General features: G+C 33.8%; 3 protein-coding genes across 3 annotated transcripts in view; 2 read left to right on the top strand and 1 right to left on the bottom strand.

The window, feature by feature from the left end:
- Positions 1-6,913, top strand: part of LOC145245807 (uncharacterized) — a 14,349-nt gene extending 7,436 nt beyond the window's left edge. The window contains exons 2-3 of the mRNA XM_080107452.1: positions 748-1,123; positions 6,559-6,913. Coding sequence (XP_079963578.1) covers positions 748-1,123; positions 6,559-6,866 — 684 coding nt within the window. The 3' untranslated portion in view covers positions 6,867-6,913. The remainder of the gene's footprint in view (positions 1-747; positions 1,124-6,558) is intronic.
- Positions 6,914-12,237: 5,324 nt separating this feature from the next.
- LOC145245805 (methyltransferase-like protein 25B) lies at positions 12,238-55,460 on the bottom strand. Its single transcript, XM_080107450.1, has 11 exons — positions 55,306-55,460; positions 49,500-49,684; positions 46,914-46,979; positions 45,205-45,426; positions 33,847-33,952; positions 28,299-28,553; positions 27,787-27,919; positions 22,421-22,512; positions 19,130-19,237; positions 18,184-18,269; positions 12,238-14,348 (listed from the first exon to the last, which is right to left on the bottom strand). Exons 2-11 carry the CDS (start codon positions 49,662-49,664, stop codon positions 14,196-14,198), a joined length of 1,386 nt encoding a protein of 461 aa, XP_079963576.1. The 5' UTR covers positions 49,665-49,684; positions 55,306-55,460; the 3' UTR covers positions 12,238-14,195.
- Positions 55,461-55,468: 8 nt separating this feature from the next.
- Positions 55,469-70,292, top strand: LOC145245806 (exosome complex component RRP40-like). Its single transcript, XM_080107451.1, has 4 exons — positions 55,469-55,737; positions 62,463-62,612; positions 67,174-67,325; positions 69,977-70,292. Exons 1-4 carry the CDS (start codon positions 55,501-55,503, stop codon positions 70,236-70,238), a joined length of 801 nt encoding a protein of 266 aa, XP_079963577.1. The 5' UTR covers positions 55,469-55,500; the 3' UTR covers positions 70,239-70,292.
- The last annotated feature ends 1,797 nt before the right edge of the window (positions 70,293-72,089 follow it).

The following is a 72,089-nucleotide window of genomic DNA, read 5'->3' as shown; positions in this document are numbered from 1 at the left end:
CTGCTTTGAACAGTTGTCCCCAAATTAATATGCATAATAATATTGGAGTTTATACCCCAAAGCGCCCAAGATTTACTTTAAAGGATCACAAACGTAACTTGGAGAATAACTCAACAATTAGATTAATCTCTCTTTGTATCTCAGACGTAGGAATAATTAGTAAAAAGATTTTGGATAGAATATTGCAAAATTTAGATTCAAAGTAACACATAATCCATAGTCTTAATCTGATGAGGGTCATAGTTGGTTTTAATACATTACATCTGATGAGGGTCATAGTTGGTTTAATACATTACATCTGATGAGGGTCATAGTTGGTTTAATACATTACATCTGATGAGGGTCATAGTTGGTTTTAATACATTACCCAATTGCAAGAATAGCAAATTTATAATGCTCAACATTGATGAATATTACACATCGATTTCCCTAAAATTGTTGGATATGACACAAGAACCAGTGAAAGCATTGTTTCTAGTCATTTAGCACTTCTCTTTGCCACTAGACAGTTTATCGTGTGTCAAGAAGTGCTAGACGACTGGAAACAATGTCCAGATAAGCGGTGAGCACCTACAGCATCTGGAATTTCCAAATGGTCACCCATTATAGTACTGATCAGGCACAACATTGCTTAACTTTGGTGATCTTACAACGTGATGATGCCATATACGATTTAAATGTGATTTAAGTTAATATGTGTGTGTTCATTCTTATGCTTCAATTAATTTTTACTCTTTTTTCCAATAGCAACTGTGGGAAGTGAACAAGGGCAAATGTGGGGTTTGTGGTGATCCCTGGGATGAAGCCCGACCAAATGAAGCTGGTGGCAAGTATGCTAAGGGCATCATCACGGCCCACTACCACACAGGTCAAGTGATTGATATCAACGTCCGGCTGACTGCCAACCACTGGGGTTGGTTTGAGTTCCGTCTCTGCCCAAATAATGACGTAACCAAACCGGCCACACATGAATGCTTGAACAAACACCTGCTTCAGTTGGCCGACGGTAGTGGAACACGTTTCCACCTAAAATCACAGCGACTAGGAGACTTCTCACTCAAGCTGAAACTTCCTGAAGGATTGACCTGTTCCCAGTGTGTATTGCAATGGAAGTACCGAGGAGGTATGGCCAAATTTTTCCTTTTCTTTTTTCCATAAAATTATGATTGTTTTGAGGTTAACGATGAGAATCATGTGTTTTATATTGGTACTCTACGCCAGTAACTAGAGATTATGTAAACTAGTATGAATTTGGGGAGAGTTATATTAAGTACACGTCAGAACAATCTTGTGGTAAATGGGAATAGATTCAGTGCACCTAGCATGAGTGAGGTGACAGGGGTCAAGAATTAGCTCCCTAGACAAAACACATAAGAAGCAGGTGTTGAATTATTAGATTATAATACATGGGCTTTTACGGTAATCATTTCACTACCACTCCAAAAAATTAACTGAATATTTAAAAATTCAAGAAGAATTGGAATCACTAATTGAATCAGAATAAAAAATTTAGAACATCAGCGGTAATTGTATCAGAATCGGGAAAAATATTGGGATTGTCACATCACTAAGATTTATATTAACCGTATTAGTATGTAAATGTAAATGGTCAAAGTAGATTCGATAGGAGTTGAGTCAATCACATAGTTTGTATCTGTATCCATAAAGTCAATCTCACACGTTCACAAAAGTATTAAAATATCATTTTATTTGATGAGAGAAGTTGTTATTTACACTGTTCACATGTTTCGGCTGTTTTCCTCATCTTGGTTCTTTTGACCATTGTATTCTCCGGCCTTCTTTGAGTGCCTTTTCTAGAATGGATTATTATAATCTTATTTTCCATTTTTCTTAAACTTTTTCTTCTAGGGGGTGAGACATCCAACCAGATGTCTGACATTTACCCCTATTTTAGTGAGTCCAACCAAGAGATCTTTTCAGGATTCTAGCCGTCCCTTTCAGTGCAATCGTTTGTATTTCACTTGCACTTGGTTCACCGGGTATGCTTGCTATGTACTTTTTAAAGTTCTTTTTCATAAGTCCAGTTGCTCCTATGATGACTGGTATAATTGAAATGTCTTTTAATTTCCAATTTCGTTTCATATCATACATAAGTCCTTGATACTTTGTTATCTTTTCCCTCTCAGCTCTGTTAAGCCCTGTATCATTGGGTACACTGACCTCTATTATGGTCGCTTTTTTGTTTGCTCTGTCCCAAATCACTATATCTGGTTTAACAGCTGCGTTTTCAAGATATGTACCAGTGTTTGCAACGTCATGTGTTTTATATTTTGATACCCTATGTCAGTAAATAGAGATTAGTCAATTGAAATGAATGGCTCTCGTCTTCAGGAGGCCTCAAGTTTTGACAAGCTTCTGGGCTTGACCATTACTCCTGATCTTAAATGGAACACGTACATCAAATCTGTTGCCAAGGCCGCTGGAAAAATGGACCTTTCTATCGATCCGGTAAATATCTCACTGCTGATGCTATTCTCTATCTATATAAGAGCCAGGTACATCCAAGGATGGAATACTGTTGCCACATCTGGGCAGGAGTTGCTAGAAAGGACTTGTCCTGCCTTGAAAGAGCTCAAAATAGACTTCATAGCCTCGTAGGAGATGTCCTTTTCTCCTCCTTGCAACCTCTATCTCACAGAAGAGATGTTGCGAGTTTGTCTCTGATGTATCGTTATTTTCATGGAAAGTGTTCGACTGAGCTTCAATCTATGGTCCCCCCTCGCCAAACTTTCACAATAAACACTCGTCTAGCTGTAAACACTATCAAGAATTCCCCCCACTCTTTATCTGTGCCTAAACCTAATCGTAGATTCCATGAACAAAGCTTCTTTCTAAGAACTGCACGCCTGTGGAATTGTCTTCCGTTTTCCTGCTTTCCGGCTGACTACAATATGGTTGTGTTCAAGTCTAAAGTAAATAAGTTCTTGATGAGCCGTTCCATATAAGTTATCAAATTTACCAAATTTTCATTACTAATGATTACTATATTGTCCAATTTCTACTGTACACTCTTTAACCCTTATCCTTGAGTGGCTTCTGGGCCTTGATAATGTGGTGAAGCCTATGTAAAAAAAAAAAAAAAAAAGAAAAAAAAAGGTAAACTAGTATGAATTTTGGGAGGGTTATATTAAGTACAATGTCAAGACAGCCTGGCGGCAAATGGGAATAGACCCAGCGCACCTTCAAGGGTCAGCTTCCTAGACAAAACACGCTAGAAGAGGTGTCAATCGTATTACATAAGAACATCACTTGTTCAGGATGGAGAGAGTTTCGAGACAGTCTGAGGTGAGGAAGCAACCTAACCAAAGATGCTGAAAATGTAGAAGAGAATATTTTCTCAAGATTGTTTGTTCGATGACCATTTTTAAGACTAAGAAAATTAAATAAGAAGGAATTCATTTTAACATATCTTTTAGAAGGCATTTTTTTCTTTACATAGGAGACACCACTTATCAAGGCCAAGAGGATACTTGAGGATAAGGGTTAAAGAATGTACAGTAGTAAATGGGACAATATCATAGTAATCGTTAGTAGTGGAAATTTGGTAAATTGGATTACTTAAGGGGATAGCTCATCAAGAACTTGTTTATGTTGGACTTGAAGACAACAGTATTGTAGTCAGCTGGGAACCAGGGAAACGGAAGAGAGTTCTAAACACGTTCCATTCTAAGAAAGAAGCTTTGTTCATGGAATCTATGTTTAGGTTTAGGCACAGATAAAGAGTGTGGGAAATTATTAATTTTAGCCTTTCTTTTAGAAGGAATTAATTTTAGCCTATCTTTTAGAAGGAATTAATTTTAGCCTATCTTTTAGAAGGAATTAATTTTAGCCTATCTTTTAGAAGGAATTAATTTTAGCCTATCTCCTAGAAGGAATTAATTTTAGCCTATCTCCTAGAAGGAATTAATTTTAGCCTATCTCCTAGAAGGAATTAATTTTAGCCTATCTTTTAGAATGAATTAATTTTAGCCTATCTTTTAGAAGGAATTAATTTTAGCCTATCTTGAAAATATTCAGTAGTAGAGAATCCGTATGATGTTCTTCAACAGTGATATTTTCTAAAGTCCGGAAGATTACGCTTGGAGCATGGTATGAAAGTTAAAGTTGTTTTCTTCCTGATACAAACGTTGTTTGAATTTTAAAATAAAATATGTATGATATACGTTTATAAGCCAAATTACAGCACAACATTTTGTAAACTAAACATATAATCTGAGTTTTGTAATGGGCAGAAATCTTCCTCTTAAAAGTATTAAAATACTACAATTTCTTATGATATTGAAAATGTATAATTATTACTATTGAAAACATATTAAAATATAAAAATATTCTCTTTCAAGAGTTTCTGGAATGTTCTAAGTTGTGATGTTTTATGTGGAGCATTTCTAAAACTTTCCATTCACCAAAAATATAAAAACAAAAAAAAAAACATTGATAGTGTCAACTCTTTAGTTAGTCAGTTTGCATGGTTATGTCGGTCCAGGTTGTCAGATACTTACTAGATTAACTCCAACCAATATTTCTTGGGATCCAAATCCAATCGAAAGGAATCTTATAGAGAGAATCATTTACAAGCAACCTCGAAGAAAAACAGGACATTTGGTTATTATAAAGATTTTTTTTACCTTCTCTCTCACCAAAGAAATATTGTTATTCATTTTCAATAACTTGGTTTTTCTTCTAAACGTAAACTAGATTGATTAATAACTTAATAATAAAATTAATAACTTGCTTATCTCTCTTAGACTATTTATAAATATATATATTATATACAATAAATACTTTCTTTTATTTTTCTTTTGAATTTTAGTCTTTTTTTAATATATGTTGCATTTTTAATAGTCCAAGACATAACCATATATAAATGTATATCATATGTATTTCATTTTAAAATTCAAACAACACTTGTATGATGGAACACAAAATTAACTAAGATAAATTGTCACTAACATGATGATGATGAATACACAGCATTAAAGGAATGCTGCACGTTATTCTGGTGTCACCCCAGCCTTCCCCGTGTGCTGCTGAGGCAATTATGTTTAAATAAATATACCGTCTCTCTGGTTGTTTATTGTCTTGATTTCTTTGAACATTTAAATAAACTTATCTGAATTTATTAAATTCATTTACCTCCCATTTAATCTACTATAGCTCTAAAAGACTAACCCCCCTCCCCATTGAGCTGATATTATATTCTGAATGTGAAATTCATATACTTTACCCTTCTATATATTTACTTAACCTTTGAATTCAGACCATCATTTATGTGTGTGTGTGTGTGTGTGTGTGTGTGTGTGTGTGTGTGTTTGTGCGTTTTGGTAAAATAGGTTTTTCCAATTGTATATCACTCTTTGTGTATGCCAATCCTTTTTAGTTGTGTGCAAGCGACTCTATAAGTCACTCCGTCGGTCTGTCAGTCAGTCTGTCCGTAACACTTTTGTGCTTGGCCTTTTTGGTTAAGATCAAAGGTCTGTTGTTAATAAATGCTGTTTTTAGCTTTTTAAGCTTTTCTTGGCCTTTTGGCCAAGATCACAGTGTAGTATCTTATCTTACTACATGTTGTACTTATTGTAATATAAAGTGGGGAATCACTTTTCTGTATTAATTTAATGTAAAATGATTACCCACTTTACAACCAGTCAGTCTCAAAGCCATTCAAGTCATTCTCCAGATCATTCAAGTTGTTTTTGAAGGATTCCAGTTATTTTTTAAGCATTCAAGTCATTCTTAAGGTCATTCAATTCATCCTTAAGTTCATTAAAGTCATTTACTTTTTATTTATTTAAGTCATTTCAGCCCATTTTTCGGTCATTTTAGTTTATCTTTAAGAATTTCATGTCAATCCTAGATTCACGCATTCATTCATTATATGAGAGCATGCGACTAATGGCTATTGGCCTTGTTTAATAACCTTAACCCTAACCACCTTGTTGTTTAGAAGCTCAATGTATGTTAAATATAAAAACAGAGCATATATATAAAAGAATAACAGTATAATTAATTTAACAAATGAAGGCTCGTTTGAAATGTAATGACCTGAATTGTGTAGTGGGCTATGTGACATTTGCCCTTGAGCTCGCACATTAAAGGGATCATCCATCATCCAGAGCTATTTTTGGCACTTTATTACAGCCATAAAATGTTTCAATCATGGTCATTTTTATTTTCCTAGTTTTGCATATGAATTACAAAATATCTGATATTTCCCCAAAACCTCTGGCCTTGATGGAGGGGAGACTAAAAATTGCTGCTATGATTTCAAATGATCGGAAATAACAGCAAGGGGAGACTTGATTCCAAATATTTCTCATAAGTTATATCTTTCTTCTTTGGTTTTCATACATAAAGTAAATTTCACAATGTATAAGGATAATTTGATCATGGAGATATTCATAATCATACTTTATTTCCAAAAGAGGGGAGATATAATATATGAGAAATATTTGGAATCAAGTCTCCACTTGCTGTTTATATATATATATATATATATATATGATAGTTGGAATTCAATTATCATGCTTTCTCATTTTTCAGCAAATAATTGGAACTTTGGATCAGATGGAAAAGGATGCTTGGGTTGTGGGCAACAAGAGCATTTCTACAGCTGTGCTGATGTGGCTATCCTAAAGAAAGGTGAATCAATCCCGACCTCGCAACCACGGATACATGTGACTAAAAAGCTTGTCTCCAAGCCAAACCTGCATCCAACGAAAGGGTCACCAGTAAACAATGGTCCATGTCACGCCATCGGGAACTGGAAGGGAATCCCAACAATGGACAGCTGGTGTAACCAAAACTGTGCCCTTGGAAATTGTCCAGCAAACACATGCAAATGCAAATGAGAAATCAATTTTTTTTTTGCTTTTATTATAAATAGAATTTAAATGAATTATTTGTTTGGTTTCTTTCTTTCATGTCTTATCAGCTTTGTAGGGTATTATTTTTTTCAGAATTTTTGTTAGTTGTTTGGTTGTTTTTGTTTTACGGCATATCAACCCTTTTCAGGTTATTTAATGCCAAATCAAAAAATTTTTTAATAGAATATATTTATTGTTTTCAAGTCGGTTTTTATTTAACCCATAGTTAGGACCCTAACAGGTATTACCACTCCGGGTCAGAGTGAACCTGAGAGCAATGGCAATTAAAGGGTGGCTCCACACTCCCCAAAGCCTGCAAGCTGGGACCTCACTACTGGATATAGTTTAAGGTCATATCCAGGACCCAGAATTTTTGTATTACTTGGTTTATTGAGACAATTCTTCTCATCGTAGGTGTTATAACACAAGGGTTCGACCATATGCCATTTGAATATTAGTACTCTATGAAAATCATACAGATATTTTATTAGTGATACCATCTGTATGTACGGCTCGGAAACTATTGAGTGATGTGTTAATGACATTTTGATCTATTCAGTCGGATAAGGACCTTCCCTTCATGGATTTAAATTGATCTCTACATACCTCCTATATTTAGTAGGTCTGACCTTGATTAAAAATTCATATTTTCATCATAAATTTTTATGGTATTCCAAAGAAACACTAGAGATTGGCACACGCATATTAAAAATGAAGATAAAACGAATATTCAACTAATGAGTACCTTTTCTAGAACTAGAGTGAAGCCATCAGCGCCACCCTTGACAAATTTAACACTGTTATGGTTTTCTATTCATTTTCATGTCTTATTCTGGCTGTGTCATAGTCTTTTACACTGGCGATTGCTGAGGGCATGAGTATTGGTTTACAAGTATAAAAAATAAACAACACAAAAAAGAAAACACAACTCTAGTTAATCAATTAAACTACAACATTAAAAATTAGTAACAAAATACAGAATATGGCATTAAAATTTATTAACAAAATACAGTACAATATATAATACACATGTATATAATCAAATATAATACACATGTATATAATCAAATATAATACACATGTATATAATCAAATATAATGCACATGTATATAATATTATATAATACCCATGTATATAATCAAATATAATACACATGTATATAATCAAATATAATGCACATGTATATAATCAAATATAATACACATGTATATAATCAAATATAATACACATGTATATAATCAAATATAATGCACATGTATATAATCAAATATAATACACATGTATATAATCAAATATAATACACCTGTATATAATCAAATATAATACACATGTATATAATCAAATATAATACACATGTATATAATCAAATATAATGCACATGTATATAATCAAATATAATACACATGTATATAATCAAATATAATACACATGTATATAATCAAATATAATGCACATGTATATAATCAAATATAATACACATGTATATAATTAAATATAATACACATGTATATAATCAAATATAATGCACATGTATATAATCAAATATAATGCACATGTATATAATCAAATATAATGCACATGTATATAATCAAATATAAAACACATGTATATAATCAAATATAATACACATGTATATAATCAAATATAATGCACATGTATATAATCAAATACACATGTATATAATCAAATATAATGCACATGTATATAATCAAATATAATGCACATGTATATAATCAAATATAATACACATGTATATAATCAAATATAATACACATGTATATAATCAAATATAATACACATGTATATAATCAAATATAATACACATGTATATAATCAAATATAATACACATGTATATAATCAAATATAATACACATGTATATAATCAAATATAATACACATGTATATAATCAAATATAATACACATGTATATAATCAAATATAATACACATGTATATAATCAAATATAATACACATGTATATAATCAAATATAATACACATGTATATAATCAAATAACATTATAAATAACACTGTAAGGCGGGGCAAATACCATAACCAGGAGCCGGAAAAACATTGTATTCCACATTGAAAAAAACGTATCCTAGGGCAACCATATCTGAGGTTCTACTGTAGTTGTGCTAAAGTGTGATAAAGGACTCCAAACATTGTCTGTGGAGGCATTTTTGTCCGTCGGTTGATCATACTAATTTTTGTATGTGACTATGGTGCAGATTCAATGTACTAGGGTGTGAGGTATGGATTTTATGCAGCTTTGGAGGTGACGGCTTTTAAAGTGTAGATATTTTTGGGTGTCTGTAGATTTGCAGTTGATGTCTAATAATGTTATTGTTTTTACTTTTTATTAGCATGTCTAGGAAGACTAATTCTGTGGAGCTCTGTTCTAGGGTGAATTTAATTTTGGGGAGTAGGTTTTGAAGTATGGTGTGTAAGCTCTTGATGCCCCCCCCCCTCCATATATGTTTCTGCAGGATGAAGCAGTCATCGGGGTATCTTTTCCAGGATTTTATAAATCGTTTTTTAGTGTTTAGTGTCTGTTCTATCTTTTCATATAGTATCTTCTAGGTAGGCGAGTGTAAGGGTGTAGCTAGTATTTGAATGTAGTTGTCATTGTCGAACTCGAATGAATTATTATTTAGAATTATGTCTATTCTATGCTTTCGATGATGAATTGTTTTGTGAATCTTGAATGTAGTATTTGTGTGTGTTTGTTGATCCAGTATGATATTGCTTCTTTTCCTAAGTCATGGGGTATGTTACTATATAAAATGCTAACATCAAATGTAACTAGTAGTGTCTCGTTTATTTTTACTGTATGTGGTAAGGTATTTGGGGAAGTAAATGTTGTCGCTTATGTAGCTCTTGATTTGATCGGTGAAGAGTTGTAATAGGATGTCTATTAAGTTACTAAGTCTGTTGGACAGGCTGGTCCTCCGCAATGCGTCTAAATGTAAGGTCACTAGGGTGTGAGACACTAACATATTCTGAGTTTTGTGTATCGATGGCAGGTTTTATTTTGTTGGTTTTGTGTATTTTGCGCAGTCCGTAGAAGTTGTTTGCCTTTGTAATGAAATTTGTGAGGAAGTCTTTTTCTTTTTTTTTTAAATATTTTGTTGTGCGTAGTACAAAGTCTTGTGATTCGTGAAATGGTGATGTCTATGTTGGTACTAATAGGTTTGTAGTAGTGTTTGTCATCTAGTAATTGTTTATTCTATAGTAATTCTATCATTTTTGTTTTATGGTAAGTTTTTCCATGATTACTATGGCACTGCCTTTGTCTACTTCTTTTATAATTATGTTGTTATTATTATGGATGTTATAAAGTGCTTGGTCTTGCCTTATGTGCTAGGTTTTGTCTTTTTTCTGAAGGTTGAAGTTCCAGAGATTTTCAAATAAGGTGTTTGGTTCTTTTGTGTTGTTATGTTTGTTAGAGAAATATGTTGATTTGTTTTTTACTGATTTGTCTCCTTTCTATTAGTCTGAATTTCCGTTCAAATTCTTTAAGTCCTTTTTTAGTTCCGCTATATTACTTTTGGGAGTCAGACAGAATTTGAGGCCTAGCTTTAGTATTTCTGTTTCGCTTTTTGATAAGGTGTATGTGGATAATTTGATGATTTTGGGTTTGATTTTTTCTAATCTGGAATTATTGTTCCATGAGGGATTTCTAAAAATGGTGGGATTGTTGGTTTCCTTGTTTTGGGAGGTTGTGTGTTTTAGTGGATGTGATATCTCTTTGTAAAGTCAGTGTTGTGTGCATTATTGTAAGGGTTGAGTGTAATATGTTTGAATGGGTTATTGTATGTTGTTTGTTTTGGATAGTTGTGTTCTGGTTGAAATTGATGCTGTTATGGAGGATATTTGTATTGTTGCATAGGATTGTGTGGATGGGGTTTGTTGTAGGGTAGTTTTGTTTGCTGGGATTGGTGATGTCTGGAATACTTAAACTGTGTCTGTTGGTGAAAGAGGTATCTTGGGGGTCTGCTTCTTTGTGTGATATATGAGGAGTTGAGTGTTGTCAAGCATTGTTTTGAATTATGTGATGTCTGTGGTAGTTGTTTTGTATTGTGAGGGTATTTTGATAAGGGCCGTTTAGTAAAGGTATTTTTTGGTGGTTTGTTTGGGCAATGTAGTGTGTGTAAGGATGGATTTTTATTATGTTTGCTGGTGTGAATGGTGGTAGTTTGGTTTGTATTGTTGTATGCAATTCTATATAAGGTTTTTTTGTGGAGATGTATTGTATGATATGTTATTTGGTGTGTTGCGTTTGCTTGGAGCTTGGATTCTTGTGTAATTTGGAGGTGTGATTAGTATGGATTTTGATTGGCTTTGTTGTTGGGAATTTATGTATGATGTAAGTATATTGTAGTTGCTTCTTTGTGTGTAGTTAAATCTGTTGTGTGGGTGTGTTTGTATATGGTGTGTGTGTTTCGGTTCTTACCTTTGTTATGTGATCTCTGTGTTTATAGATATCGTGTATGAGTTTTCTGCTTTTTCTTGTTGTTGTTGTTGCTTGTTAGCTTCTTTCTTTGTCCGGTAGGTTTTTTAGCCAGGTTATTTTCCATTCAATGATTTTCCTGGATTTCTCCTCCTCCTCTTTGCATTCAGATTCCCAGAGTTCCAAGAGGGATTGATGGGTTTCCTGAGGGTAAAGTTCCTTGATGTTGTTTAACATTTTGTTGTTTAATTTTCGGTGCTCTTTTCTGTGAAGCATACTTTTTGTCCTCCTGTATGTCAATCTCGGCCTGAAGTTTTGAAATGTTTAAGGCTTTTTTTAGTTTCTTTTGTTCCTCCATATCTTGTGGCATAATTTTTTCCTGGAATTTATTTGGAATGAATTGGTTCTCCATCATTAGAAATGTCCTGTATGTTGCTACGGTGTCGCTGCATTTAACTGCATGGTAAAAGGACATTTTTCTTTGTTTGAGGGGGACTTTCCGGGTTTGGAAATTTTGTTCCTTTGTTTTTAATAATTCATACTGGATATATTTTAATAATTCATACTGGATATATAGTCTTCTGAAGTATTCCAGGTATTTTTGTTGTGTTTTGAGTTATTCAATGATTTCTTCAATTTGAATTTCTTTCTTATCCTGTTGGTTGGATATGAGGTGGATTATTCTGTCCATTTTTTTCACTAAGTTGTTGTAATCTGTCTTCGAGATGTTTGTGTTCCTTGAAAGAGAGTTGTCTGTGAATCCAGTGGGTCCTCCAGAGATTTTTTCCTTGTTGGTGGCATTCTGTCGTTGTAGTTATTTATATTTATAAAGTGATGGTTATGTGTTCCAACGAGAGAAAAAAGTGTATATTTAAAAGAGTGTAGCCATCAACAATTGTAGGTTTTTCAGACTTTTATCATTTTTTAATATTTTTAAATATTTTTATAACGCACACACACACACACACACATGTGAAAAAAAATCACAGATTATAACCTACGCATGCGCACACACAATGCACAACCCTCACCCTAACACACGCGCACTGATGCACACACATCAAAAAGGAAAAAAACTTATCAAAATATTCACCAAATAGACTTAACATCACCAAAACCCACCAAATGGACTTAACTCTAATTAATTGAACTCTTGACCTCCCACACTGGAGACTTCAAGTCTCATATTAGCATTTCTCTCAGAAGCACAATCGGTGCTAGCAGAAAATAAATGAGCTTCAATCTATGGTCCCTCCTATAAAACATTCGCAACAAATAATCATCTAGTTATAACAACCGTCAACAACTTCCCCCACTTTCTATCTGTGCCTAAAACTAAACAAAAATTCCATGAGCGGTTTCTTTCCTAGAACTATCCATCTATGCACAAAATACCATGGGGCTGCTTCTCGGCTGACTAAAGCACAGTCATTTCCAAATCTAATATAAATAATTTCCTTTCGAGCTGTCCTCTTAAATACTCAAGTTCCACCATTACTGATCATGTTATCTCATCATCGACCTAACACTTATTAACCCTCCGAGTCTTGGTAAGTGGTGACACCCCACACATAAAAATAAAAAAATAAACACAATGGCCTTGATAAAATTTCAACTCCTTGTAAAATGGACGTCATTATCGATCCTTGGACCTTTATTATTCCTGATATTCATAAATGACCTTTCTGATAAAATAGTCTCTGAGATGGGTATATTTGCTGACGGCACCACACTTTATAACAGGCACAAGGGGAAAATGAATGAACAGCTATCCAAGGCAATGGTGGAAACCCTAGAGGAAGACCTCTAGTCTGTAATGGAATGGGGTAAAAAATGGATGGTAACGTTCAATGCTGCCAAGACTAAGCTCGTTTCGTTTAATAATTAGAAGAAACCTTTTCAATCGCCAATAGCTATGGCTAAAGATACATTACGTGAAAGTACTTCATTGGCTTAACGTTCGCAGCGAACACAAGTTGGAACAGATACAGCGAGAGCATTGTCAAGGCTGCTGCGAAAAAGGTGGGCCCTCTCTACTGTGCTAAAAAGTTACTTACGCCTGAAAGTATCCTGTACCTCTACAAGGTCACCATTCACTCATGAATGGAGTATTGTTGTCACATTTGGGCTGGTGCATCTGCTACTAGTCTCTCACTCCTGGACAGGGATCAAAAGAGTGTCGCCAACCTGATAGATCTTGACTTGAACTGTCATTTAAGCTTCAACCTCTGTATCATCGATGAAATTTTGCATCCCTCTGCCTGTTTTACAAGTATTTTGATAGTGAATGCTCCGACGAACTATAAGCCCTTGTACCCCCTCGACGTAAATACCCCGCGACAAACCTGACAAGCAGCAAAGTCCCACCTCTTCACAGTAGAGATCCCTAGATGTGAAAAAGCCTTCTACTGTTAATAGTTTCTTCCCTAGAACTGCTAGACTTAGGAATTCCCTTCCAGATCCTGTTTCCCCAATGTACTGATATGCAGAAGTTCAAGTGTAATGTGAACAGACATCTTGCTGCTTAACTCCCTACATAGTATCCTTGCAACTTATGTCCCTAATAGTAGCCCCCTACATCAAAGTGGCATTGTGCCTAGTTTAGGGTGAAAATGTAATAAAAATAATTTTTTTTAAATCAATTACAGTTGCATCAATTTCAGATTGCATGTTGATAATCTTTTGAACCAAAGGGAGATAAGTCATAAAGTGCGACTCATTCTTGCCTAGACAGAGTACAAAATAGACTTTGCAATTCAAGGTTAGCATGGTCTTCTGTTCTTTATGACCGTTTTTCTTTATAAATCAATAAAAGACTTCATGATGAAAATGTTCTTTAACACAGTGAAAAGGCCAGAGTTCATTTTTGAGCGACCAGAACAAAATTTCGTGGGGAGATGTATTCATCAAAGATTGGCACAAGAGAGGCTTTCATTCCATGTTCTTGCAGGAAGGCTAATCGGTCAAGGTGAATCAAGGACTCCAAGACTGGCTGTAGAAGAACTTGTAGTGACTGAATTGGAACAAAGAAAAGAAAACAAAGAAAATGCAAAGATAAGTAAAATGAGCAAACAGAGAAAACCTCTTTATTTAATTTAGTAATCACTAGCTTTATCTAACCAGTGTTGCCCGGGATACAGTGAAGTTGTTTCAGTTTTTAATTATTTTCCTTTTTTACATATTTTTAAAACTTATACAGAAAAAAAATAAAATTTTAGTTGTAAGGGAAACAACACTTTTATATTTTTCAATTAAACATGAGTTATTCCCCTTGATGATTTTAATTTTTTTATCATAATTTAAAAATGCTCCTATATTATCAGTTGTCCAGGCAGAACTACATTTTTTTTAATAAACTGTTACAAAGTAGATTATTATTATTATTATTATTATTATTATACTTATAATATAAGACAATAACAAGGTTACAATAAAAACAAAAATTTAGATAGAGACAACAGTAAGTATTATACTAGTATAATTTTTCGAACACGAATGCAGACCACACAGCATTATTGGTATAATTAAAAGTAAAACGTATTTTCTTTTTATTAATGTTAAGCACGGACGAGAGTTATTTCCCTTTAAAACACCCAACATCTATCACCACATAAGTGACGTCATCAGCATCTTTCAAATGGGATGTTTACTTACACATTGTACAAATTCTAAATTAAAAGTACACAATAATATGTCAACTTAATAAAACATATCTGAAGAAGTTGAGATATCCTTTTACCAAAAATTAAAAATACGAAGAGACAGAGAAACAATTAAACAGAGAACGTGCCACTTATAATTAGATGAAGTACTTGCAGCTGTGGTCAAATATTTATGACTCAGTTTAACAAAATGTAAAAATTTATAAGCAAGGCAATATAGCTAGCTAAGTTGCTCAGCTGTACTGTGAGTACAATTCAGCTAAGATCAAATTGTAGTATCTGTTCTTCACACATCATCACCATTTGACGCCAGAAGTTTTTATGTAATTATCTCCCTTTAAAAAATTAAAAATACATACAGTTACACAAACAGAACTTGAATGCCTACTAGACACTATCCTCGAGTGGCTAAGGTCTCTCTGTACAGGGGTTTGTCAGAACAACCTGGCGTGAGGATACTTTTTCCATAGAAGTAAACCCTGACCAAATATTCAAAATCACATAGTATTCGCAGCCCAAATAAGATCTCCTCACTACGGCTACCCCACAGCTTTTCCGAGGAATGGTGCACTTTCTCCAAGTGATGTTACCTCAAGTAATAGCACGAAGCTGGATACTCCACCAGACTAGATAAATTCTTGTCCTGGAATCCAGTAAGACCATGAGACCAACATGAAAGATATACTACAACATATAAAAACGGTTAATTGGGGAGAGGGAAATTATGTTCTCAATTTCTTTACTAACTCAGTGCTTGAGAGATAAAGAACTTTAATGGAACATTCAAATATCTATGTATCTCAAATAGACTTCAAGTGTTAACCCCAGGTCGTGGGCCCCTTGATTTCTGAGAACTTTGACTGAAGTAAAATAAAACAAAAAAAGAAAATGACATTTCTATAAAACTAGCAGGACCTGTGGAAATTCCACAGCAGCATCTTTCATATGTAATATGAGCATTCTGTGGACGTTCAGCATAAATGACGATCCGTGATATTATTGTAGCCCTTTTGCTAAAACTTTAAAAGTGTTTATCTAAGTAATCTGGTTAATGCAGTGTCAGAATATATCTGGTTATTACGGTTTATCTCCAATATCCTTATAGGAGTCTGTGACATATTTCCATGTATAGATGCCCAGCACGAATGAAAACTCCATGATATCATTATACTATCTTTAGACAGAACAGATACTACTCTTAGTTCCTAGCCAGAAAACCAAGAAGGTATATTTTAGTTTTACGTACAGCCCAAAAGCAACATCATTCTTTTTAATTTTAAATTTTTATTTTTTACATTGCATCTTCAGTGACTGGAAGATCCTACGAACATTAAATTAGCATATCTATATACTAATTTAATGTTCGTAGTTATTCAATCAAGAGATCCTATTAATTAAAAGGGCGGATAGAATATCCTCCTTTTTAATTAATAAGATCTCTCGATTGAATAATTTATAATCTGGAAACTGTGACACACGTATGTATGTTAAAAGTACTATGGTATTAATATATACTAGCGGGACCTGTGGAAATTCGACAGGAGACTCATTCATATGTGATATATATTGATGTTGGCATTCTGTAGATGTTCAATGTAAATGGAGACACTCTGATATTATTGTAGGTTATTTTGTTAAAAGTGCAAAAGAATTTATCCAAGCTAGCACGAATGCCCGGCAAAGCCTGATCATGAAGTATGCTTAAATATGATATTTTGATTTTTGCAGATTTCGTATATATTATTATAGAGTTAATGTTTTATCTATTTTTATATATTATAAAGTTGCAATTTCAAAAAAAAAAAAAAATATCATATGACTTGGGTGCATTAGCTTGAATCGAAACCCAAGTAAAAACTTACGAAAAAAAAAAAAAAAAAAATATATATATATATATATATAACTTAAGTTCATTCAGTCATAATCGAAACCGAAACCAAAACTTATGAAGAATTCTTGGTAAAATCATTTATGACAAGAAATGGAAGTACATAACAATCAAACGACCCGAATTTAAGCATGGCACAGAAAATAACAAACACGCTATCGTATTAATATATAGATATATGTATATAATGGTCATATCGATAAGTTTCCTAGATGTAAATCCAATGAAACTCACATGGTTTATAAACAGTGCTCCATGCAGGGCAGAGCTGGTATATAGTCTGTTTATTATACAAACATTATTGGTTACATATGTGCATACATGTTTCAGTGGAATCCCAATTTAAGGATAATACTTCATCAGACAAAAAAAGAATAGATACGATATTAATATATATAGATGTAGATGATGTACTTGCAGTTGTGGTTGAATATTTGTATCAATATACAATATTTGTATCAATATACAATATTTGTATCAATACACAATATTTGTATCAATACACAATATTTGTAGCAATATACAATATTTGTAGCAATATACAATATTTGTAGCAATACACAATATTTGTATCAATACACAATATTTGTAGTAATATACAATATTTGTATCAATATACAATATTTGTAGCAATATACAATATTTGTATCAATATACAATATTTGTATCAATATACAATATTTGTATCAATACACAATATTTGTATCAATATACAATATTTGTAGCAATATACAATATTTGTATCAATATACAATATTTGTATCAATATACAATATTTGTATCAATATAAATATTTGTATCAATATACAATATTTGTATCAATATACAATATTTGTATCAATACACAATATTTGTAGCAATATACAATATTTGTAGCAATATACAATATTTGTAGCAATATACAATATTTGTAGCAATATATATTTGTAGCAATATACAATATTTGTAGCAATATACAATATTTGTAGCAATATACAATATTTGTAGCAATATACAATATTTGTAGCAATACACAATATTTGTAGTAATACACAATATTTGTATCAATATACAATATTTGTATCAATATACAATATTTGTATCAATATACAATATTTGTATCAATATATAATATTTGTATCAATATATAATATTTGTATCAATATATAATATTTGTATCAATATATAATATTTGTAGCAATATACAATATTTGTAGCAATATACAATATTTGTATCAATATACAATATTTGTAGCAATATACAATATTTGTAGCAATATACAAAGTGTTGTATTTGAGGATATAAACAGGCAACTTACTGTGATTGGTTCTATGTAGTTAAAATATTCTTTCTTTTCTTTATGTAAATTGAGAAATTCTGTTCGTAGTTTCTGCCATTGGGAATCTGAGAAATTAAAACAAAACAAACATCTTGTACTCTATAATAAAGGGCTGCTGGTCAAAGAGGGTTAAATATTAAAAAAAAAAAAGAAGACAAACATAATATTGTTAATCTACATCATTTAACAGCAAGTATATTGTGAAAAGTCTCATTCACTAAAACATTGATCATTAACAGACTTTTAATAATATTGTAAAGTATTTATATATGTCTGAATATGGATTTTAAATTCATTTATTTCTAATCAGATGCAAATTAGAATTTTTAAAAAATATTGGTAAATTCAACATATCAGTAGCATACAAAAGTATTATTTGGAATCTTTGGACTACTGTTCCTATCTTGAGTGTCATTTTTACATTTCGACCTTATTCAGATCTATCTTGTCAAACTCAGGAATTTTGATAGAATAATGAACTGAACTTTTTATTTATTTCACGGAGGGTAGCATGCTCTTGTTCCCTCAACCATGACCGGACTGATGCCCTAAGTAATTTGTAATTGTATTTTTCACCCATACTGAAAATTGAACCTTCAACTTTCAGGAGAATATCACTTTTACAATTAATTTTTCCAAGTACTTTAACCACCGTGTCACTGATCCTTGCAGATAAAGGGTTCCATTCGAAATTCTGCCCAAATTACCAAGTTCAACAGAAACATTCTCGAGTTCGACAAGATACACCTGAAGACGGTCAGATGTTACATCGATCGAAATTTTGTGAAAATGACACTCAACATGAGACCAGTAGCCTGAAGAATCCAAATAATATGAATAACCAATCCTCATCTCAAAAATTCAGAAACATACGAAAGTGTTGGACACAAGTTTTAGCTTCAATCCTAAAGAAGTTAACACTAACCTGAAGTTATTTGCATCTTTAACAAAACTGCTTCGATGTAAGATTCTGCCGTTAAAAAATCAGATTTCTTTGTCACACGGCATCCATGCTTTGACAGTTTCATGTTGTCTATATCAAAAAAAGAAAATGTAAAAAAATGGTATTAAAAAACCTGCAACAAAATTAATTGTTAAGAATTGTAATATAAAAACTTGGTTTTTGTCCAGATTTTCCTTCCCCCATCAACATCATCATGGTGTCCTATCTGGTACAGGCATTGATGGCTATGTCTCTCTCTCTCTCTCTCTCAAGGCATTCATGAATTCATTGTTGCTCATCATTTTTGATGTTTCCCAGCCAGGTATTCAAACTATCAATGTATGTTTTACGTTTTTGTCCTCTGCTTCTTCTACCATCATCTTTCCTGTCAAGCTAATCTGTTCTATTCCACTTTTTCTGTAGACATGACCCATGAACCTCATTTGTCTGCTTCATACTGTACTTATTAGAGACCGTTCTGTGTTGCCGTTTCTAATACCTCCTGGTTTGTTTTCTTTTCTGTCCAAGATATCTTCAAAATTCTCCTCACGAACCAAGTTTCAGTTTCCTCTAGTCTTTTCCTCATGGTGTTAGTGATTGTCCAGCACTCACATCCATATAATAGAACAGACCAGACATACATTCAGAGTATTCTAAATTTGGTGTCTATTTTAATGTTTCTGTTGGTCATGATTGATGACAATCTCTTGGAGGTAACTTTGGCTGTGGTTATGCGACTTTGTATTTCAGTCATGCACCTTCCATCAGATGTGATCCAGTATCCCAGGTATTTGAATTTATCAACTTGTTTAACTCATACATTGCAACATTGTAGCTTGCATGTTGGAGCTTGGGTGTTCCTGGGTACTGTGATGCTTACTGTTTTTGAGATGTTTAAGACATCCTTTATTTTCAGTTGCTTCTACCACAGTATCCAGCATGTGTTGGAGGGTTTCTTCAGATTCTGCTATTAATACAATGCTGTCGACATACCTAAGATGGTTAATATTGTGTTCAATTAGATAAAGTTTTATGAGCATCCAAGGACCGTCTCGCCTGCCATTTAGAAAAAAAATGTAAAAAGAAAACAAGGGAAGTAACTACTACAATAATTCATGCTTGCTAGTTTTACATTTGTAATGCCTATGAATTCCCATTAATCACTTAAAAATGATTTTCTTTATAAAAATAAAACCACTTGGTCACTCATGTGATTTTTGGAATATGATATTTTTGTTTCATCTCGAGTATGGATATCATACAGATTTTTCACTTATGGATGTTAGCAACCTTCATGTGGTCTCTTTTGTGAATATTTAATTTTAGAAAGAATTAGGGAGTCTAATGCTAATAACAGAATCAAATCTGATAAAAAAAAAGTTGTACCACAATGATTCATACAAATTAACATTTTTACTATTGAGAAAAGTATGAAGCCATTATTCAAATAAATCAAATTTTATCAGTAATGGAAAAGCGGCTGCCTTGTTTGCCATTTTGGAAACAATCTAAAAAACAAAGGGAAATGACTCAATAATTCAAACTTGTAAGATTCATGTTATAATGTGTACAAATTCCCCATAAATCACTTAAAAATGATTTTCTTTATAAAAATAAAACTACCAGATCAATTTATGTGATTTTTGGAAGATGATATTCTTGCTTTGTCACAGGTACTTACACTATACAGGTTTTTCTTTATGTTCGTTTTTTGGGGGAATTCTGGACAAGAACCGATTTTTCTAGACTGAAAAAAAAAATTGGAATTTTGCTAAAAAGTAGAACACGCACACTCCAGTACGTTTTAATGATAGTCTTTGGATGAATCTTTGCAGGACACAATTAAGTCTTAAAGACCCCAAAAATAATTAATTTGTTAACAAGAACTTAGGATACTGAAAATGTTCACAGTCCAAAAAATAGAATTTTCTGTTTTGACAAATTAGAACACAACGTTTCGTTAGTTTATTAAAAAGATTTTGTAAATTTAATACAAACACACCAAAAAAATAAATATTTTACACCCAGCCTTTTTTTTTCCTCAAAATAAATCTTTCCCTATATTAGAAATCTTGTGACAAAAAACAAAAAACTTGAGTTTTCTTATTCGTTTGTATACAGTGTGCACAGGTCAACCAGAAGAAACTGATGTAGACCTAAATCCGTTACTTTAACTGTCGTTTATTTCTTGGGTCTTTAAAACCTAATTGATCCCTTTGCAGTTACCGTCAAGATTGTCTGCTCTTTTTAACTTACAGTTTATGCTCTGCAGAGGGGATGACAGTAAAAAGCAAGATATCCTTCTGATTAATGATTATCTTCCTCTCAGATAATATGACCCCCCCACCTCTCCATGTTAAGAATGGTTTTCTTGTCCGCTTGACCATTTCTAATTACCCAGCCAAATAAACAGTGGAAATCGGAAGTTAAAATGACTATTGCTAGGTTTGCTGAGAACTGAATTAAGAATGGAATGTGCTTTAATTAACTCATAGCACTTGTGTTCCCTCCAACATACATATTCATGACTAGGGCTATAACAACAGAATATTCTTTTCCTCGTTTTGACTCTTGAGTATATATCTGACACAGTTAATCAACCGAGAACCACATCACTCGATATAAAAGCATATAAGATATGAACAGGTACACACTCGAGAGTCAAAACAATGAAAAGAATATGCTGTTGTCCTAGCCTTACTCATGACTAACCCAACAAGCAGCAAAATCCCACACCATCACTATTGAGGTTTTTAGATGCCAAAAAGCCTTCCAATCTAATAGTTTCTTTTCTTGCACTGGTAGACTTTGGAATTTTTTTTCTGTTTCCTGCTTCCCTGACTGTACTAAGCTGCAAAAGTTTATGGACATCTCGCTGATCAACTTTCTACAGTTCCCCATTAGACATGATCCCAAATCATATCCCCTTATATTGCCTTGCTTAGGATGAAAAAGTTTAAGAAAAAAAATAAAAATTATGACATTTTTACTAAAAAATAAACCAGCATTTACTAGATTTTTTCGTTGAAGTATTGTTGGAAACAAATTTACAATTTTAACTTTTTGGCTAGGAACAAAGTATCTGTGTTAATGCTACACTTAGTCTATTCTGTCCTTTGTCAGTGAAGAAGAAATCCGTCTAGATTGGGCCAATTTTTAATTTTTGTTCCAATCAAGAGTGCCCACTTTTGAGGAACTAAACTTTCTCCACATTAAAATCTGACCTTGTGTACAACTTTGCCCTTGTGGGGAGACAAGTAAATAGAAACTTACGCTTCTCAAAGAGAATTTCCAGTAAACCTCGGAATGCAACATTTTTGGTATGGAAGTTCTGTTCTTCTGCACTCTGCTGGAACCAACGGCTTCTGTAAAACCCAAAGACATGTTTGATAACTTAATATAAGAATGCAAATCAGTTTAAATGACTTCTTGTAATTTTTGCACTAGAAATCAGTATAACAGTTTGGTGTGAATGAAGAGGTTTAAGATGGAGAGTTAAATCTTCCATGAGATGCATACTATTTGGATTTTTTGGACTACTGTTCCGCTGCTCTGCTTTTCAACTGACTACAATATTGTCGTCTTCAAGTTCTTATTGACCCGTCCTCATAAATAATCAAATTATACCACAAATGTTTACTACACTACTGTCCCAATACTCGAGTAGCCTTAGGACCTTGATATGTGGTGACCCCTTTGTAAAAAAAAAAATCCATGTTAAAAATTGTTGTTCTCATCTTGAGTGTTATTTTCACAACTTTTTGGTTAATGTAATCTCCTGACTGAGTCCTGACTTTCTTCAGGTATATCTTGTCAAACTTGAGAATCTTTCTGTCAAGGCCCTGTCGGTGGGACATTAGAATACGCCGACTGCCCCCCTGCAGAGGGTAAAAGTCCCTCAATGGGGGTCCTGGATATGACCTTAAACTATATCCAGTGGTGAGGCCCCAGCTTGTGGGCTTTGGGGAGTGTGGAGCCACCCTTTAAATACCATTGCTCCCAGGTCCACTCTGACCCGGAGTGGTAGTATCTGTTAGGGTCCCAACTATGGGTTGAATAGAAACCGACGTGAAAACAACAAATATATTCTATTAAAAAAATTTTTTCTTAAAAATCTTTGGATTCGGCATTAAATAATCCGAAAAGGGTTGATATGCCGTAAAACAAAAACAACCAACCAACTTTCTGTCAAGGTATTTTTTAAATAATGTCTTGAGTGTAAAGTTATTCCTGAACTCATAATTCCAAGCAAAAAAAAAAAAAATTGACAGCTTAGAGAAGCTTACCTAGGCAAAGATTCAGTAAGTATAAAAGTAGTGCTCTTCTTATTTAGACATGATAGTGTTGGTGAATTCAACAAGATTTTTTTCCTCTTGCGCGTTACGGGTTTGAGCTTGTCTAGTACTCCTTTTTTTTTTTTTGTGCTTGCACAGATACTCACTGCTATTTTGAGTTGTTTTAATTCATTTTTTTTTTTTTTTTTGCTCAACCAACCTCCTTACACACACCTCGACACACCCGGGCAACACCGGGCACCAGGCTAGTCATTTTATAAGTCTGTCCTGGCATTTTATTGGTTCATTCTTATCACGCATGACTATGATTAGAATGGCTCAAATTTATGGCGGCATACACTTACAATATACCAAAAATATTACAACATAATGCCTATGTTGGTTCAGTCCAAAATGTTTTGTTTGACTGACCACCAATCTATGATCCCATCTCGCCAATCTTTCACAAAAGACACTTTTCTAACCAAAATCACTATTAATAATTTCCCCCACTCTCTGTAGATGCCTAAACCTAAACATTGATTACATGAGCAAAGTTTCTTTCTTAAAACTGCCCACCTGTGAAACTATTTGGATGGTCTGCTTTCCAACTGACTACAATATTGTCACCTTCAAGTCCAATGTAAACAAGTTCTTATTGATCCGTCCTCATAAATAATCAAATTATACAACAAATGTTTACTACTCTACTGTCCCAATACTCGAGGACCTTGATATGTGGTGACCCCTTTGTAAAAAAAAAAAAAAAAAAAAAAAAAATCAATGTTAAAAAATATTTTTATTTAAAACAGGTTTCTTTTTTTTTTTTTTTGACTTTGTCGTTTCCTTTTTTTAAAATTAAAAAAAAATAATAAATTAATGAAGATTAGGTATCATTCAAAGTGTTAATATCATTTATATATTCTGTATAATTTTTTAGTCTTAGGCCACCTTATCAAGGCCAAGAGCCATTCAAGGATAAAGAATAATGATATGGAATGATTGTCAGCCAAAAGAGGAGAAACACTATGAAAGTACTAGCATTGATCAATGGTCACTCATGTTTGGTCAGTGATAAGGGAGCAAGATAAATAGATGGATAGAGAAAGGTACAGATGTAGTTTTTTGCTCCGGGAAATGCCAGGTAGCTCTGCTAATCTTCTATTATATAAAAGAGAAAATGTGTGTTAGTTTGTATGTGTGTGTGTGCCTCTGTGTTTGTATGTCTGCCAAAACTTTTGACAGACACATCGGACAGTGACAAAATTGGTATCGTTAGAAAGATCAATCTCTTGGATGAAAAATATGTAAAAATTGGCCAAAAAGATTAATTTCATGCTAACTGGGCCATTTCTTGCAAGGAGGGGGTCACATTTTGTGTCGCGATTTTTGCAAGTCATACGCCTAACAATCTAAATGTACGTTTAAAAAACGTTATTTCGACCTGTCATAACATCATAAGTTGTCATGACATCATAAGTCGTCATGGCTGTGACAGCTAGCTCATTAGCTTTTTTCACCTCCTTTTTCTCTTTCGCATTACAGGTCTGAGCCTTCTTACTGCGGCTAATTTTTTTTTTTTTTGCGGTCACACAGGCATCGCTGTTATTTTGGTTGAAACATTTTCTTTTTTTTTGAGGGGGGGGGTTTGCTCAATAGCCTTAGTATACCAATTCTCTCCACCTGGGCAATGCCGGGTAGCCATGCTAATAATACATAAAATTATGTCATCTCTGTATTTTAGAAGTTAGACTTAAGTTGCATTGCATCTGACACATCAATATTTGATTCTGCATAGTCACTGTCTTCCTCACTCGTCATACAATAACAAAAATGCTGACTTCAGCTCGTTTGGAAAAATGGAAGGAAGTTTTTAAATGGGATAATTTTTTTGTTTTGTCAGCCTTGAATGCCACAGACAACTCAGCTTGTGCAGATCATGATTACTAGCGTGTCGTTAATAGTTAATTACATCAAAGTTTTTTTGTATTTTTTTACTCACGTTCATCCCAAACAAGGCACATCGCCACTTGGACGTAATGGACTACTATTTGGGACCATGCCTAGGAAAGATTAACAAGATGTTGGTTTACATTACATTTAAACTTCTGCATATCAGTACACTCAGGGAAGCAGGAAGGGAATTCCAAAGTCTACCTGTTCGAGGGAAGAAACTATTAGCGTATAAAGCTATTTGGCATTTAGGGACCTCGACACTGAAGCAGTATGATTTTGTTGCTAAGCATGTTTGTCGGGGATACGTATATCGAGGGGGCACAAGTGCAACAAGTTAATCAGAGCACATTCCATTAAAATACTTGTAAAATAGGCACAGGGATGCAACACTGTCGCAATGGGACAGGGGTTGGAGCTTAGTTGACAACGCAGGACCTATTAGATTGAAAACTTTTTTTTGGACCAAAACGGAAAGACTAGTAGTAGATGCACCATCCCAGATGTAGTGAGACTACTCCATGCATGGGTGAATGGTGCCCTTGTAGTGGTGCAGAATACTCTCAGGTGTGAGTAGTCTTCTAGCACGATAAAGGGAACCCACCTTCTTTACAGCAGCCTTTGCTATGTTCGCAATAAATTATAAGTTGTTACAGGTGGAAAACAGCTTTCATATCATCATTTACACATTATTACTCATGCAATATTGATGTTTAAATATCAAAAAAGAAGAAATAAAATCTATGATAAATCGTTAGTTTAAACTTTTGATATTTTGAGTTTAAAGGGTAAGAGGAATTGTTGGCAATGGTTGTAGCTAAATGAGTATTTGTAAATGTTGTGCATAGATGAAAACTCAGTGCCATGAAAATAAGGATAGAGCAGAGATAAATTACATATAATAATTCACAGTTATTATTTTTCTATATCATGGCTCATCAGTAGCGCTAAACATAAGCTTTTCAAGTCAAGATTTCCTCCACATTTATAAATGACCTTATATTTAATTGTCCATGTGGGGAGCTAAGTAGATAGATTTAGTATAATACTAGCAAGCTTCCCGGCATTGCCCGGTCATAAAATATGCTTAAATATGATATTTTGATTAATGCAGATTTTGTATTTATTGAACCCAATATATAATAATGATTTAAAAAGTTAAAAAAAAAAAAAATGATTTGCGTGCCACCACTGACAATTGAAACAAAAATGTTTAGCTTACGATTTAGTTTTTCCTCTGTCATTAATGCCTGACTTATGAAGATATGTTTGCTGCAAGGCTAAAAATTAAAACATGAACCAATAGCTACTATGTTAGGCATACATATTCGTAATTCTGGCGTTCGACCTTCACCTGGCAAATTTCAATTTTTTTAATTTTCACACTTTTGCACGGATTTTTCCAGGCTAAAACTCAAATATAAAGTTCTGCATGGATTCAAATACCTTGTATATGAAGTTTATGTCTGTAGACCAAAAACTCTACAAGTTTGGTAGGCAACATTTTTTAAACAAATATATATACACATCCATAATAAATATATATAGAAAGTGTTTACTATAAACTTTTTACACAAATATTACGCAAGTATAAATCATGTAGAATATCTGCATGAATATAATTACATGTAATAGTTAACTAAATATGATCATCCCATAAGAAAACTGAAAAAAACTAATAGGAAATTAATTAAAATGAATGTTTAAAAGAATATGCAAATTAGCCAGATCTTTTGCAGATGAATGCAATTCCACGAGACATATATAAAAAAAAAAAAAAAAGTTGTATTTTCTTTTTAAAAAAATAGAAAAAAGGGTTTTAATATGAATATCAATACACACAAAAAAATATATAGGAGTATAGATAAAATAGATTGCATCAGTCTAGATCATTCACTAAGTAGAAGTGACCATCAATAATTTACAATCAGGTAACTCACTCTTAGAAGCCAATTTTCCCTAAATTGTTAAATCAAGATTGGTATAATCTAATATCATTACAATCCCATCAAAAGACTATATTGGTTCTAATTTTTTCATCTTGAAGTAGTATTTTTGTAGCTCCTTACATCAAGTGGCTTCATGCCTTGTCTGGAGCATTTGAATTAAAAAAAATAAAATTGCTGACAGTGGAGCTTATACCAAAATGGAATAATCTGACAAGAATTTGTTGACACTAGATTTGAAGATGACCAAATTGTAATTAGTAGGGAAGCAGTATCATCGTACTGTGCTCCACAGACAGGAAGCCTTTGCAAAGAAGCTCTGTCCATGACCTTATAAAAACTTATCTAAGTAATGAATATGATTTTGTCATATTAAAAAAAATTCCAAAGTTTATAAATGGCATGGAAGATAAAAACTAAGTTGAACAACATCAACAACAACAAAAAAATTGAGGCAAATTCTTACCTGGTTTCTTGAGCTGCCAATCGCATGGCATAAATATTCAGTTGAGTCTGTAGCCCACTTCCACTGGAGATTGTCGCCAAAGCATTCTGAGCAGCTCGACTCAGGGGAAAATTGCTGAATTTCTGCCGATCATCTACGAAGAACGAAAACAGGAAGATATACATAGACATGCAAAAAAAAAAAACAGACACTTTTACGAGGTATTTTCCAAAAGTAATGCCTCCTATTTTTTATTCCACTTGATTAAAGGGGATTGCAAACTGCATTGTTATGATGACTGAACTTATGCATTCATGACCTGAAAGTTTCATCTCTATGTTGCAAAGCTTGTGGAACTCTCTTCCTGCTCACTGTTTTCCTTCTACCTACTGCCTTGGGTTTTTTTAAGTCTAAGACTAATAGGCATCTGTCTTAGCAATAATCAGTTTTCATATTTGTTAGCTCCTAATATCAAGTGGCATCATGCTTTGTCCAAAGAAATTTCCATAAAAAAACAACAGAAAAAAACTAACCATCAAAATTCATCTTGTGATAACAGCAGCTTACGCAGATCAAAGTCCGGACAGTTTCCAGTTGTAGAAAAAATTTAAGCATTGTTGGAGTCAGATCACCGCAACAGTGAAGTCCAATCATCATAAGTGGTTGTTGGGTCGGTGTCAGGTGGGAGGTAACAGCCGATTCAAACTGCTGCTCACTCTCGGTAGATTCCTTTAATTCTAATGCACAGGTCGACAGGTGTCCACTTCTCTTATTGTTCATAAGAGAACCTAAAAGAAAGAAGTAGATGCTTATTAACAAACATAAAAGATGTATTTTTTGCATTACCTCCCCTATAAGGGGAGGTCTGACGTTTTGTACGTCACAATGAAATAAATATGTCTGTTATCGAATTAAAAATGTCATAAAACACAATTAAGTTGTCTTGTATGCTCAACCACAGCGATCCTGTGAGGCTAAGGATGCGTCATTCAGAATCATTTCTGGGATCCCTTGTAGTCCCCTAATGATTGAGTCTTTGTGGAGAAGTGAATTCACACACTGGAATTAAGTTGGTACAATAACAAACAGAAAACTAAATCTCAATTCTGAAAATGACTGTTTTCATAGACTGTTGATATGTGATACTATAGTCGACCCCTTTAAACCTTCATATTCTATTAGCACTAATTAATTGAAGAAACTTTTTGCTTGAGACTTTTATACTTTGATCAGCAGACTGTTAATAGTAAAATCGTAAAACAAACAATTACAAAAATTTTTTTTTTAATTATATAGTGATTCCGTGTACCAAGACACATGAACTGAGCACCTCATGGGTTCCAGGCTGCACTGCAAGGGACTTGGAAGTGGCTGGCACCAGACGTGCAGTATACAAATGTAGATATGCCTTGATGTCCATGACTCAACCTCCCCAGCAATGGGAAAATAGCTCTACTGCCTTGTGGATGCCTTCAGAAAGACAAAGGCTAAGGGAGTAAACCCTGACAAAAATCTGTAGTCCTGATAGGCGGATGGTGAAACTCAGCAACCCCCGCAACAATGCAGACACAAACTGTATTGGCTTGCTTTTCTGTTGGACTCTATCTGCAATGCTGGGGAGCCCTGGTAACTGGGCAAACCTAAGTCTTCTTATAACCCGTCCATGCCTGCACCTGGAGAGATCACTCCAGCTTTACTGTGCCAGAGAAAAGAGAACCCATAGGTGACAGAAGATACAGTCCACCCCTGCCGCCCCATCATCCCTACCGCTGACTACACCTGCAGCAAATGCTAACAAAGCTGCAAATCCAAAATATTTAAATTATTTTCATGAATGATGGTTTTTGATGAGGAGAAATATGAAAAAAGTCCTTTCTTTGTTTTATTATATTGGGAAATAAGAGCAGATTAAATTAAATAACTAATTTCTTGTGAATAAGTTTCAAGAGTAGTCCAGAATGTCATTATCTCATGAGACAGAAGGTTGCCATCATCATTATCATCACTATGGAAACTTTCAAATATTAGTATTGCGGAGGAAGCGTGGAGACACAGAATTTTTTCTTCTAAAATACATGATGGTACATTTGTTCAAAGCTGGGTTCTGTGCTGCATTCTGTCCATGTCTGATCACTCGAAAGATTTATAGATCTGTTTGAGGTAGTTAAGACTTTTTACTATCTTGCTGATGTGTCTTGTAAGAGAAGTGTTTGTTGAGATGCTAAAACTGCCAGAATCCATTCTGCCTGGACAAAATTTATAGAACTATCCAATCCTTATATGCTGCAGAAGCATCTTTTTATACAATAGAGCGGTGCTTTTCAACCTTTTCACTGGACCAGAACCCCATGGAAACATTCCACTGGCTCATGCACCCCTATGCAATAATTTAGTTGTCTTATGCAAAAAACTGCATTTAAAAATTAAAATAAAATGAAAATACTCTTGACGTTTAGTGTGATTCTTTTTGTGTTGACTTTATAAGAATAAATAAACCTAATTGTAGCAAGACAAATTAATTTTTTTCAAATGCAGCAAATTTAATTATGTAAAATTTAGTATATTTGAACAATAAATTTTTAAAAGTATGAATATAATAATAAAATAGATTTCCAAAATTGAATTTAACATTTTGTTTATTTGTTTTTTGTTCTGAATTTAGAAATTGCAGAACCCCTGCACTAGTGAAGCCCTAAGGTTCCTTGGAACCCTGGTTTAAAAGCACAGTAATAGAGGCCATGTTTCTTACAAAACCGGTGTCAGAAGCGTTGTTCTTTATAACAATGAGACTTGGCCTGCTACAGTTAAGGACATTATTAAACTAACATGTAACGTCATGCAATGATACAATGAATATGCTCCTCAAAGCTTTCTGATAGCACCCCTCTCAATGAGTTGAGATATAGTTTTTATGGGGGTTTTCTTACAAGGAAGTCACCACTTATCAAGGTCTGAAGGCCACTCAAGGATAAGGGTTAATAAATATAAGATGGTAGTGTAGTAATTGTCAATGGTGTAAGTTGGGTAGAATTTGATTATTTAAGGGGACGGTTCAACAAGAACTTGTTTACATTGGACTTGAAGACTATCATACTATCGTCATTCGGGAAGCAGGCCAACAGAACAGTGACCTGAATTCAGTAGATAAGATCCTACGCTGGAATAAACCGAGATCGTTTGGCCACATCTGGTGCATGGCAGTCGACAAGTGGCAAAGAAGCATCATTAACTTTGATGTTTCCGAAGCGTCTTCAAGAGATGAAATGATAACATCAACCAGGACCTGAGACGTCATAAGTTAATAAAAACATTCACGATGGATCGAATCAAGTGGAAAGAAGCTGTTCGATCAAGTCGACAACCTAAATGTCTAACTCTCAAACTCGGGAAACAAGCAACGATAAACGTGCAATAGTAGTAGTAGTAAGATCTGTCTTTTTATCTCGATGTACAAATGATGTTATCTGAATATTTCATACTATGGCAGTCTTTAAGTTGGCATCATCAGTTTCTATGTCATATAATTCCATATCAAATTATCCAAACTTTTACCATTTGTTGGTATAATAAAAACTAGCCAATGGTGAAAATTTTAGTTTGTAACTCCAAGCAGTTTCCAAAATATTGCATATACATATCTCACTAGATTCAGCCACTCTGATGAGTAAAGAACGAAACGCGTGTCAGTGGATAATTCTACTTTAAACAGCAGATTATATATATATATATATATATATATATATATATATATAGGAGCAAATAGTTAATAAAACATGTTAAAAAACACTTTGAAAAAGAGTTAAAAACATATTAAATTTGAAAAGGAAACCCTAAATAATGCTAAAGAAAAATATACTTTCTTAATACTTTATAACTTAATAATCCTTTATTTTAATTCTTTATTTCTTCTTTGTTTGGCCGGTTTTTTTATCTGCAATTTCGATTTTAGTCTTTAAATATTCCTATTTATCAAATGTATCAATCTACCTACACATTCATATCCTGTATGTATATTTTCTTATATTTTACTATATGCATTTACTTGCTTTATCCGGAATTTGCAGATACTGGCCATCCTCTCCCTTAATTTTTTTTTTTTAGTGTCTTTTAATAGCCCCTGCTGATATTTTCTTAAGTAATAACCTGTATATTTCAATTGACCTCTTTTGTTGCCCCATATTTTTGGTGCCTTTTAACGTCATATTGTCTGGGTCATTTTGACATTTGCTTTTCAATCACCATTTAATTTTTTTCTCTCTCCTTCTTCACTGATTTTTTTCTTTTTTTCTTCCCTGATCTTTCTTAATTACATTATGTCTCGGCAGCCGTGTCAAACTCATATCTTTTTTTTTCTCTTCTTCTCCACTCATAGGTTTTCATCATGGGATGTCAGATGTTGTTTTATGACAATATATTCAGCTAAATGATAGGTTAGTCGCCGGGAGAGTGTTGTTGTGGTGTGCCCTATGTATGCATTGTATGAGTTTTTAGAGTGAGTTCGGAGACATTCTCCGAAGGCGCAAATAAATTCATACACTACATTAGTTTGGTTTTGTATGGTGTTAGTATTATTGTTTTTCATTATTAAATTGGAAGTTTCAAATTTAGTATAAAATATTATTAGTTTAATCTTTTTGTTCTGGTCGGTGAGTCTGGTGTATCTTTTAATTGGTTTGTCAGAATATTTTCTTCTGCTTTGTAGTTAATGTGTAGTTGGTTTTTATAGTATACTTTGATGGTGTCGGTTGTGATAGGGTTAGGGTTTTTGTTTTTATTGTGGATTGAGATTAAATATAGTTTATGTGCTTATCGACAATTTTATTTGGAAAATTATTGTGTATTAAAGTTTGTTTTATGCTTGTTAGTTCTTTGTAAAATTTATTTATTTATTTATTGTTAGTTGTTGAATACGGTTCATGTTTATATATGTATGTACAGTACTTAATAAACGTACATGTGTATATACATGTTTTTGTGACATATTTGTGCCGCTAAGGAGTTCTATATATGTGTACACAATTGCATCATGATGTGTTTGAATGTGTATATGTGGCACTAATAAATGCGTGTGTGTTCTTATCATAAATGGACCATATGAGATGTATGTACATTGCGTAACGGACTGTTGTTCTTGTATTCTTAATTGTCTATTTTATGGCCTGCAGTTTATCTAGGTATTGGGGAGACTTGTTTAACCAGTCCTGTTTCTTTGGCATCTCAAAACCCAACGCATACTATGTTTGAGCAAATCGGAACACATCACATCTGACACGTCATGTCTGATCATGTGTTCGGTTACTTTCCGGTGCAAACTTGACCAGTCACTGAGTTTTACCTGTTTGACAAACTGTCACAATATGGCGATTCCAATCTCCATTGTCCACTCATCACTAGATATCAACCATATAGACACATATCTCGATAGATAGATATGGGGATATATATATATACATATATATATATATATATATATATATATATGTGTGTATATAAATAGATACGCAGATGATTAGATAAATAAATAGATAGACAGATAAACAAACGATGTGATATTTTATATGTACTTTTATTCACTCCCAATCATTTTGTCACAGCAGAACTGGAGTGAATTACGACCTTTGGCTTGTTGCTTCTCTGTCTCTATTTTGAAACTGTCGCTCCTTTATGGGGAGACTTGTTTAACCCTTCCTATCTCTTTGACAACTCCAATTCAACTCAATGATGCTTGAGCAAACTGGAACATGTGACATGTGACACGTCATGTCTGGTCAAGTGTTTGGTTACTTTCCAGTGCAAACTTAACCGGTCACCGAGTTTGACAAGGTTTGACATCTTTGACAACCTGTCACAATATAACAGTTCCAATCTCCATTGTTCATTCATTGCTAGATAGATAGATAATCATATAGACAGATATGTAGATAGATATATAGATTGCTAGATAAACAGATAAATAAACAAATAACATAATTTACTGCTTCTGCTTGGCTACTCTCTAACATCAAGACTCAAAAAATAATTTTTAAGATTTAATTTTTTTTAATGCAAGGCAAAGGAAGGAATAGACAACAATACTCTTACCAAGATTAGAACCACGAACTTCAGCTTTATGAGCAAATGCTTCACTGCATTCAATGCCTAGGATTTGATATTCGTAGACGTGAGCCAAAACATGGTCCAAGTAACCCTGCAAGCAAAATAAGAGTAAAGAAATTTCACCATTTTCTTTTTACTATATGTAACAGAAAAAAAAAGTGTGAAAATAATAAATAGGCAACAAATAATTGTTACCAAAGGCAATAAAACTTACTTTTCTACCTATCTTTTTTAAATTTTTTGTTTTTTAAAATATTTTACTGCGTTTTTATTGCATGACAATAAAAGTATGATATGACGTTTCTGAATTTTTGAGATGAGGATTGGTTATTCATATTATTTGGATTAATCAGATAAGGACTCACAAGAACCCATGGCGCAGTGGTTAGAGTATCTGAAAAAATCAATTGTAGTAAGTGATATTCTCCTGAAGGTCGAAGGTTGAATCCTCAATGTGAGTGACCGAAAAATGCAATTGCGAATTACTTAGAACTTCTATCCAGTCATGGCTGATGAAACAAGAACATGCTACTCCCGTGTAAGTAAATAAAGGGTTCCGCTCGAAATTCTGTCCAAATTCTTGAGTTCGACAGAAACATTTCCAAGTTCGACAAGATACACCTAAAGAAGGTTGGCGGTTACATCGACCAAAACGTGAAAAATCACACTCAAGATGAGAACAGTAATCCGATGAATCCAAATAATATGAAAAGTATGATAGAGTTTAGCTTATTTTTTTTCAAGATGCTGACATGAAATTTTAATACTGTATGTTTAACAACTAAAAAAATTGAAAATTAAACAAAAATACAGTTAATAACTGTCAGCAAACAGTAAAAAATTTGATTTTCAACTAATTTATATTTTTTATTATCTGTTATTTTGTTTAATTTTCGGGTTTTGGGTGATTATCATGATTTCACATGGAGAAAAAAAAACAATGCCATGTTCAACTCAGAATGCAAGGATAAAAAAAATGTAAATAAACATAGGGGGTGAGGTTGCTTGAAACACCATATCCTGAGTTGACAGAGTTCAAAACAGACTTCGAAAGCCTTTTTCTTTTCACTGCAACCTCTTTCACGCAGAAGAGACGTTACGAGCCTGTCTCTTTATCATTATTTCCATGGCAAGTGCTCATCTAAGCGTCAATCAAACTGCCAAACTTTCACCAAAATCACTCGCATAGCTACAACCGCAAGCAACAATTTCCCCTACTGTCTGTGCCTATATCTAAATGCAGATTCATGAACTAAGCTTCTTTCCTAGAACTGCCTGCCTGATCATCTTCAAGTCCAATGTAAACAAGTTCTTGTTGAGTCGTTCTCTTAAATAATCAAATTCTACCCGATTTCCACCACTAACAATCACGACACTATTGTCTAACTAACCATCGTACACACATTAACTTTTATCCTCGAGTGGCTTTCGGCCCTTGATAAGTGACGACACTCTTGAATAAAGAAAACAAAAAAAAAAAAAGCACTTTTAAATAACTGAAAACAAGAAAGAAAAATTTAGGCAATCGGACGCCTATTTCTAGGCACTATAATTAAAATAGAATTTTTAAAAATTTTTAATGGACGAAATGTTGAGACAAAGTCAATTTGGAAAATGCTTACATGACATTTTATATGGTACTAGCCTGGGTGTGCGGCGTTGCCCAGGTGTTTGAGCAAAAACAAAAAAAAAAAAAAAAGTGGTAGTAGGCAGGCAGGCTCAAACCCGCAACGCGAAGGCGGAAGAGAAACTGAAAAAAAAAAAAACTGACGTCTTACTGCTACTCCATGATGTGATAGGAAGTTCAGAACGTTGAAATTAAATAAAGTCATTCCAACCGATACGATGACTTGAAAAAACGGCGATGCAAAAAAACAACCCTCCCTGAAGAAAACTGAGATTGAAGGAATTAATGTTTTTAGCCAATTTTTCGATATTTGTCGTCCAAAGGGTCGAGCTTCAAAACGATACCGATCTTGTGAAAATCCTTCGCCTCTGTCAAAAGTTTTAGGCAGACATACATACATACAATTAAACAGACAGGTGAGATTTATATCATAGACTAGCAGGGGTACCCGACGTTGCTCGGGTGTTTAGAGGTGTGTGTGTGTGTGTGTGTGTTGGGGAGTGGATAAATCAAAACAAAAGAATAAGCGAAGTAATATGATATAAAAAAACAAACGATGTTAAAACAAAAACTAAAAAAAGAAAACGCAAACGTGATGGAAGAAAAACAAAAGAAACGAGCGATGTTAAAACTTCTTTAAAAATCTGAAAAATAAAAACAAAAAAAAAACAGCGAACGCGAAAAATAGGTGTGTGTGTTGGTGGGGGTAGATGGAAACTGAAAGTAATAACCCTGTTTAAATATTAAAAAAATGAACAAAAACAAAAAAAAAGTTTTAGGAGGAAGGTAGGCTCGAACCCAAAAGCCTTTAGTTTTTTTTTTTTTTTTTTTTACATGGGGGTCACCACTTATCAAGACCCGAAGGCCACTCAGGGATAACGGTTATTGCATGTACAGTAATCAATGAGATAGTATTGTAGTAATCATTAGTATTGGGGGTTTTGATAGAGTGTCTTACTTAAGGGGGCAGTTTATCAGGAGTTTGTTTATGTTGGACTTGAAAATGTCCAAGTTGTAGTCAGGTGGGAAACAGGCAAGCGGCAGAGAGTTCCACTGGCGTGCAGTTCTAAGAAAGAAGCTTTGTTCATGGAATCTACGTTTGGATTTAGGCACAGATAGGGAATGGGGAAACTTATTGACAGTAGTTTCAGCCAGACGGGTGTTTCTCGTGAAAAATTGGCGAGACGGGGACGAGGGATTGGAGCTCAGATGAGCACCTGCCATGGAAATAACGATAAAACAAATACAGGCTCGCAACGTCTCTTCTGTGAGAGAGAGGTTGCAGGGAAGAGAAAAGGGCATCCCCCACTAAACCACAAAGTCTATTTTGTACTCTGTCAAGGCAGGATAGGCTGGTTTTAACCTGATGACATAACACGACACCGCGAAAGCAGTAAGTTTAGATTAGTTGAAAATAAGTGTTTATAAATTTCTAGGTCAAATTTCATGCCATAGCAGCAGCAGGAGGAGGAGCAGTAGAGAGAAAACGAATTCACAGCACAAATTTTGTAAGATAAAATCGCTAAAATAAAAGACTTTTACGACGTCGTTTCGTTACATATTATGATCTCGATAGCATATAAAAAGTTATAAGAAATAGTACCCCCCCCCCCCAAAGAATCCTGGTGAAAAAAGCCTTTGCCGGATATATGCAAAAATGCACACACACATTTTCGCTTTTATATATATACTAGCGGGGGTACCCGGTGTTGCCCGGGTGTTTGGAGGTGGGTGTGCTCTTAAATAAAAAAGAAACCGGCAGGGGGGGGGGGTAAAAGTTGGTTGGATCGAACCCGAAGCTCTGAGGCAAAGTTTGAAAATGACATGTAAAAAAAACATGAACTGTTCGGCCAGCTAGAATGAGTTACTGAAAGATGTTTGAATTTATTTAAGTAAGAACCAAATTGACAGGTGCCCGCACGGAAGTCGTAGAGCGTTACAACGACGACGTAAGCAATAGCTATTCAGCAAATGAGGTCAATGACCAGGTTTGTTTGTTCTAAGCGAAGTATAAAAAGAAAACATAAAAAATAACGTTAAAACTTAAGCGGAGGGGGGGGGGTAATCAAAACATAAAAAAAAACTAATGTAAGGCAAACGAACGATGTTAAATGTAAAAATCGAAAAAACAAAAAAGAAAACAGAAAAACGAACGTTAAAACAAAAAAAAAAAACATGTGAAAAATGTTTCGATATTAAAATTTTTAAAATCGGTGGGTACCCAGGTGTTTTTGGGTGTCACTAAGAATAAGCAAAGTAAAAAAAAAACAGAAAACGAATGTTACGTGAAAAATGACTTAAATAACACTGGTTCAATATTTAAATTTAAAAAAAAAAAAAGAAGACATCTCACACCACGATTCGAACCCAAAATGTTTAGATAACGAACCAACGCGCTAACCAACTGAGCTAACATGACGTACATGAAATTTAGTCAGTTCTTCAACTATTTAAAGTAAATCAGGTCATGACATCATCTGATGCATGCGTAGAACCGGTCGTCGTCACGATAGAGGACCGTTTTTGTTGACCCCCCCCCCCGTCGAAAATTGTCGATTTTGGGTTGAAAAAATTAACGTTTTTGGCCAATTTTTTTATATTTTTAGGGCGAAGGATGGAGCTTCAATATGATACAAAGTTTGTGAATTTTCATGGTGTCTGTCGAAAGTTTTTAGCACACACACAAACACACATACATACACACATACACATTTTCGCTTTTATATATATAGATATAGATGGTGATGAAAAGTAAGACAAAATTCTTTCTCTCTGGTACTATCTGTGACACGGAGCAGATGTGTTTCAAAGGACATCTTTCCTCCCTCAACATGAAGGAAAAACTCATGTGTAACTCTTTAAAAATAAAATAAACATAAACTAAGAAAAATATTAAAACCCTCAAATGATTTTACATTTTTGAATTTTTTTTACATTAGGATTGGTTATTTTTATTATTTAGATTTTCAGACTGCTGTTCTCACCTTGAGTATCATTCTCACAACATTTCGGTTGCTGTAACCTTTGGCCTTCTTCTGCAAGGACCCATGGCGCAGTGGTTACAGTACTTAGAAAAATTCAGTTGTAAAAGTGGCATTCTTCTGAAGGTTAAAGATTCAATTCTCAGTGTGGCTGACCGAAAAAAATACAATTGCAAATTACTTAGAACCACTATCCAGTAATAGCTGACAGAACAAGAGCATGCTATCCCCATGAATTAAATAAAAGGTTTTGTTCGAAATTCTATGCAGATTCCCGAGTTCAACAGAAAGATTCAGTAATTGGAAAAATCCAAATCAAATGAATACTTAAAATGCTAATATATATATGTATATACTAGCAGTTCAGCTCGGCTTTGCTCAGACTATGTACTGTTCACAACTTTATATGCATATGTATATATATATTAAAACGTTTGACTGCTGTCCAGGTAACCTACATATAGAGGTAGGGAGTACTGGGTCGAAAAAAGGTCACATCTTCAAAATCTGGTGGGGACCCCCTCAAATCAAAATATAAGGTGTATCTAGGTCAAAATCGAAAAAAAATTTGAAAAAAAAATTTTTTTCATCTGTTGGCGGCATTTTTTAGATCTGGGGCTGGTTTTTCAAGAAATATGTGTCCGAAATGTCAATATGAGTGATTTCAAGGCATAATTTTGCTTCTTGTGTATCTCCAATGCCCATTAATGGATATAAATAGTTTCAAATGACACAGGGTCATGTATTTAAACAGGTTTTGTGGTATTCTTGGTCAATTTCGGTCAAAAAATAGCCAAAATTGGCCATAAATTCGCCGAAAAACAGGCAAAAATCACAAAAACCATCTTGGGTCACATAAATTATCCTCGTCCACCTTTATAAAGGTATATATTGCTGTAGATACCTAAAATAGACATTGGAGTACGATTATATACAGGTCTCAGATCTTTTTGGGCCTTTTTTGAAGAGAAATAGACCAAATTTTGACCCAAAATTGCCAAAAATAGGACGAAATTGCCAAAATCCTGTTCTCGGTCACTTAATCGATCCTTGTTCATTCCCAATGGATATGAATGACTTCAGACACACATATAAAGCAGAGAACCATGATTATTGACAGGTCTTGGGGTCTTTAAGGGCAATTTTAGGGGTGAATTTGGCCAAATTGGACCTAAAATTGCTGAAAATAGGCTGAAATCAACATAATCCCGTCTTTTTATGATTTCCAAGTGCTTAACAGACTTAACAAAAGTGACTCAGATAAGCACTACAATAATCCATCAAACTTGGCTGCAATCTCTTTGTGGTTGTGCAGTGTGAATTGCATGTTTCGGTCCGAAAGAACATCCCAGTCTCCGTTGATTTCGCATTCGACAATTTGATCTGCATCGATAGTTTGCTTATCATCTGGGTTTGGGTACCTCCATTTTAAGTTCTTCCTTTCATAAACACGCTCCAAATGTTCAATTTCGTATTTCTGGTTGTCTAGGATTTTAGTACAGTACCCCAGAAACCATGTTGGCACCCCCTTTACTGTCCACAACACCACACACATCTGATTCACATTCAGGATTAAAGGTAACTCAACCATTTCCTCTGCAACTCGTGGAATGCAAGTGATGGCTTTTAGGGCATCATCATTAGTGGGCAGAGGAATTCTTGTGGATACCGGGCAACCATCCAGGAGTGCGCAAAGATTCATAAGCCGCTCTTCATGAGTGATTTTGTTGAGTTTGAATAGTTCAGGATTTGCAGTTACATCTGATTTGTGGGTGTCTCTGTAATATGCTAACTCAGTCATGACAATCTTCTCTTGTAATTCTGAATGATCTTTTAGCACCGACATCAATTCTTGAGAACTAACACACGGACCACGCCAACTTTTACAATTTATGAGTAATTTAGTAGTGTAATTGCTTGCGTTCATCGCTTTCTTTATCTTCTCTTCAACTTTTAGACGGAGAAGAGTCTTTTGTTCTTCATTCCATTCGTCTTCTCTTTTGTTCAAAAGTTTTGCAATTGCCGTCAAAATTTTTGATGCACCATCCAATGACACACTGTGCAAGACCATATCGTTTCTCAAGGATTTTGCTTTGAACTTGTTATTCCTACATTTCGAAACAATAGCACGGTGATCGAATACTCCAAGTTCTCGTTCACACATAACATTGTTGCTCTCCAGGTCTTTTCGCTCTTCCACGGTCAACTTGTGTATTTGCGTGGCACGAATGTCATTGTACTGCCTAAATCCGTACTCTCTACCACATTGAAGTTCGATCGTTTTGGATGCATGTACACACATATCTTTCAAAAGTTTTATCTCCAACTCAGATGTCGGTTCCTCAATATCTATATGTCTGTATTGAACAGTGTACACTTCCAAGGTGTCCAGTTTTCCAACTGAAAGATCCTCAAACAACTTTGGAAGAATTTTGCACAGATCATCCTGCGTTCCTACCTCAACAAGATTTAGGAGAGGTAATGAGACTTTGTACGTGAACAATGAAAGACAGTTCAACTGACTCAGTAGCAATTCACTATCCAGTAACATCCTCACGATCTCGACATGTTGGTTATCATTAATCCCTTGGCGCAATCTGACACAGCTTGTTTTCTGAGTCTAGTCTCTTTCTCTTCAGTTGGTTGTCCAGATGGTGCGACTTCAAGAATTTTAGCAATGACTTCATATTCTGAAGGAAGAACATCACCAAAAGAGAAAGTTGTGGACTGCTCTGCAACACTACTCATTCTACCGGCTGACTCTTCAATACAATCCTGAAAGAGAAATATAACTGTGTCAGGATATTCAAAATGGACCCAAATAAAAATATGAATGGACCCAAGGAGAAGGAGATTTCAACTGTGTGCTATGATTATGATAAAAATAACATAGCAAGGAGACTCTACATTTCAGAGTCTCATTTTGAACTGACCAAATAAACAAAACAACTCCTTTCTCAGATAACACTGCAATGTTATCAATCATTCGATTCTACTAGTACTAGTCCCCAAGCCCCTTGGGAAACTAGTTAAATAACACTTACAATTTTTGTATGAAGCTTTGTAAGAAACATTCTTATGTAAAATTTACCAGATTTGGAACACTGGACGATTAAGGGTATTTCTTTCCGCAAAATGAATGACATCTAGGGTGTAAATCACCGTGAAAATTGTGCTAAAATCCCGATTTTGTACTAAAAAATGACTTTTATATGCTAAAATAAAACTCAATTTAGCTATACATTGTGTCATTCCTATCCTAATTCATGAACCAAGTCAAAAGAAGTGAAAATACCTAAGTTTCAACTGCTATTTCTTATCCCTTCTTTTGCAAAGATGGGTAAATGGGCGTTTTTTGGGCCCCCGGAGCCTAAAAATCTAAAAAATGGCGCCAACAGATGAATTTTGATTTTTTTTTCAAAATTTTTTCGATTCTTACCTAGGTTTAGTGCATATTTTGATCTGAGGGGGTCTCCACCAAAATCTGAAGACCCGACCCAGTACTCCCTACCTCTATACATACAATACTATAGTACATACAATACTATAGTACATACAAAATTTCAAGTATTTAGACCCAAAATTAGCCGAGGAGTTTAGTAGAGTCTGCAACTTTTACCTTTTGGCAGCAAAATTTTCACCCAAAAACTGATTAGAATAGCCTTTACGTAAAATTTCAAATGTTTAGACCCAAAATTGGCTGAATAGTTTGCTAAAGACCGCAAAGGTCAAGTCTTTTAAACTTTGACCCCTTGGCAGCTCAAATTTTCGACCCAAATCGATTAAAAAGCTTGCCCTATGTCTGAATACACTTTATGTAAGATTTCAAATGTTTAGACAAAAAATTGGCTGAGTAATTTGATAAAGACTGTAGAGGCCAATTTTTCTTAACTTTGATTCCAATTTCGACCCCTTAACATTTGTTTTGGGCTTAAATAAAATTAAAAAGTTTGATTTATGTGCAAGTAACCTACATCTAAAATTTCAAGTGTTTAGACCAAAAATTGGTGGAGGAGTTTGATAGAGTTTTCAAAGGTCAAATCTTTGAACTTTAACCCCTTGCCAGTCAAATTTCTGGCTGAAAGCAATTAAAAAGACTTTTCAAAATTTCAATACCCCTTATATCAACTCTCAAGTCAGTAGACTGAAAATTGACAGAGTAGTTTGGTAGGAAAATGTACACATACACACACAGGCAATTTCACTTTTATAGATATGTAGATTGTTCACTGCAGAGAGAGACTATATTTCAACTGCTACTATGAACAACAGCGGACATCATAGACAACACTATATGACATGTATGGACCATATATTTTTGCATGGCGAGAAATTGTCCACTATGTTCCAAATGACTTCTTAGAGCCGTGATCCTTCTAGAGAAGTTAAGAGAGTATGGTAAAGCTTAAGTTTGAAATAGCATTTTTATCAGAAACAATGAAAATAGAACAGATCTATTTTATTTCAGATGCATCCAAACATCTCAATAAGAGGCTGGGTCTATCAGTCATGCTTAAGTTTAAAACAGCATCTTTATCGTTAACTGTGCAGATTAAATGAACACATCCTAATAATAATGTTGTGGGGCAAGCTGAGCTACCCATTTCAGAAATAAATGAACTTACCCAGAGATAATAAATTCAATAACGTTTAAACATTGTGGCAGCGATTCGTACCACTCATTTGGTGTCCGGTTGAAATCTCGGAGACATGCCAGTTGAGATTCAAATCTTGACAATCAGTCCATCAGAACCTGGGTCATTTTGGTGCTTTTATCTGGTAGGATGAGGCATTTGTTTAAGGTAGTCCTAGAAGGCCTATCCTCCCGGGCCTTGCCTTCCCTATTTGGAGTGAAGTAAGTTTATTGCTTACTCACTGAGGTACCCCGACTTAGGTATGCGTTGGGGTTGCTCAGGCAATTTTTGATAGGCCAGAGTGCTCCTTCTTTAGGGATGTGTGGCAAAAATTGTGGGAACGCAGGTTTACCTCTTAAATGGCCCCGGTGTGCACTTCTCTGATGCAGCGTCATGATGCTGAAAAGGGTCCAAGATGGCGCCTGCGGACTTATATAATAATGCAGTCTCACAGAATCTCGTTTGCTCTCACGCATGTATGCAAATTTGGAGGACTCTGTCTTTTATAAAAACAGGCCACTGGAGCAGATGGGATAGATGTGAAAACGAGTCTGACGACGCTCCTGCAGTGAGCTGAGGTTTTGTGTACTCTTTTTTTTTGCAACAACAGGATGTTGGTTTGATTTTCCCCACCTTCCGACCTTGAGTTACATCTGTAGTGAGAAGGAAATAATACTGTAATTTGTGGCAATTATGGCCTCAGAATAATGATGTGTACTTCTGTAACATACTCATTAATTGTATCACTGTGTCTTGATTATTACTGTCCTGCAAGGCCATAACAAATAAAATCAAGTGATCCCATGCCATCAATAATGACAGAGTTTTTTTCATTTTAAGAATATGCGATGAGTGTATTTTTTTAATGAAAATTGCTCAAGACAAGGCAAATAGCCACTTGATGTAAGACTGGTGCTACCAGATCAGACTGTCTGAAGATAACAACTTCCTCACCTAAAATGCACCAAACACTGATGCTATTGTTTTTTTTTTCTTTGCATTTGCGAAATTCAATCATGTTCTGCAAAGGTAAAAAACGAAATCAACAATTTTCCCCACAAAACAACCAAACCAAACACCATGAATAAATATTTGAAAATATAAAGAACTTGAAGAAATAAAATTTTTTTACTAAAATGACCAGATTCAGCATATCAACTATTTATCACATATCAACCTTTTTTTGGAATACTTAAGTATTCCAAAAAAAGGTTGATATGCCATAAAACAAAACAACCAAACCAAAAATCACACTTGATGTGTGGAGCTAAAACAAATGACATCAATAAAGAAATAAAAAAGAGCTGAGCGGATGACATAAATAAATGACATAAATAAAGAAGAAAAATAGAAAAGAGAAGGGAAGTAAGAAGATGATGTAAATGAATTAAACATAGAAGAGGAAGAGAAAAGGATATTAATTTTTTTTATGAAAATCTCTCCAGACAACGCATAAAGTCGCTTGATGTAAGAAGCTAAAAAAAACACCATTTCAAGGTCAAAAACTAACCAATGACAAGTGCTAGATGGGAAGATTCCAACCCAGAAAACAGCAATTCTTCCTCCTTTGTCAGAAACATTGCTAATAGAATGTGAGAACTAAAACACCTCTAGTGTTACTTTTATGGCAGATGCTTGATTGAACTTCAATCTATGGTTCCTCCCCCGTAAAATTTTTTATAAGAAATACTCGTTTAGCAGCAACAACTGTCAACAATTTCTCCTCACTCTCTATCTGTGCCTAAAACTAAATGAAAATTCCATGAATAAAGCTGCTTTCCTAGATCTCTGTCTGTGGAACACAGTACTGTGGGACTGCTTCAAAATCTACTATAACATGTTTTTTCTCAAGTCTAATGTAGATAAATTCTTGTTGAGTCGTCATCTTATCTAATTAAACCTTAACCAAATTCCACCATCACTGATCATCACTATGTTGTCTACATGATACTCATTAATCCTTATCCTTGAGTGGCCTCCTAGTCTTGATAAGCGGTGACCCTAAGTAAAAAAAAAGGAAAAAAAGAGTAAGCTCAAAATGTACTTTCTATTGTCCACTAGATGAAGAGAAATAAACAGGAATAAGTTCCAACAAACTTACCAATCCGCATCCAATGTCCACAATATGCTCGATGCTGTCCGCTGTTGCAAGACGATGAATAAAACTGGACATATATGTAACTTCGTGTTGTTTTTTAGTGCTCAGTCCGTGAGTTAGGCGTGGATTAAGTTTAGTTGGTTCTAAAGACTTCATCTGGTTCCGAGGTAATGATAGCTTTAAACAGGTTTCAAGGAAATGTTGCAGAGATTCTGGACATCCATTCTGTGGCACAAAAACGTATCACATAAGATTGACATCAAACATTATGGTTTGTCCAGAATTTCCCCATAAAAAACAAAAATAAAGAGAAATCTGTATGACGTACATACCCCATGACAGACAGAAAATATCGTATTCCAAAAATCACGTAAAGTGATCAAGTAATTTTATTTTTAAACCCTGTAAGTCTTTCACAACTAACACTCGACTAGCTACAACAACTATCAACGATTTTCCTTCTCTGTATCTTTTATTTTATTTTTTGTTTTTTTACAAAGGAGCCACCACTTATCAAGGCCCAGAGGCCCACTCGAGGATAATGGTTAATCTGTGCCTTAATTTATGCGGAAATTCCATGAGCAGAGTTTTTTTTTTCCTTAAACATCATCTTTATGGAACACAATACCACAGAGCTGCTTCCTGGTTAACTATGACATGGTCATTTTCAAGTTAGATGTGAACAGGTTTTGAAGAATTGCCCTCTAAAATAAATTATCAAATTGCCATTACAGTACCCATTAACTCTAACCCTTGAGTGGCCTCCAGGCCTTGATGAGCGGTGACTATATGATGCAATAATAAAAAAGACAATCTCATGGCTCCATCTTGAAAATATTCTGAAGAAACAAAGGAGATAACTCTAAATCGAGACTTCAGAAAGACATTCTTAACATGGTCCGAGGGGCAATTGGAAAAACTAAAATCAATTTAAAAATAATTTTCTTATAAAAATAAAACTACTGTATCAATTAACGTGATTTTTGGTATACAATATTTACTTTCCATACTTGTGACAAAATGAAAATATTATATTTGAAAAATCCCGTAAACTGATCAAATATTTTTTTTTAACTTAAAAAATCAAATTTTATTAGTATTCAAGATGTGACTATGATGCCTGTTATTTTACAAAAAAATCTCCACAAACAAAGGGAAATAACTCAACAATAATGAAAACTTACTAGATTGATGGCATAAAATCTACGAATTCTCGTTAATCGCTTAAAAATGATTTTCTTTATAATAAAACTACTTCATCAATTTATGTGATTTTTGGAATATGATATTTTTGTTTCATCATGGATACATATATATCATACAGATTTTTCTTTATTTTTAATTTTTTATATAAGGGAAATTCTTGACAAGTAATTTTTTTTCTTGATGTAAGCATTGTGTAAATTTGAACTGGAATTTGTAAGTTAACAAGCCAATAGAATCTAAAAATCAACTTGCTTTTGATGATATAAATCTTCATCAGTAGTGAACGATGCCACAAGAAAGGAAAAAGAAAAAAACACCAGCTGTTTTCTATGCCTGATGAAGACATTTATCATCGATACTAAGTTGATTTTAAATTTTTAAATAAATGAATGATTTAAAAAAAAAATTTGCATTGTATTCACTTATAAATTCTAATTCTAAGCTAACACAATGATTCTAGAAAAGCTGTTTCTATACTAGCATGATGATTTCAAATTCATACTTACCCATTGTGCTTTGAACGGCAATTCTTTTAGCTCATCGGCCGTCAGGCTCGTCAGAAAAGACAACCACTATAGAAGAACAAAAAAGAATGAAGAAAAATTTCTCATCAATATATCTATAAAAGTCAAATTGTGTGTGTGTGTGTGTCTGCGTGTGTACATTTCCCTACCAAATTACTCTGTCAATTTTCAGTCTACAGACTCAAGATTTGACATAAGGGGTATTGAGATTTGAGAAAATCAGTTTTAATCGGTTTTCGGTCAGAAATTTGGCTGTCAAGGGGTCAAAGTTCAACAATTTGACCTTTGAAAACTCTACCAAACTCCTCCACCAATTTTTGGTCTAAACACTTGAAATTTTAGATGTAGGTTACTTGGACATGGATCAAACTTTTTAATTTGATTTGGGCAAAAAACAATAAATGTTAAGGGATCAAAACTGGGGTCAAAGTTCTTTAAAAATTTGATATCTCAGCCAATTTTTTGTCTAAATATTTGAAATTTTGCATAAAGTCTATTCAGACATAGGGTAAGCTTTTTAATCAGTTTTTGGCTGAGAGTATGGCTACCAAGGGGTCAAAGTTCAAAAGATTTGACCTTTGCGATCTCTAGCAAACTCTCAGCAAATTTTGGGTCTAAACATTTGAAATTTTACAAAAGACTATTCAGACATGCAGCAAGCTTTTTAATCAGTTTTTGGCTGTAAATTTGGCTAACAAGAGGTCAAAGTTGAAAGAGTTGTCCTTTGCAGACTCTACCAAACTCCTCCACCAATTTTGGTCTAAACACTTGAATTAGATGTAGATTACTTGGACAGGAGTCAAACTTTTTAATATCTCTCTCTCTCTCTCTCTATATATATATATATATATATATGCACATAAAGTTATGAACAATACATAGGGCCTGAGCAAAGCTGGGCTGAACTGCTAGTTATATCTAAAGCAAAAAAAGTTTTGCTTTACCAAACAATTTATCATGAGACAGATTGAGTCACATTTGGATTAATGCTGGAATGATTGAAATATTTCCCACTGGTAAGTAGGATTTTCTTTGTTAAAAACAAAACTACTGCATCGATTCATATGATTTTTGGAACATGATATTTTCGTTCCCTCACAGGTACATAAATTTTTTTACCTGAACCAAGCGCTCTTCAGTAAACTAAATGCAGGAAATCGACCGCGAGGCTGCCTGCTACTTAGATTCAAAGACTAGCTGAAGAAATCTCTAGGTGAGGCCTCATCAAACAATAGACATGAATGGAGGAACAGAACCAAACTGGGTACAAGCTAATTTGAAAAAAATAGAAGAGCAAATCTAATAACCAAATAGTAACAAAGGACCCTTAGAGCCAACCAACCGCAACCCCCTGTTACATGATAAGGGCTGTCCCCTTTTCATGTAAGTATAAAAATAGAGAGATTTAGTTAAAATAAAAATAAAATAGAATAGACGAAATTCGAACCTCGTAAATTAGGTTTAGAAATAGATTACGAGAGAGAATTAGAAAATGGAATGTAAAACAAACGATTGTTTAGCTTAGAGATAAAATAGTTTCAAGAAAAGAATGTGCGTTGACAAGTCTGTTATGAAAAATTCAATTGAGGAATGCAACTATACAAGATAATTTAATAAACATGTTTTTAACACATTGGAAAAATAGGTTATTGGGAATATAGGTTAAAATTCCTTTTGTAAACAAAGGAAAAAGTTTTGGACCCGCATGTCCAGAACACGTGAAAGAAGACACATGTTTTAACATGTGTATGACGTCATGGAAAAATGGGAAGTTCTAGATATAGTTAGAAAACTTTAGAGTTAAGCAAGGAGAAACTGGGAGAAACTCAGAGGGAGTTTGAGAACGGCAGACGACAGTCCAGTTGGGATTCGAACGTCTAGAAGCGAGACGGTCACTTTTGAAACTTAGAATGTGAAGCTTTGAATCCTTGATGATGAAAACCACGGCCGGTTGTGACAAGAAATAAACCCATCATGTGTTTTTATAAACGTCATCTTTGTGTTGTAATTCTACCAAAAGGTAAAGTGAAAATTGTTATATATGTCTTATATGTATATCATGTGGTTTAAAATGTCTTGACCTACACATCTCATATCTACAATGTGAACTCTACATCTCATATCTACACTAAGACTGTCTGAACACTATCTCCTCACTCAAAGAACTTCCATTACAAATCTAAGTAATGAACGTTTTTAATATATATATGAATCTTTATAAAACGAACAATCTCTCTCTCAACAAAATCTCTCTCACAACATCCCTCTCTCAATAAGACTAAGTCTTTCAACATCATAATTAATAAGACTCCTAAATATAACACCCTTCCCCACAGTACAATGTGATCAATGCTCCCGACTATTTAGAGTCCAAATTGGTTTTTCCAGCCACAAAAGGACTCACCATCCCGATAATGACTAAAATTCTACGAAACTCAAAGCTTTCTCTTCTGCTTCTTTTCTGTATTGGACTTGAGAACTATGATATTTAGACATGAATACATGCTAATGAATATAGGGGCAATTCTAAACACGATTCAAAAATATTAAATTTTATTAACTACTCACTTCTTTTGGTGCTTGTCGCCAAACTTCTTGTGAAAAATATTTGGTTAACTGGAAATTATAAATCCACTGATGCCGGTCCACAAACTCAAAAACTCGGATGAAATGTTCGAGCGTGACAAACGATGCATGAGAATTCAAAGCCTTTTCTTCATTATTGTCATCCATCGAGCCAGCCGTTATATGATCTGTTAACAAAAAAGAAATAAAAATATATAAATAGTGGCCCATACAAAAAACAGCAATTATAGCATAATTAGCAGGCTGTCCGGCATTGCCCGGTTGTAAAATACACAATAAATAACAATCCATATATCTATAAAAGTTAGAATATGTGTGTGTGTGTGTGTGTGTTTGAGAGGACAACTCTCAACCTATATACTCAACGAATTTTTGATCTACAAGCTTAAAATTTGGTATATAGGGTATTCAGACATTTGGAAAACGTTTTAATTGGTTTACATCTAGAAAAAAAGGTTTGCTAAAGGGTCAAAATTGAAAAATTGGTATTTGTTTTTTTTTTTATCTGTTTCTCAACTGTTTCACGACTGTGTATGCTCAAATCGCTCACATGACAGCTTCCTTATGTTAAGAATAACTAAGTCTGAAAACATGTTTTAAAGACCGTGGCAAGCTGGCCTAATGGTTATTGTACTTGACTTACTGTCTTTAGGTTTTGATTACGATCTCAGTTCAAGTATTTTTGTTACTTACAAAAAGTGAACTGTTTAGGTAAAACAACACTAGCATGCAACTGTCTCAGTTTCCTTCTGTTATTTTTTTTTTACTTCATTTTATTTTTAAGGAATTTAATGTTACGTTTAATACCAGACAATGCTGAGTACATTTGCTAGTATATATACATATATATTAATTCATAGATTTCAAATTTATTATTACAGAATCAATTCTTTATTGATTATTATCCAATACATAGTAATGATTTCAAAAGTTATAAAAAAAATATAACTTGGGTACTCAACCATCTCAGCAAAAATAACCTTCTTAGTGACACACAATATGGTTTCCATTCTGCTAGATCTGCAGCAGATGTGCTTACAGTTATATCTCATAGGATTAACAAATCTCTCGACAGAGGCTACCTTTCTAGGGCAATTGCTCGACATATCAAAGGCCTTTGATAGAGTATGGCATAAAGGTTTACTTCACAAGATCTCTAGCTACAGTATAGCTGGAAATGTCTTCTCAATTATTAAATCATTTCTCTCTGATAGGTTCATAAGAGTAGTGGTTGATGGGCAGAAATCAGAAGCTCTTAGTATTAATGCTGGAGTCCCTCAGGGTCCATCCTGGGCCCAACTCTCGTCCTGATCTATATTAATGATCTTCCAAATCACATCCTTACATCATTCGTAGACATCTATGCTGATGGCACTACTATCTATGGTAGCACATCTAAGACCGTAAATGATCAAGTTCTCTCTCCTCTGATCTTGAGCAAGTGGTACAATGGGGAAAGAGGTGGCTTGTTACTTTTAATGCATCTAAAACCAAGCTTTTATCTTTACATCATCAACGCTCTGATCCCATCTGACATCAATTGAAATGAATGGCTCTCGTCTTGGGGAGGCCTCATGTTTTGACAAGCTTCTGGGCTTGACCTTTACTCCTGATCTTAAATGGAACACATAAATTAAATCCGTTTCCAAGGCCGCTGGAAAAATGGTGGGATCTTTCTATCGATCCAGAAGATATCTCACTGCTGATGCAATTCTCTATCTATATAAGAGCTAGGTACATCCAAGGATGGAGCACTGTTGCCACATCTGGGCAGGAGCTGCTAGAAAGGACTTGTCCTACCTTGAGAGTTCAAAATAGACTTCGTAGCCTTGTGGGGGATGTCCTTTTCTCTTCCCTGCAACCTCTTTCTCACAGAAGAGATGTTGCGAGTTTGTCTCTGCTTTATCGTTATTTTCATGGCAAGTGCTCGACTAAGCTCCATTCTATGGTCCCCCCCTCGCCAAACTTTCACAAGAAACACCCGTCTAGCAGAAAACGCTATCACTAATTTCCCCCACTTTTTATCTGTGCCCAAACCTAAACGTAGATTCCATGAGCAAAGCTTCCAATTCATGTGCCATCATGGTACTTTTTAAGAGGTCGTTCAGTCCTCCAAAGCAGAGCAACAAAAAGGATAACTGTGGTGTTTTTCCTGAAACAACTTTTAGATTTTTGAAATAACATAGAATGAAACTTTAATAAAATCGAAAAATATCACTTGGCATTACCACTATTCTGGCATATTTTAACACCAAAATTTGATATGGACTGGAATGTCCTCGAGGTATTATACATAGCCGCATGCCTAAATACCTACGGCACCTATTATTCCCAAATAGTCACCCATCTTGTACTGGCCAAGCTTAATGTTGCTTAACTTTGGTGATCTAACAAGAACTTGTGCGTTAACATGATTCTTTGGCAGGGGACATAAAAAGTGTTGCAAAACTTTTATTTATTTTTATTGGCTACATGTTTTCTGATAGCTTTTCAATGATTTTCTGATAAGAAGTAACCTTGTTTATAAATGGTCGAAGAAAAAAAATAATCGTTTTTAGTTCATGCTTTGTCTTATATAGAAATAAACAAGCTTACATCCACAGTGTGTAAAAAGATAAATAGAATCTTTATTGTCTTTATATAAAAGTGTTCAATAAATAGAGCTGTATATTTAGGTGTAACATTTCTTATATATACAAATATTATTTGGCTACACATTTGCAAATATGTTTCGGTTAGAGCTATGGATAGCCAAACTTCTTTAGGCCAATACCTTTTCTTTACAGTTGCATTTAGTGGAATAGGACAAAATTACTTTCTGAAAATTAACACGTGATCATCTTATAATAAAAAAATTAATTCAAATCGCCTAAAGATAATGCTATCTGTTAAATTTTTAATAAATGATTACCTCCCCTTATCGCGTTCTGTAGAAAAACATGGCCCCGTCTGTCACTTATCGGTAAAAAACGGCAAAGTTGTGTTTCGTAATTTAAAAAAAAGCGTACTTGTACAGTTTAGTCAAGACATTAAAAAATGAAAATTTTTTTTATTTTATTTTTTTTTTTTTTATTACATTTTCACCCCAAACAAGGCACATTGCCACTTTGGTGTAGGAGACTACTATCAGGGGCAACAACTACTGGAGTACTATGTAGGGACTTGGGCAGCAAAATGTCGGTTCACGTTACACTTAAACTTCTGCACGTCAGTACTGTTGAGGAAGCAGGGACCTGGAATGGAATTCCAGAGTCTAGCGGTTCTGGGGAAGAAACTATTGGAGTAAAAAGATCTTTTACATCTAGGGATCTCTACAGTGTGGGGGTGGGATTTAGCAGCCTGTCGGGTTTGTCGAGGGTGCTCACGTCGTGGGGGCACAAGTGATTGCAGTTCGTCAGAGCATTCACTACTAAAATACTTGTAGAAAAGGCAGAGGGATGCAACATTTCGTCGATGGGACAGAGGCTGAAGCTTAGATGCCAGTTCAGGGCCTATCAGGTTTGCGACTCTCTTTTGAACCTTGTCAAGGAGCGAGAGACTAGTAGCAGATGCACCAGCCCAGATGAGTATTGCTGCCACATCTGGGCTGGTGCATCTGCTACTAAATTGTATGTATCCGTTATGGAACGAAGTTCTCTGAAAAAAAAAACTCCACTTAATCTCATCAAGTAGTTTTTTTTTTACAGCGAAAAAACAATTTGTTATGATACCGAGCAAAATGTTTGATTTAGCTAGTATTAAAGATGGGAAGAGGTGTCAGCGCTTTAACTGGAGTTATCTCCCTTTGTTATTTCTAAAATTCAAACAATTTTTTTTTATAAATCCAAAATGGCCGCCTTCAACGCGCTCTACTAAAAACATGTTTTTCTGCTGTAAAAAAAAAAACTACTTGATGAAATTAAATGAAATTTTTTTCCGGTGAACTTCGTTCTATAACGGATACATACAATTTAAACTTTTTTTGATATTTTCATTTTTTAATGTCTTGACTAAACTCTACAAGTACCAAAAAAAAGGTACTCATGCAGAGAGTGATCCGTGCTGAAATAATAATGTTATTATTTAAAAAGCCATTCTTAACATGGGGAGGGTGTTTTGTACCTATTCTGTACTTTAACCTTACAATTGAATAAAAAACATATGATAAAACTTTAATTAAACGTGGAAATACAATTTAAAAAAAGCGCAGATCACTCTCTACATTAGCACCCCCCCCAAAAAAAAAAATACTTGATCAATTTTTGTGATTTTTGGAATATAAAATCTTTATTCTGTGACAAGTAATATAGAAGTTTCTCCTCATTTTTGTTTATCGCTATAAGTGCCAATCTGAATAAGCATCTTTTTTATATGTAATCTTGGTACTTGTGAAATTTACGAACCGTGTTAGTTCTTGGATGGGATCTTCAAGTTAAATTCAAATTTTACGGTATCTTTTGTTACTTAACTTGTTAGGCAAAAGGATGCTTGTGTGAGAAAAATAAGTCACTTGATTTGGGGAGGTTTGAGATCGGAGAAGGATTAGATTCGTTTTGGACTGTGCAAACCTAGTGACGTTTTAATGCTAACTTCTGCTGCTGCTGGAAATGATTGCATATGTATGACAGTTACCTGTTATTTAAGGGATTGCTTCCATTGGGACAGCAGTGCCAGTGTTTGTTCTGATTACGGATGCTTCGAGCTAACATTATTTTGAGTGCTAATGCAGAGAGGGAGCCGCGCTATTTTTTAAATCGTATTTCCATGTTTAATTAAAGTTTTATGATATGTTTTTTTTTATTCAATTGTAAGGTTGAAGTACCGAATAGGTATAAACCACCCTCCCCTCCCCATGTTAAGAATAGCTTTTTAAATAATAACATTATTATTTCAGCACGGATCACTCTCTGCATGAGTACCTTATTTTGTTACCAATACTAGAGTTCAGACACAAGGGTTTTGATTTACAGTCGGGTTTGTATTACTGTACACATAGATTCGAAAAAGTTGTCAAAAAAACAAATATATAACAAATAAATGTTCTACCTAACTGGATATATTTTTTTGTTTTTATTCAATGTAACATGTTTATTCAGCTCGAAAAGCATACAGTGTTTACCGATGTATTGGAAAATTCAAAATGGCGCCCGACACTCTCTTTAACACGGTAAGTTCAGGAAAAGATGTTATAAATAATAAACTAGACAAAATACTGTTAGAAATTCGCTCATTATATGTTGTTATCGTGACATAAGTTGACATATATTCGGTGTTTTTTAAATAGTATTTTATCTAGTTTATTATTTATAACACCTTTTCCCAAACTTACCATGTTAATGAGAGTGTCGGACGCCATTTTGAATTTTCCAATACATCGGTAAACACTGCATGTTTTTCGAGCTGAATAAATATGTTACATTGAATAAAAACAAAAAAATATATCCAGTTTGGTAGAAAAGTAACTTATCTTGCCTTTGATAATATTTATTTGTTATATATTTGTTTTCTTGACAACTTTTTCGAATCTATGTGTACAGTAATACAAACCCCGAAAATTCATCGAGTAGACAAACTGCTGGGTTTTTAGTAAACTAAAGTCTATCGCTATAGGCAACAAATATTGCAGCCATGAACAAGTAATCTAAAATATTCGTTTATGTCGACTCTATTTCAACAAACACCGGCGAAAGTACAGAATAGTTAACAAAACCTTACTTCCCCTCCTCATGTTAAGAATGGCCTTTTAAATAATAACGTTATTTCTGCATGGTCTGTAAACAGCACGAGTACCCAAATATTTCCCACTTACCAAAATGGAAGGGTTAAAGCATCACCAATATGTGCGAGTTGTGTGTACAAAAGCAAGTCAGAAAATTTTAAGAATAAAATAAACAACTTTATCGCCCATGCTTGTTTTTCTGATACCTTTAACGTCTTCTTTGGCGAAATGAACGAAGAGCCAACGTAAAGGGAGGTAACTCTAAGCGGACAATTTAAAAAGCACATGGTGAACAAGATGGAGTTAGAAGATGACGCTGAAGTTATCGAGCATTCGCATGAAGTTAATACTCTTTTCTTACCCGGACAAACTATCGATGACTTAAAAGCACTAGAAGGAACCGTAAAGGTTGTTTTGGGGCCAGGATTACAGATGCAAGAATCGAAAGTGGTTGTAACCAAAGTTGGCATACTACGTTTCAAGGAACCAAACATTTACTGGTTAGACTGTCACCAACGGAGAGTATGAAATATTTTATTATTATTATTATTTTTTTTTTTTAAATTTAAAAATCATAACTGTTCGTATTGGTATTTTCTATTATTTGTTTTGTTGGAATTTCAGAATGTTTTTATTATTTACTGTTTGACCAATTTTCGAAAAAAAAAACATGTTTACAATGAAATCAGAAATTTGAAAACGTTTGTTTTGGTAAATTTGTGAAGTTGATTTCTTAATTTTAATGGAGAGACTTTGTGCTACTGATTATTTCAGTTATAAAATCATTTAAGTGTTTATAAAATACATGTTTTCAATAATATGGAAACAATCCGCATATGTGGACAAGGATCTTTTCTTTTCAGCATCACCGGTGTTATCCCAAATTAAGTCCCTGCTTAAAAAAAAAAACAAAACAACTAATATTAATTGGAGAAACCGTATTTTGCATAATTTTTTTAGTTTGAACTCATTTTCCTAAACTCAAAGGCAAGATAAGTTACTGGTAATGGTGTAGATTGGCCTTCCTTTGTTTACAAAGCCATTTGACGGAAGTGACGTCAGACATATTTTTATCTACGGATGGCCAAAACCGTATAGAATGAACCTTTTTTTTATTATTATTATATATGTTTTATTTAAATAGTCTTTATTTGAACTTAATGGACTGTTTTTTTGTTTTGGTATTTTTTTTTAGTTTACCGACACCTCGACAATCACCTCTAATTTGTCAACTTTTGAGGTTTTTGGATATGCTGAGAACGAATATCGCATTTATTTTTTGCGCAAATGCGCAGTTATCTATATTTGAAGACCTTCAGTATCCAACGTGGTCACTATTGTTTTTGCTGGCAGCTATCTTTTTCCCCATTTAGGAAAAAAACGCCGAAAACAGCCAAACGGAGCCAAAATATGGCCCCAAAACATTTTTCGGCTTTAATACCGAAATGAGACCCCCACCCTTCCGGATATTTTTCCGCTTCCCGATATAAAAACGGACAGTCTTTTTTCTCACTTTCTTGATTACATTTATTTTTTCAATAAAATGCGCGCACGCGCGTAGTCACTTGACGTTTCACAAGGTGCATGAATACATGGCGGACATTTTAAATGACAAGAAATATTTTTCATAAAATAAAGTTTTCACTTCATTTAATAGTAAAAATATTGCTGTCAGTAAGTTTTCACGAGCTGTTTGCAAAAGCATATTTTATGTTTTTCGTACTTTTTTTTGGGGGGGGGTATTCAAATATAGAACTTGTGTACTTTAACAGGTGCTTTGACACTTTGCTTCTGCTGTTTAACTAACCGTTTTTCCATAGAGGGGCGGGGGCAGGTGTGTTGTGGCTTACTGACAACAATATTTTTACTCTCAAATGAAGTGAAAACTTTATTTTATGAAAAATATTTCTTGTCATTTAAAATGTCCGCCATGTATTCATGCACCTTGTGAAACGTCAAGTGACTACGCGCGTGCGCGTATTTTAGTAAGAAAGTGAAAAAAAGACTGTCCGTTTTTATATCGGGAAGCGGAAAAATATCTGGAAGGGTGAGGGTGGGGTCTCATTTCGGTATTGAAGCCGAAAAATGTTTTTTTTTTTTTGGGGGGGGGGGCATGTTTTGGCTCCGTTTGGCTGTTTTGGGCGTTTTTTCCTAAATGGGAAACAAGATGGCCACCAGCAAAAACAATAATGACCACGTTGGTCTTCAAATATGGATAACGGCGCATTTGCACAAAAAATAAATGCAATATTCGTTCTCAGCGTATCCGAAAACCTCACTGAGTTGACAAATTAGAGGTGATTGCCGAGGTGTCGGTAAACTAAAAAAATACCGAAAAAACACCGTCTTTTTTTTTTTTAATAAAACTTTAATTTTAAAATTTCGATGTTTGAAAAACAGTCCATAATATATATTTCATTATAAAAGATCTATTTTTGTTTGATAAAAAGAAAAACAGTTAATAACTACAAAAAAAAACAAAAAAAACAGTCCATTAAGTTCAAATAAAGACTGTTTATTAAATAAAACTTATATAAAAAAAAAAGGGTTCATTCTATACGGCCATCCGTAGATAAAAATATATCTGACGTCACTTCCGTCAAATGATTTTGTAAACAAAGGAAGACCAATCTACACCATTACCTAAGTTACTTTTCTACCTAACTGTTGTTTAGTGTTTTTATTTAATATAAAATGTTTAATCTGTTCGAAAAACATGCAGTGTTTATCGATATATTTGAAAAAGACAAATGGCGGCGAGCTCGCTGTTGGATACGTTAAGTTTCAGAAAATGAGTTCAAACTAAGAAATTATACGAAATACTGTTAGAAACTCACTCAATATATGTTACCGTGACATAGGTTGAATAGTTTGTATAATTTTTTTTTTTTTTTAGTTTGGACTCATTTTTCCAAACTCAACCGTCAGAGAGCTAGACGCCATTTGTCTTTTTCAAATATACCGATGAACACTGCATGTTTTTCGAACCAAATAAACTTTTCATTAAATAAAAACACTAAAAATTTTTCCAGGTAGGTAGAAAAGTAACTTATCTTGCTTTGGATAACATTTATTCGTTTTATGTTTTTTTTTTAACAACTCTTTCGAATCCATGTGTATAGTAAAACAAACCCAACAGTTTTTTGTTTTTTTTATTTTAATTCTAATTCTTTGAACTTTTTTAGGTTGACATACAGGAGTGTGGCGTGGCCCCCATAGCGAAATACGCACCGGCTCCGATGTTATATGCAGAGCGCGTTCCAGGGAGCGTTCATTAATCTGAAAAGAAAGGAAAGAATTTTGGCGTGTGTGGCCTTGTTTTTTTTATTTTGGTTTGAACTTTGCGCTTTTATTTTTCTTTTTTTTCTTTTTTCTTTTTGGATGGATTTTTTTTTTTTTCTTTTTTTTTTGACCGGAGATTATAGTTATTTTATTTTTGAATAAAAGTAATTGTTAAAACAAAAACAGTCGTGTTCTCGTCAAGTAGGTTTTTTTTTTATTATTCAAGAAGTGCATGACTAGCTTTTATTTTCTTGAATAATAAAAAAACCTACTTGACGAGAACACAATCCTTGCTGAAATAATAACGTTATTATTTAGATAGCCATTCTTAACGTGGAGACGGAAGGGTGTTGTGTACCTATTCTGTACTTTCACGTAACAATTGAATAAAAACAGATATCGTAAAATTTTAATCTTGAAAATACTATTTAAAAAATAGCACAGATCAATAAGTGCACTAGCACCAAGTAAAATTTCACTGTTTTTCGATATGAGAAAAAACAGCGACGACATTGAAATGCAAACTCGGTTTGACAATCATCTTCATTCCATGACAGGTAGGTACACGATAATGGTTTTTGTTTATTTTTGGCTATCGCTACAAGTGCTAATTTGAACTTGCACCAATTTTCCTGTTAATAAAAAACTTATAACTATAATCTCCAGCAAAAAAAAAAAAACATAACAAAATAATCCCAAAAGCACAAAGTTCAAGCCAAAATAAAAAAAAAGGTGTTAGTGCACTTATTGATCTGCGCTATTTTTTAAATCGTATTTCCAAGTTTAATTAAAGTTTTATGGGTTTTTTTTTCAATTGTAAGGTTAAAGTATAGAATAGTTGCAAAACACCTTCCCCTCCCCATGTTAAGAACGGCTTTTTACATAATAACGTTATTATTTCAGCACGGATCAATAAGTGCACTAGTACCAAAAAAAAAAACAAGGCCACACATGCCAAAATTCTATCTTTTCTTTTCAGATTAATGAACGCTCCCTGGAACGCGCTGTGTACAACATCGGAGCCGATGCATATTTCACTATGGGAGGGGCCTTATTCGTGCATGTTCGCCCTTTTTTACTTTTAAAAAAATTCTAATTCTTTGAACTTTTTTAACTTTTAAAATGTTGTATAAATGCTTTGAACTGCTTCTTGTTTTTCTTTCTTTTTTTTTTTTTTTACTTATCTTGCTTTTGATAGCATTTATTTGTTATATTGTTATAATTGTCTTATAACTTTCTTATTAAAGTGACCTTCTCTTTATTTGCGTGTCTCCTCTCACGTGATCTTGCCATTTGCTTTTTTGTTTCTTATTTTACTTTCTCTTTTAAATTTTATTAATATGCACTCCTGACCTCTTGGCTCATTTGTCGTAAAATTCAGTTGAATAAAGCCTTGGAAAAAGGTCTTTCTGCTTCCGTCTTTATTACATTACAATTTATTCAACTGAACTTTTTTAAACCTGAGTTAAAAAAAAACAAAAAAAACGTTTGTCTAAAATATTATATTCAATTTATCGGAAAGAGCATAAAATTTCATATTGACCCTGAAAATATCATAAAAATTGAATCAATAGAAAAATTTTGATAGATTTTTTAAAGTTTAAAAATTGAAAAATACTTGTAAAATTCAAATTGATTTCATTACTGTTTTTTAAAAAATAATATTTCTATTACTTTTTATACAACTTTAATAGTTTATTTTGGAAGTGTAATCCATAAAGAAAATAAACAACCCACTTTTAAAAGAAATTACGAGTTTTTTATATTTTATTCGCAGTTTCGTGTTAGGGGTGTCAAAAATTCCCCCAAAATTCTGATCCACCTAGAGCTGGATCTGTTATTAAACTCTCACTTTTGGGGGCTAATTAGACTATTTTATTTTTTAATTTTTTTTTTCTGAACAAGGTGTTCTTTTTTTGTTTTGTTTTTTTTAATTAATTCAATATCTTGAGATTTCACTTATCATCTTGAAAATAGTCACAGAAAACTAATATTTATCTTTCAAGGGATTTTTACGATGAATTTATTTAACTTCCAAATTTAGCTAAACTTTTCAGTTTCTGACACAGCTGTGAAAACATTTTTCATTATAACTTTTTATTTTACGTGTAAAAATATTCTTTTCCTTTTAGAGGCTTTAATCTGTCAAACAATCAAAAAGTAATTCGAAATCTGCATAAAATTATAAGCCGGCTTTCAAAACCATGTTCCCCTATCAGTTTTCCCCCATTAAATTACACATACTTAGAAAATATGGTTGCGTTTATTTATAAGAAGGGAGATAATTTTGATAAATTTAACGAAATTTTGGTGCTTCTTCAGTATTGTAGTGAAATTAAAAAATTGAAATATTGAATTTCAAGTGAAACCAATGGTGTCTTAATTACTTATGTCACAGTAATGAGCACATCCAAAAATTACAAAAAACTCTAAGGTAGAAAATTAACTATTAATGAAAATAGTTTTCAAAGACAGCAAACATTGAGTTTTGTTAAAAAGAAAAAGAAACCAGAGTTCGATTCATGACAAGGGAAGTAATTATTTTCTGAAAATCCTAGGCAAATTTAGCAAAATTCAGTCTCCAGAAACTGTTTTCATTAATAATTTAGTTTTTTAACTTTTTTATTTTGTAATGCCTACAAATTACAATTAATCACTTAAAAATTACCTTTTTTTATAAAAATAAAACTGTTTTTGACTTCTAATGGGGGTATGAGACGAATGGATTCGCCAATCATTTTATAACCAACAGCTGTGCTAAACAACCAATGAAAACATCCCAAAATTATCATAAAAATTGTCGAATTTTGGATTCAATCAGTTTGCCGTTTACTACATCACGGACCGCATTTAATTCTTGGCCGCCATCTTGGTTACTGATCTGAACTATGCCGCCATCTTGGTTACTGATCTGAACTATGCCGCCATCTTGGTTACTGATCTGAACTATGCCGCCATCTTGGTTACTGATCTGAACTATGCCGCCATCTTGGTTACTGATCTGATCTATGCCGCCATCTTGGTTACTGATCTGATCTATGCCGCCATCTTTGTTCAACACAATGTCTCAAAGCTTAACAATTTTTTTTTTTACTAGCAGTTCAACCCGGCTTAGCTTGGGTGCTATGTACTGTTCATAACTTTATGTGCATATTAAAAAGTTTGACTCGTGTCCAGGTAACCAACATCTAAAATTTCAAGTGTTTAGACCCAAAATTGGCAGATGAGTTTGGTAGATTCTGCAAAGGTTAACTCTTTCAACTTTGACCTCTTGACAGCCAAATTTTTGCCCAAAAACTGATTAAAAAGCTTGCTGCATGTCTGAATACCCTTTATGTAAAATTTTCAAATGTTTAGACCCAAAATTGGCTGAATAGTTTGCTAGAAACAGCAAAAGTCAAATCTTTTGAACTTTGATGCCTTGGCAACCAAATTCTTGGCCAAAATCGATTTAAGAAGCTTGTCCTACGTCTGAATACACTATATGTAAAATTTCAAATGTTAAGACCAAAAATTGGCTGAGTAAATTGTTAGAGATCGCAGAAGTCAAATTTTTTTACATTTTGACCCTAATTTTGACCCCTTAACATTTATTGTTTTGGGCTCAAATCAAATTAAAAAGTTTGATCAATGTCCAAACGAGGTAGAATTTTCAAAGGTCAAATCATTGAACTTTAACCCCTTGACAACCAAATTACTGGCTGAAAACTGATTAAAAAGATTTTTCCAAATCTCAATATCCGTTATGTCAAATCTTGAGTCTGTAGACTGAAAATTGACAGAGTAGTTTGGTAAGAAAATGTACACACACACACACACACACAATTTCACTTTTATAGATGTATAGATATGGAGGAACTCTGGACAAGAACTGTTTACTTTGTTCTGTTATTCCCAAAATCTGTCCACTTAACCAGATGCAAAAGATTTGATTCTTCTTTTCCTATTTTTTTTTTTTTTTCTAGTATATTCCTGTGAAGGGAGACCATATTCTTGGAGTGTGTTCAATGAAAGCCGGTGATGTGTTTCGTATTGATATTGGCAGTAATGAGCCTGCAGGAATCTCTTATTTGGCTTTTGAGGGTTCCACAAAGCGAAATAGGCCAGATGTCCGCGTAAGTTTTTTTCAAATTCCTTTCCTTAATGATAAATAAACCATTATTTTTAGTAAGTCAATTTTCGTATGTAAGATATGGACATAATGTAAATTAGACCCCCTCCCCCCAAGTCTTTTTAACATTTTTTTTTTCAATTTCTTTTTCTATTAATACAGGGTTCATGTAGACTTGAAAAATACTCGAATTTTGCCTTGAAGAGGTCTTATTTCTATTATTAGGTTGGAGCAAAAATAATGTTGCTTTTTAACACAAAGTTGAACGTCAAAAAACGATATCTTTGCAACAACCTAATATTTCCTTGAAAAGATGGAAATTGTCTTGAAAATTTCTTAAAGGCCCTGAAAATTGTATTTCTGTCTAATAAAAATTTGTGTCTGAATATTAAAAATAAAATCGAAGTACCATTTAAATTAGTTTTAAGTATTAATGATATTAAAATACCTTTTAAAATATTTTTTTTAAATATTGAAAAAAAAAATTAAAATGCATTGTCCTGAAATTGCATAGGATTGTGGAAAAAAGAGTTAAGTCCCTTTATCACAAAACTACCTCAGGTAGTTTTGTGATAAAGATTCAAATCTCTGTCTATTTTTGTTCTCATTTATAATTTTTTTTTTTTTTTTCTTAAGGGTCGGAGGAGTAGTGACGACTGCCATCAATAAAATTACCCCCCCCTCTAAAAAAAACAAACTTTATTTTCCTTGTGCGGATGGGACTTTCCAATGGTGCTCTTCCCCTCAAAAAATTTTTTGATAATTTAAAATTAGACCAACTGGACCCCCCCCCCCCCCAAGAAATGAACAAGACAACAGTCATCTTGGTTGAAATTTAAAAGCTGTAAAGATTTGATTTTTGAGATGAAACATGAAACAAAAAGCATTTAAAACTATTTAAAAACACAAAAAAATGATGCAGATAGATTGCAAAGTAACATTTATTTGTTGTATATTTGATTTTTTTTACCACATTTTTGAATCACAGTGGATTGTAGAAGAAAGCCCAAATTTTGTTTTGAAAACTTGAATTTTGTCTGGCGAAAGCCTTGAAAAGGGACATGGAAAATCTGTATGAACCCTGTAATGAGTCGTCATTTATCAAGGCACTTGAGGATAAGGATTCATGAGATGGATAGATTAATATTTGAATGGTGATGGATATTATGAAAGGATTGAAAATGAGGAACAGAATGAACAAATTTTGATTACTTTACAGTTTATGACAAGTTAACATCTGAATTTGAAAGACTACTATGTTGTAGCTTGCAAGGAAGCAATCTATGTGTCGCACAGATAGGAAATTCTTGGAAAGAAACTGTTTATGGAAATTCTATTTGATGTTAGATAAACAGAGGAAGTAAGGGAAATAGTAGACAATTTCTCTTACAAGGAGTAGGCAGAGATCGAAACTCAGCCGAGAACCTTCAACAGAAATAATGGTTATGATAGTAAAAGGAAATTTACCTGTCGTCAGTCAAAAATGTTATGCCTTCCAAAATGTAAGCAAAAAAAGCAAACATATTTTCAAATTCATTTGTTTTCATATTAAAAAAGTCTTGAAAAAAAAACCGATCATTTTTTATATCCATTTATATTTTATTTAGGCATTTTTTTTACTTAGTTCGCTGCACCTTATCATAACAATGGTCCATACAAAATTTCAGCTAGATTGGCCCTCTAGTTTCTGAAAAATAGTGAAATTGACAGGCAGAGAAATATAATACATTTTCAAATTGTGATTTATTGAATTAACTCTTTCATGGATCAAATTTTTTTATGTTAGTGTTCCTGATCAAACTTTAGTACAAACTATGTCATTGTGAAAAGTCAAAGAAAACATGCCTCTTTCTTACTACCTAACCTAAGTACAGGTGGTAATACGAAAATTAAAGCAATGATGAGTGTTTATGACTTTGCTAGCCAGACTTAGGGTTAGTGATAAAGTTTTGTTAACTGCCCTAAAAGTTTGAATGGATTGGAAATAGGGATCATTTTATGCTAAATTTATATGTGCAACTAACCCTCCCCACTCTAAATTCTAAGATAATTGTTTTCTTTTTACATCATCGCCCCCCCCCCCCAAATAAAATCTCATAGGGGGTGGGGGTACTTTTAAATGTAGATATAACTTTTTTAATTTTACAAACTTCTAAATCATATTCTGCCATTGAACTATATTTGGCTACACAGATTCATTTTCTCTTTTTTAATTCCCATTCACAAATTTTGAATTGATTTACAGCTTCTTTAAGTTTTCAAATATATGCAAACTAATAATTCTTTACTTTCGTTTTTTTAGTGATTTTATTTGAAGAGAAAAGTTAAGATTTTTGAAACTCCATGGAATAAGGAAGAAAAAAAAATTTTTTTGTTGCATTCCTTGTTTTGAACATCCAAAGAAACAAATGATATATATATATATATATTCATCAATTGATCTTTTTCTAATATATATATATATATATATATATATATATATATATATATAACAATTACAATAAGTTTACCAAGGTAATCAAAATGGTAAACTTAAAATATATTATAAGTATTAAAGCGTTAATATTTACAAGTAAAATAAACTCAGCCAGATGTAAAAGCTCAATAAAACCGAAAAGGAAATAGAGCTTATAATATGAACAAATGATTAATAAAACATGTTAAAAGACATCTTGAAAAAGAGTTAAAAACATATTTAATTTTAAAAAAGGAAACACAAGATAAGTGGATAGTCCTTAATCCGCGGAGTTTCAAAGAAATACTCTCCTTCTCATCAGAGGGCAGGAATTAGCAAAATGCAGGATCGGATTTTGCATATAAAAGTATTTAATGAAACTACAAGTAAGTCACAGATCTTACTTGGTTAAAAAAAAAGGGTGAGGTAAGGGGAACATATATACTCGCAAAAGTACCTGTTGTTGACTGGGTTAAAAACAGCCTACACAAAATGGACTCAGATTTATGAAAGTATGATAGGTTATGAAAAGGAAGGGTTGTAATGAGATAGCTTCGAATTTGGGGGTATCAAAACCAAAGCAAAATATGATGAAAGTAAAAATAAAATAGATAAACCCCATAATTTATTATACCATACCTGTTCACACTGAAACACTTAACACAATATTTTGTGGATCTATATTAAAAAAACCTTGTTAAACTTTGTGATATATTTCCATTCTATGAAGGTCAGGTGCGAATGAACACCCCATAATTTTATTATACCATATTTCTTCAAACTGAAACATAATTATCAAAGTATACTTACGCAGATAGATATGAAAAGTCTTTATTAAAGTTTGTGCCTATTTCCATTCTATGGAGGCCAGGCGTGAACGCAGACCCCGCAATTTTATTATACGATCCCTATTTAAGTTAAAACATACTTATCAAAGTATTCTTATGTACATCTATATCAAAAACACTTGTAAACGTTTTTTTTTTTTTTTAATTTTTTATTTCCATACTTTGTGGACCAGGCGCGAACGCAGACCCCACAATTTTAATGAACCACTGTTCTGCCAGATCAAACATACCCATTCCTGTGTCTCGATACATCTTCTATCATTATATGTAATCAGTTTTTTAAAATAGTCAATCGTAAAGGAGCCTATTCGTGACCAGACACATACACACACAGGCATTCAGCTTTATATTATAGATATAGTGATTTAAAGGTTATGAGGGTTTTTTGAAGCATGAAAAACGTTGTTACTTTTTGTATTTAATATTTTTGTTATTTTTTATATTTCAAGCAGACCTCCGCTCTTGGTCACAAAAAAGTATCGAAATGAAAAAGAAAACCGTTGAAAGAACTGGAGATTTGTAGCATGGATAGCATTCATTCCTAGCAATCATGTTTGAAAAAAGTTTTAAAAAATTATATATATATATATATAGTGAATAAATGGCAAAAGACTATATTTCAAATTTCATAATGTTGACCATCTTGTAATTTATTCCTTTAATTCAGTTGACATTTACAATTCTTGACAGTATCTGTTTCGTATCGCAGATAGATACTGTCAAGAACTGAAATGTCAACTGAATTAAAGGAATAAATTATAAGATGATCAACATCATGAACTTTGGAATATAGATTTTTGTCATTCATTCACCATATTGCTCTGTAATTACATTGAGCTTCTTAAATAAGGATTGATATATATTATAAAGAAATAAAATATATTTCCACAGAAATGTGTGTGTGTATATATATATATATATATATATATATATATATATATATAAATATATATAGTAGAAATCTGGCATACGGTGACCCCGGGATACAGATTTTTCAGGTTATGATGTGGAATACAATGTTTTTCCAGTCAGTTAATGTATTTGCCCTGCCTTACGGTGTTATTTATAATGTTAATTGATTATATACATGTGTATTATAAACTGTACTTTATTTTGTTACTCATTTTTAATATGTACTGTATAAAATTTTGCTTAAGCCCTGCCATACGGTGATTTCACCAACCCCGGAACAGATTAAATGACGTATCCTGGGGTTCTACAGTATTTGTTATTTAATTAACAAAATTTTTTTCATGTTTTAGGTTGGTGACCTGGTGTATGCAAAAGTGTTAACAGCCAACAAAAACATGGAAACCGAATTAATATGTATCAACAGCCAAGGAAAATCTGCTGGAATGGGCGTCATTAGAAATGGGGGATTTATGTTCACATGTCCTTTGCACCTTGTACGCAAGTAAGTCATTTGAACACTTGATTCCGACTCAAAGTAGTTGAGTAGAATTCAAATAGTGTCTTTTCTATTACGTACTAGTGTCGCTCTGATATTTGTGCTACTGCTACAGTCCCAAAAGCGACACCAAGGGTTTTTTTTTTTTTTTTTTTTTTTTTTTCCAAGGGAATCATCACTTATCAAGGCCTGGAGGCCACTCGAGGATAAGGGTTAAAGAGTGTACAGTGGTCAAAAGGACAATATTGTAAGAAGTGAAAATTTGGTAAATTGGATTACTTAAGGGGAACAGCTCATCAAGAACCTGTTTACGTTGGACTTGAATACAGCCATATTGTAGTCAGCTGGAAAGCAGGGAAATGGAAGACAATTCCACACGTGTGCAGTTCTAAGAAAGAAGCTTTGCTCATGGAATCTACGTTAAGGTTTAAGCACAGCTAAAGAGTGGGGGAAATTATTGATAGTGGTTTCAGCCAGACGAGTATTTCTTGTGAATATTTGGATGTCTGCATTCTACGTCCTCATAGAACATCTGTTTTTGTAGGAGATATACTTTTTTATTTCTATGTGAAACACACTCAAATAACAAGATACACAAAGTGTTCCAAAAGTAATGTCTCCTATTTTTTTTTATTCCACTTGAATGGATTAAAGGGGATTTTGCAAACTGCATTGTTGTAGGAGTAATGTCACAAATAGCCTTACTGCAAAGAGGCAAAAGGCATGTTCTTTCTGTCACTCGCACATGGAAAGAAGAAGAATAGAGAATGCAACAAGACGTGTACCTGGTTTTATGCGACAGGACGTGTACCTGGTTTTATGCGACAGGACGTATACCTGTTTTTATGCGACAGAAAGTGTACCTGGTTTTATGCGACAAGACGTGAAGAACGTGATAAGCCCACATGACTGGGCGAGATTTGATGTGACTTAAAAATCCAGCTTGGAGGGAAAGAAGGCAGTTTTTTCGTTACGTCTTGCATGGGTGTAAACGTTACGATCAGTCACGACCTTGCAGAGCAATTGTTATGATGACTGAACTCATGCATTCATGATTTGAAAGTTTCATCTCTGTTGCAGATATTGATGGTGTGAGACTTTAAGAAAGCAACCTATGTCATGGATGCGCATCAGAAGCAGAGATGCGTCATTGAATTCCTGGCAAAAGTGCATTAAGAATGTGGTGACTATGTAGAAAAATAAATTCTGGAGCACAAAAGGTTGTTCGTTTTAATGGCACTACACCCATCTTTGTAGTTCTTGAACTTTTTTGAGCTAAAATAAAATAAAAAGCTTTACTTTTGGAACAATTCTCGTACATAAATCAGAGAGAGAGATAGTTATACTTGTGGCTAACAGAAAGAGAGAAAGACCCCTATATTTAGTTATTCACACGTTGCCTAGAAGGAAAAAGTAATAGATATTCTGTATTATTCATCTTAAGTGTTATCTTCACAAGGGTTTAGACAATGTAAGCCCCAGACTTGGGAATCTGCACAGAATTTTGAAAGAACCCTTTATTTAATCTGTGGGTTAGCATGCTTTCATTCCATTAGACATGACTGCGTAGAAATCCTAAGAAATTTGCAATTGTATTCTAAGTATCGTCTGCACTGAGGATTGAACTTTCAACCCACAGAAGAGTGTCATTTACAACTGAATTTTACCAAGTACTATATCCGTCATGCCACGAACAGTTCAAGTATAGATTTTGTGAACCTCAAGCATATTCTTGCTATGTCTTTAACTATATAAACTTGCTATGTCTTTAACTATATAAACTTGCTATGTCTTTAACTATATAAACTTGCTATGTCTTTAACTATATAAACTTGCTATGTCTTTAACTATATAAACTTGTTACTTATCACTATACATCACTAGATTAATAATATATATATATATATACACACACACACGTTTATCTATTATTTATGACTAGCCTGGGTACCCAGCATTGCCTAGGTGTTTGGAGGTGTGTGTTCAGCAAAAAGAAAAAAAAAGTGGTAGTAGGCAGGCAGGCTCGAACCCGTACCGCGAAAGAGGAAAAAAAAAAAACGTGATGTCTTTGCTGTTGTGTCCATCGACAAACCAGAAGTGACGAAGGTTTGAATTGAGTTTAGTCAATCGAAAAGAGGAGATGATTTTCGAAAATATTGGCAAAAAAGCGATCCCTCCCTGTAGAAAAGTGCCTAGTTGAGGGTGAAGGAATTAATGTTTTTAGCCAATTTTTCAATATTTGTCATCCAAAGGGTCAAGTTTCAAAACGACACTGATCTTGTGAAAATCTGTTGCCTCTGAAAGTTTTAGGCAGACATGCATACATACATACATTTAAACACAGGTGAGATTTATTTTATAGATTAATGGTTCCCATATTGTATTCAATTCTATACTAGGTCTGCTTAGTAGGTGTTCGTCACCCAACATATGTACTGCTTCATTTCTACTGCAAGCATAGATTTATTTTTCTCCTTCATATTTTATCTCCATATGTAGTCATGTCACCCCCTCCCCATTATGGAAAAACTGTGTTTATAAGATTCCATGTTTTAACTTTACCATTTAATGTAGTTTGAAATATTTAATTGTACAGATTTATACAGAGATATAATTTATTTTTATTTACTTTTCTTTTTCCATCCATCTCTTTGCAGAATTCTAAATCCTGACTGTGTCCTGTTAAAAAGTCTGGGTAAAACATTAAAGTTTGAGGTTGCTGTGGGTCTAAATGGACGTGTCTGGGTGAAGGGACGGTCATCTGTGGACACAATAGCTGTATCGAATGCCATCATGTCAGCCGAACATATGACAAATGCTCAGATCAAAGTCATGTGCCAAAGACTATCTCATGTTCTATCTACCGTACCAAGAGAGGACCTTGAACCGGAGGAGGAGGAAAATGAAAATCCAACTTGATTGATGTCCAAAACTTCAAACGCAAAAAAAAAAAAAAAAAAAAAAAACTAGAAATTACTTGAGCTTTTATTTTTATAATTCTATATAATTAAAAAGTTGAATAATCATTTTTATTTATTCTTATTGTCACATTATTATTATGATGGGTACTTAGCTAGTTTATGACCCAATCTCCAGTAACTTTGTTTCTGCATTTTCGAACAGATTATATAAGTAGCCGTAAGATGCCAGAGCAAAAACTGCCAGATGATTAAAAAATGCAGTGCTCTCCTCTTCCCCAAGTTAAGAATGGCTTTCTATTTAAAAAGCCATTCTTAACATGGGGAAAGAGGAGATTTCTCGTTGACATCGGGTGTTGAATGTCATTTTCAGTTTAAAAAATTTACTTGATTTAATGTATTTCATGGTTTTATCGAAACTTGTCTTCTAACAGTCGATTGGTTAATCATTCAGCTGTAACATGGCCGTTACTTTTTAATTGTGTTGTTACAGTTCACACTTCTCCAACCCACACATTGTCTGATACTTCATCGCAAAGGAACAAACAAAAATAAATAGGACAGAAATAAAAATCCGACTCAGCATTTTTTTTTTTATAGGACAAATGAAATGCATTTATTTGTGGTTCTGCCAAAACAATGCATTTCATTATATTTCCAAAGCCTTGGCATTTCTGAACTTTTGAGACGAGGATTGGTTATTCATATTATTTGGATTCATCAGACTTCTGTTGTCATCTTGAGTATCATTTTCACATTTATGTAAGACCTGTGGCGCAGTGGTTAGAGTACTTGGAAAAATCAATTGTGAAAATTGAGCTTCTCCTGAAGGTTGAAGGTTCAATCCTCAGTGTGAGCAACAGAAAAATACAATTGCGAATTACTTAGGACCTCTATCCAGTCATGGCGGACAAAACAAAAGCATGCTACCCCCGTGAAGTAAATAAAGTGTTCTGCTCAAAATTCCATCCAAATTTCCGAGTTCGACAAGATACACCTGAAGAAGGTCGGAGGTTACATCGACTGAAACATGAAAATCACACTCAAGATGAGAACAGTAGTATGATGAATCCAAATATTACGAATTCCAAAGTCTTTTTGCACACGTGTGTGCTTTTTAAAAGTCTCTGTTGCTGCCATCTCACACTGGCACTAGCCAGCACTTTCCCACCCTCAACTTTCACACATCCATCTTGCCTGATCTCAACTTGCTTCTCTTCCAACCACGTGGAGAATTTTTCTCTTTTTCTTGTGATAGAAGCTTGCACATACTTTCTAATTTGCATACATGCTAGCTGCTACTAATATTTTCACTAGGCAGCTATTCTTCAGCTGCTACTGATTTTTGTTCATATGCGCTCTGTCACACAGCTGCTTATATAATCAGTCGGAAGATGCCAACGTGAAGTTGCCAGATTGTAAACTGGAGATGTAATTTATGATGTTATCTTAATTGCATTTGAACTTGGCGTTTCCCAGGAACTTCAAACTTGAAATCTTCATAATATTTGGTTTAATGTTCGTTTTCGATGTTGGTATGTGTTGGATGATTTTTATAAATTGACTTCCGTACTCATCTCTGGTCAGGTTTCTTTGGAAGTCATTTTCTTATTTGAGGCAAGATTTTTATCAGGCAGATGCCCTTCTTGATTCCAACACAGTGAGATGATAGGAACCAGGGTTTTGTTGTTTTTTTTTTCATTTAGACATTATCACTAGGTGATCACCCACCAAGGCTAAAGAATGTTTCATGTGAACTTGTTTGAAAGAATCATTGTATTATTTGCTTTTTTACAATTGTCTAGTGTGAATGGAAACCTCACAATGTTAATGTACGGCATACTCAAGACAA

The sequence above is a fragment of the Euprymna scolopes genome, chromosome 23 (genome assembly GCF_053919585.1).
Source record: "Euprymna scolopes isolate OS-2025 chromosome 23, ASM5391958v1, whole genome shotgun sequence".
Taxonomy (NCBI): domain Eukaryota; kingdom Metazoa; phylum Mollusca; class Cephalopoda; order Sepiida; family Sepiolidae; genus Euprymna; species Euprymna scolopes.
Note: the sequence above shows the minus strand (reverse complement) of the source record. Positions and strands in the feature narration are given on the sequence as shown.

Excerpts from the sequence above, each read along its gene's own strand:
- LOC145245805 (XM_080107450.1), bottom strand. The coding sequence starts at position 49,664 with ATGGATGACAATAATGAAGAAAAGGCTTTGAATTCTCATGCATCGTTT. Across the intron at positions 45,427-46,913 it reads TGCCGTTCAAAGCACAATGG|AATGGATGTCCAGAATCTCT; the intron begins GTAAGTATGAAT and ends TTTGTGCCACAG. Across the intron at positions 18,270-19,129 it reads AAAGATGCAAATAACTTCAG|ATTCCCAATGGCAGAAACTA; the intron begins GTTAGTGTTAAC and ends TTAATTTCTCAG.
- LOC145245806 (XM_080107451.1), top strand. The coding sequence starts at position 55,501 with ATGGTGAACAAGATGGAGTTAGAAGATGACGCTGAAGTTATCGAGCAT. Across the intron at positions 55,738-62,462 it reads TAGACTGTCACCAACGGAGA|TATATTCCTGTGAAGGGAGA; the intron begins GTATGAAATATT and ends TTTTTTTTCTAG. Across the intron at positions 62,613-67,173 it reads GAAATAGGCCAGATGTCCGC|GTTGGTGACCTGGTGTATGC; the intron begins GTAAGTTTTTTT and ends TTCATGTTTTAG.